Source organism: Micromys minutus (genome assembly GCF_963924665.1).
Source record: "Micromys minutus genome assembly, chromosome: X".
NCBI classification, from domain to species: domain Eukaryota; kingdom Metazoa; phylum Chordata; class Mammalia; order Rodentia; family Muridae; genus Micromys; species Micromys minutus.
In genome coordinates this window covers 10892310-10964398 of record NC_137970.1, presented here as the reverse complement: position 1 = coordinate 10964398, position 72089 = coordinate 10892310, and the positions used below count along the sequence as shown (strand labels likewise).

The following is a 72089-nucleotide window of genomic DNA, read 5'->3' as shown; positions in this document are numbered from 1 at the left end:
TTCTTCTGCATGCTGAGTGCCAGTTGGACCAACACCATTTGTTGAAGAGGCTGTCCTTTTTCCATTGAATGTTTACAGCTCCTTTCTCAAAAATCAGGTGACCATATACGTGAGGGCTCATTTCTGGATCTTTTATTCTATTCCATTGATCCACGTGCCTATCTCTGTATCAGTACCATGCAGTTTTTAACACAATTGCCTTGTAATATAGCTTGAGGTCAGGGATGGTGATTCCTGCAGATGTTTTCTTGTTGTTGAGGATGGATTTTGCTAATCTAGGTCTTTTGTTATTCCAGATGAAATAGCACATTGCTCTTTCCAACTCTATGAAGAATTGGATTGAAATTTTGATGGGGATTGCATTGAATTTGTAGATTGCTTTTGGTAAGATGGCCATTATTAAAATGTTGATCCTTCCAATCCATGAGCATGGGAGATATTTTCATTTTCTGAGATCTTCCTCGATTTCCTTCTTTAGAGATTTGAGGTTGTTGTCATACAGGTCCTTCACTTGCTTAGTTAGAGTCACACAAAGGTATTTCATATTGTTTGTGACTATGGTGAAGGGTATCTTTTCCCTAATTTCTTTCTCTGCATGTTTGTCCTTTGAGTAGAGGAAGGCTGCTGATTTATTTGAATTAATTTTATATCCAGCCACTTTGCTGAACTTGTTTATAAGATGTAGGTGTTCTCTGGTAGAATTTTTGGGGTCACTTACATACACTATCATGCAAACAGTGATGTTTTTACTTCTTCCTTTCCAATTTGTATCCCTTTGATTTCCTTTTGCTGTCTAATTGCTCCGGCCAGGACTTCCAGTAGTGTGTTGAATAGGTATGGGGAGAGTGGGCAGCATTGTCTAGTCCCTGATTTTAGTAGGTTTGCTTCAAGTTTCTCACTGTTAAGTTTGATGTTGACTATTGGTTTGCTGTATATTGCTTTTATTCTGTTTAGGTATAGGCCTTGGATTCCTGTTCTTTCCAAGACTTTTAACATGAAGGGGTGTTGAATTCTGTCAAATGCTTTCACAGCATCTAGTGAGATAACCGTGTAGTTTTTTTCTTTGAGTTTGTTTATATGGTGGATTATGTTAATGGATTTCTGTATATTAAACCATCCCTGCATCCCAGGGATGAAGCCTACTTAGACATGGTGAATGATTGTTTTGATGTGTTCTTGGATTCGGTTTGCAAGGATTTTGTTGAGTATTTTTGCATCAATGTTCATAAGTGAGATTGGTCTGAAGTTCTCTATCCTTGTAGAGTCTTTATGTGGTTTAGGAACAAGGGTTATTGTGGCCTTGAAAAATGAGTTAGGCAGTGTTCCATCTGACTCTATTTTGTGGAATAGTTTGGAGAGTATTGGTATTAGGTCGTCAATAAATGTCTGATAGAATTCTGCACTGAACCCATTTGGACCTGGGCTTTTTTTGGTTGGGAGGCTTTTGATGACTGCTTCTATTTCTTTAGGTGTTATGGGATTATTTAAATGGTTTACCTGGTCCTGGTTTAACTTCAGCATCTTGTATCTGTCTAGGAATTCATCCATTTCCTCCAGATTTTCCAGCTTTGTTGAGTATAGGCTTTTGTAGTAGGATCTGATGATTTCTTGAATTTCCTCAGTTTCAGTTGTTATGTCTCCACTTTCATTTCTGATTTTGATAATTTGGATTCTCTCTCTTTGCCCTCTAGTTAGTCTGGCTAAGGGTTTATCAATCTTGTTCATTTTCTCAAAGAACCAGCTCTTGTTTTTGTTGATTCTTTCAATGGTTCTTTCTGTTTCTATTTGGTCAATTTCTGCTCTGAGTTTTATTATTTCTTGCCATCTACTCCTCTTGGGTGTATCTGCTTCCTTTTGTTCTAGAGATTTCAACTGTGCTGTCAAGTTGCTAGTGTATGCTCTCTCCAGTTTCTTTTTGGAAGCACTCAGAGCTATGAGTTTTCCTCTCAGTACTGCTTTCATTGCATCCCATAGGTTTGGGTATGTTGTGTTTTTGTTTTCATTAAATTCTTGAAAATCCTTAATTTCTTTATTTCTTCTTTGACCATGCTATCATTTAATAAAGCATTGTTTAGTTTCCATGTGTATATGGGCTTTTTGTTGTCTTTGTTGTTATTAAAGACCAGCCTTAGACCATGGTGATCTGATAAGATGCATGGGAGTATGTCAATCTTCTTATACCTATTGAGGCTTGTTTTGTGACCAATTATATGGTCAATTTTGGAGAAGGTGCCATGAGGTGCTGAGAAGAAGGGGTATTCTTTTGTTTTAGGATGAAATGTTCTGTAGATGTCTATTAATTCTAATTGGTTCATAACCTCTGCTAGTTTCACTGCATCCTTGTTCAGTTTCTGCTTCCATGATCTGTCCATTGGTGAGAGTGGGGTGTTGAGGTCTCCCACTATTATTGTGTGGGATGCAATGTATTTTTTGATCTTTAGTAGGCTTTCTTTTATGAATATGGGTGCTCTTGTATTTGAAGCATGTATGTTAAGGGTTGAGAGTTCCTCCTGACAAATATCCCCTGTAATGAGTAAAAAGTGTCCTTCCTTATCTTTTTTGATCACTTTTGGTTGAAAATCTACTTTATTAGACATTAGAATGGCCACTCCAGCTTGCTTCTTAGGGCCATTTGCTTGGAAGTTTTTTTCCCAACCTTTTAGTCTGAGATAGTGTCTGTCTTTGTCTCTGCGATGAGTTTCCTGTATGCAGCAAAATGCTGGATTCTGTTTATGTATCCATTCTGATAGCCTATATCTTTTTATTGGGGAATTGAGTCCATTTCTGTTAACAGATATTAAGGAATAGTGGTTGCTTTTTCCTGCTATTTTTGCTTTTAGAGGTAGAATTGTGCCTGTGTGTCTTTCTTCTTTTGGTTTTCTTGCTTAGGTATTTTTTTGTTTTTACTAGGATGAAGTTTCCTTCCTTGTATTGGGTTTTTCCACCTATAATTCATTGTAGTGCTAGATTTGTGGTCAGATATTGTGTAAATTTAGATTTGTCTTGAAATATCTTCATCTCTCCATCTACGGTGATTTAGAGTTTGGCTGGGTATAGCAGCTTGGGCTGGCACTTGTGCTCTCTCAGGGTCTGCATGATGTCTGTCCAGGCTCTTCTAGCTTTCATAGTCTCTGTTGAGAAATCGGGTGTGATTCTGATTGGTCTGCCTTTATATGTTACATGACCTTTTTCCCTTACTGCTTTTAGTATTCTTTCTTTCCTTTGGGCACTTGGCATTTTGACTATTATGTGTCGGGAGGAATTTCTTTTCTGGTCCACTCTATCTGGAGTTCTGTAGGCTTCTTTTATGCTCGTGGTCACCTCATTCTTAAGGGTAGGGAAGTTTTCTTCTATGATTTTGTTGAAGATATTTACTGTGCCTCTTAGTTGATATTCTTCGCCCTCTTCTATTCCTATTATCCTTAGTTTTGGTCTTCTCATTGTGTCCTGGATCTCCTGGATATTTTGGATTAGGAGCTTTTTGGCTTTTGCATCTTCTCTGACTTTTTTGTCTATGTTTTCCATGTTGTCTTCGGTCCCTGAGGTTCTTTCTCTCTTCCATCTCTTGTAGTCTGTTAGAGATGCTTGCATCTGTGACTCCTGATTTCTTTTTTAGGTTTTCTACCTCCAGGGTTGTCTCTTTTAGTGTTTTCTTTATTCTTTCCATTTCCATTTTAAATTCCTTCTTCAATTCCTTCATCTCTTTGGTTCTGTTTTCCTCTAGTTCTTTGGTTTCTTTGAGTGTTTTTCTTGTTAAAAGCTTCTATTTCTTTATGCTTTTCCTCCTGTTCTTGTTTAAGGATCTCTATCATCATCTTGAGGTATGATTTCGTGTCTGAGTCTTCTTTTTCTGGAGTGTTTGCTGTGATGGGAGAGCTGGGTTCTGGTGTTGCCAGGTTGTCTTTATTTCCCTTGGGTAAGTTCTTTCACTTTCCTCTTGCCGTCTTGTTGTCTGTGATTGGTTCCCGTCTCTCCCATGTACCTGGTCTGTGTCTCTGGATCTCTGCTGTGCCCAGTGGCAGATGGCCTGAGCATTTGTTCTGCATGCAAGGGCCCTCTGGGTGGAAACTGAGTCCCTATGGCAGAGTTCCTGCTCCCCTGAACCAATGGGGGGGGGGTCATGCTTTCCACACGCTCAGTCCAGACCTCTCTGTGCCCCGGCTACTCACAGCGCAGTCTCACCAGGCCTCACCAAAAATGTTTCTAATGGTGTAAAAAAGCAGCTGACATTGATTGGCAGGCTGGCCAGTATCTAATTCCATATATCTCCAACAGCATTGCTTCAACTGGCAATCAGTATGAAGATAAGAGTGCCTTCCATTCTCTCTGTCTTAAGTCTTGGAGGTCCAGTCTCTATGGAGCACTGCTTAGCTTGGACTGGTCACATATACCACTCTATTGGACCAAACCGACATAGATTCATTAGCCATGAGGGGGACAGAATAGGACTTATGAGAGTCTGGGGTCTAGAAGCTGAATAGTTTTAAGTTGAAGTCAGCTTTTCAGTGGCCCACAAGTCCCATTTACTGCCTCCCCCCATTTAGCGGTTATTTTGTAACGGCCTTATAGTACCAGTTGTCAGAAGGAAAATATCTCTAGGACCTGGAGATATGGTTCTGCAGGAAAAGATTCTTATGATGGACTCCTGGTGACCTGAGTTCAACCCCCCAAACTCACAGAAATGTGGAAGGAGAAAACTACACACGCAAACACATACCACTATACCACACACAACACATGTACATTAATGATAACAATAAATTTAATTTAAAAAAGAGAATATCCCTAAAAACAACTAGCCTATGTGAGTTACCTACAATGACTTTCTTACTAACATTATCCTTAACACCCACTCAGGAGAACCAACGCTGGTGGTGTTGGAAAACAATCCCAAAGAAATCGTTATTTAGATGTACATTTGTGTGTCTCTTACAAAGTCTTAACACTATTCTATTCCTAATTGGGAAATGAAGAAAGATGTAACGTTATGTATTCCTTAGTGTACTGGCTGGACACAAGTTGGAGTTATCACAGAGAAAGGAGCCTCAGTTGAGGAAATGCCTCCATGAGATCCAGCTGTAAGGCATTTTCTCAACTAGTGATCAAGGGGGGAAGGCCCAGCCCATTGTGGGTGGTACCATCTCTGGGCTGGTAGACCTGGGTTCTATAAGAAAGCAAGCTGACCAAGCCAGGGGAAGCAAGCCAGTAAGTGACATCCCTCCATGGCCTCTACATCAGCTCCTGCTTCCTGACCTGCTTGAGTTCCAGTCCTGACTTCCTTTGGTGATGAACATCAATATGGAAGTAAGTAACATCCCTCCATGGCCTCTGCATCAGCTCCTGCTTCCTGATCTGCTTGAGTTCCAGTCCTGACTTCCTCTGGTGATAAACAGCAATGTGGAAGTGTAAGCTGAATAAACCCTTTCCTCCCCAGCTTGCTTCTTGGTTATATGTTTTGTGCAGGAATAGACACCCTGACTAAGACAATGGCCCATGAGCTTCTCACCAGTTCTCCTATCTCCATCTCTCATGTGACTGCAGGAGTGCTGGGTTACAGATGCCAAGGATGGAAAGTCTTGATTCAGAGCCCGAAATAACTAATAAGCTTTTATTGTTGCTATTACTTAGAGGTTTTAATAGAACTTTTGTTTGTAATGTGCTCTCCAATCATTTGAAAGGATCTAAGTTTGTTAACAGTGAGATGAGAAGGGATTTCATTCATCAGGAAAGACAGCATGTATATTTAAGTATTTAAGAACTATGATCCAGCCATTAGAACCTATGAAATGCCTGTCCTTCATGAGGATGTAGGAGATGGTAGTTAGGGATCTAGGCCATGAATGTCAATACCAACAATATGACCTTGCTGAGTCTGCAAGGGGAAGCTTCTGCAAGTCAGGAAATGAGGAAGTTTCCAGAATGAACATTAGCTAGCCCTAGTTACACATGTGGTGTTTTTGGCCCTCATGTGACTTTGAAGATTTTTCTAAAGGGGCTTTGAAGGTCTAATAGATGATCATATTATTAAATAATATCTAGACTTCTTAGGATTCTGGCAAGCCTACTGTAGTCAGACACAAATGGGGTGCCAATATCTCTACCAATATTACTAGTGAGGACATTTGAAAAACCCATTTGTCCTTTCCATGCATACCAAAGGCTAGTGTGGGCCCTTAGGTCTTTGGAGGTATCAGGTAGCTTCTATTATCAGGTGGCCTAACATATTTGAGGCCAGAGACATGCAACAATAAATGCTGATACATTCAAGTGTACTTAGCTATTTGGAGCCATCTGGATGATGGCTGATGGGGGCTGATCTGAACTCAGCTTTGCCTCCTATGGTTCCCTGTTATCCAGCAAGCTAGCCAGGACATAGAAATGCAAGGAGCCACAATATATGAGCCGATTTGAGCTTCTGTGTCACATCTATTAGCAGTCCAGTAACTAAAGGAAGTGATGTGCCTAAGCTAACATTCAGAAGTGGAGGCCTGCTGCAAGAATGCTCTGCAGAATCCCATGACAATCACATGGGTGGAAGGAGGGGTGAGACTATAGCTACCACAGGCCTGAGTGGATGTTCTTGAAAAGAAATAGAAAAGCAAAGCAAATGCTATCAATGCGTGCATTCATTTTGCTTGAGAAAACAGGAAAGGAAATAAGGAATTTTCCAGAACAAGTGTTAGCTTTCTCAAGTTAAGTGTTTGGAGCTTTTGATCTACAAGAGAATTTTGAGTATTTTTCCAAAAGGACTCCTAAGGTCATATTCAATTATATACATGACACAGGTTAAGTAAGGCTAGCCAAACCTTGCCTCTTAGAATAGTCTGAGGTCAAAACCCATGAAGAAATGTTTCCCCAGCTTTGCTGAAGTATGATTGACAAATCCTGTGTATATTTAAGGTAAGACACATGAAGCATTGGCATATATTCAAGTTAGGGTTTTCATGGTTGTGAAGAGACACCATGACCATGTCAACGCTTATAAAAGACAACATTTAATTGGGGCTGGCTTTCAGGTTCAGAGGTTCAGTCCATTATCATCATGGCAGGAAGCTTGGCAGCATCCAGGCAGGCATGGTGCTGGAGTTCAGCTGGAAGAACTGAGAGTTCTACATCTTACTCCAAAGTCAAACAGAGAAGACTGACTTCTAGGTAGCTAGGAGAAGATTCTCAAAGCCCACCACCACGGTGCCATAGTTCCTCCAACAAGGACATACCTCCTAATAGTGCCACTCCTTGGGCTAAACATATTCAAACCACCACATTCCATTCCCTGGCCTCCATAGGCTCATTCAAACACCTGTGTCTATGGGGGGCATATATAGCCATAGCATAATGCAAAATTCATTCAGTCAACTTCAAAAATCCAGTCTATGACAGTCTCAACAATATTAGTGGTCCAAAGTTCAAAGTCTCTTCTGAAATTCATGCACTCTCTTAACTGTATTTCCTTAATAGATCAAAATGAAAAAGGAGATTACATACTTCCAACATCATACAGGATATACATTACCACTCCAAAATATCATTCTGAGGAAATACTGGACCAAAGCAAGACCAAAAACCATCTGAAATTTAGAAATTTAGCAAATTCTAAAATCAGCAGCTCCATGTCTGTTGTTAAAGGTCTCTTCAGTTCTCCAACTCCTTTCATCTTGGTTGACTGCAACACAATCCTTTCTCCTGTCTGGTTCTACTCCATGTTAGTAGCTTTTTTTGACAGATATCCCATGGCTCTGGCATCTTGAACATCTTGGGGTATCCTAGGCAACTTCAATGTTACAGTTTCTTGATCCAGTGTCTGGGATCATACACATGGTCATCTGGGCTCCTCCAAAGGGCTGGTGTCACTTCTCCAGCTCTGCCCTCTGTAGCACTCTAAGCTCAGGTTGATCCACTCCACTGCTGCTGCTGTTCTTGGTGATCATCCCATGGTACTGGCATCTCCAATACACTGGGGTCTTCAGCTGCAACAATGCTTCACTAATAGCCTCTCATAGGCTCTCTTCATGGTGCCAAACCTCAACTTCTTTGCATGACCCCTTCAGTCCTGGGCCATCAACTGAAACTAAGGCTGTACCTTCACCAATGGAATTCCATGGTCTCCCACAATGCCATAGCTGCTTCTCTTCATGACCCCTTCATCCCCTCAAAACCAGCACCACCTGGGTGACTCTTACACGTTACCAAGTACAGCCACAGTACGAGGTACAACCTTGGCTATCTCTGGAACACAGCTTCTTTGTGCTCTCAGAAAACACTTCCCAGAAGATTTCACCTCAGGGATGCTGGTCTCTTCTTAATCACCACTAATTTCTTAGCTCCAGCTAACCAGCATCAGTTGTCCCAGTAGTCCCTTCTATTCTAGACTCTAAAGCCAGAACCACATGGCTGAAGCTGCTGAGTTCTACTGCTTGCTGGAGCTAGAACATGGCCCCTTGTTCTATTACATTGTCACCAGCTTTCTGTTTTCCAACTCCTTAACTGCCTAAGTTTGGTTGTTGTGGAACTGGCTCTGTATACTGACATTCAACTCAGAGATCTGCGTGGCTTTGTCTCCTGAGGTCTAGAGGTGTGTACCAAGAGGCCTAGTCCTAAACTTTTCATGGCTCCTATTCCTCCGATCCAGATCAAAAGCCTCAAGACCTGGATTACAGTTGGGCTCTCTATTTCTGGACTGTAGTTCGTTTCAGATTAAAAGTCCAAATGAAAACAAGTCCTTTGTTCGACTGCAAAAGCATTAAAAAAAATAAGGTTAGCAGGGTGGGATCTTGCTTTGAGGTCACCACTCCCTTAACCTGTTTATCTCCTTGAACATAGGATTCAGCTCTGTTCTACTTCCTGGTGCCCTAGTTGTTTTTTTGGCTTTGTGAAGAAAGTGTTCCCCCATTTGTTAGCAGCAATGGGTGGGCAAAGTACAACACTACTGCCCACTTCCTAACTCCGAGGAAGGCATAGCTCCCACCCCCAAACTCTGACTGAGAAAGCAGAATGCCAAGGACATAAGTCACGTGACCCTGTGGCCACTCCTTGGTCAGGCTTGAGTGGAGGGTCACACAATACAGAGACACTCCTCTCTGCCAGTGGGCCAAGAACTAGGTGGCTCTGTGCCAAGCTAGTGCTGGTGCCCATCTGTCAGGGTGACCCCTGGCCCTATTGCAGAAACAGATGGTTTCAAAGGCTCTTTCCTTTCCTTGCTGTCCTTCCTCCATAATGATGCTCTAGAGTATCACAGCGGCAGCAGCATCCAAGGCTAATGGAATCCTCACTTCCCTGCTTTTTGGTATCTTTACCCCAGTAACCAAATGGCTTTACTGTCTCATTTTTTCTTTTCTTCCCCCCTCCCCTGGTACTAAAACAAAGAGAGAAACAAAAACAGCCAAAACTTCTATGTCCTTAGGCTGACAACGTGACTCTGTAGGTAAAGGTACTTTGTCACAGAACCTGGTGGCCTGAGTTCAGTGTCTGGAATCCACAGTATGGAAGGAGAGAACTCACTCCAGAAAGTTTTCCTCTGATCTCCACATATGTGCCATGACAAAACCTGCCTGCCTGCATGCGCACACATGTGCGCACGCACACTCGCAACGGGGGGGGGGGGAGACTTTCGATAGTGACCTTCGTGTGCCTGTCAGGCCCACCTACTAAAGGTTCTTTGGTTGTCTTTTGATTGCTTTTTTAAAGGTTCTCGTGGTGGTTGGAAAATATGTTCATAATGTGTAGTATGCATGTACAGAGATGACAGAAATGAAATAAACACACACACTGAAAGTTCTGATTTAAGGTAGCTAAATGTTACAGATAATCCAAAAGCAGGCCCTGAGGTTTCAGTTTGAAGAGGGACAGGTGACCTTGGTAACCTAAATGAAGTCTCGCAGGGCAGCTTCCCTGGCACTGGATTCACTGATATCTGGCTACGACGGGTGTGCAAAGGTTCAGATCTGGGCAGCAAGCCTTCCCAGCAGCACCCAGCAAGGTGCAAAAGACAGCGCGGGCTGTGTACTGCAGCTCTGCGTCTCTGATGTCAGGACTTAAGAAATGAGGGTGAGAGGACAGTACAGTCACTCTGGCCAGCACAGCTGCCACACAACCCTTTGACTGAAAATGACAAAAGAACCATATTTTGTTAAATTCAAAACCAAGTGAAACTCATGTTTCCTAAATCCAATAGATCCAAGGTAGTGTCATTTCTACCTGCCATCCGTGTGACCCACGAGACAGTCTAAAGTATGGGTTTGTGCTCTTTGAAATCTGGGGTGTATTTTACATTGCTGTTCAGAACAGCCACAGTTTCAAGTGCTCAGAAGCCACATGCTAGTAGTTCTCATGAAGGAAAACCATAGCCTGGGGTTTTAACAGAGGCCACCTCTACAGGCGACCGCTTCCTCTTAACCAGCAGTAACCAGGCAAGTCGAGTGGTGTGGAGGAAATCCCCTTTTCATCTGGGATCCTACTGCAAGGTGCCACTCACAGTAAGGGGTGGGTCTTCCCAGCTAATCAGGCAATCACAACTTGGCTTTAGGTGTACCTCCTCGCTGGGCTGATTCTAATTTGTGGCCAGATGCGATTAAAAACAAATAAACAAAACCAGCAGCATAGGCGATTGTGCAGTAAAACAAGCAAACAAAAGAAATCAATAATGAGGGGGAAAAAGCATCCTGGGCTAAGGATCCTAAGTGCTTTCCTGGTATGCACAAAAGCTCTGCGTTCAAGCCCCTGTACTGGCCAAACTAGTCATGGTGGTGCCTGACTGTGATCCCAGCACACAGAAGACAAAGGCAGGAGGATCAGAAGTTCAAGGTCATCCTCTGTTATAGCGAGTTCAAAGCTAGCCTGGGCTACTCAAGACAGTGTCTCTCAATAAAACAAAACCAAACCAAAACACCCAGATTAGTTTTGAGTGGCCATACCCAGGGTTATGCTGCTAATGGGACCTCGAGCTAGTGCCACTATGCTGAGGGCAATTCATACCATTCCACAAATGAAGAAAGGCCTTGACAAAAACATATACGGCATGTTGTGGTTTAGAATATCCACCTCAGCTCTGTACAGAGTCCTTACTGAAATCACCAGAAGCCTTGCAAACAGATGTGCAGTTCAACTGCATCCTCTGGAGGGTGTGGCTTCTAAAAACCAGCAATTAGAGGAAATCACCAATAATCAAAACCCATCCTGATCTACAGAGCAAGCTTCCAGACAACCTGAACAGGCGACACAAAGAAACCCTGTCTCAAAAAAATAAATAAATAAATAAATAAAAGAAAGAAAGAAAGAAAGAAAGAAAGAAAGAAAGAAAAGAAAAGGAAAAAAAAGGAAATCCAAATCCAAAACCCAAACCAAACCAAACCAACTGCTATTGGACACGTGGAGCTGGAAAGCTGTGGTGCCCAGTGTGCACCTAGTACTCAGGGTGCCTTGGTTTTCAGCCTCAAGACAGAGAAAGAAAAGAAATGAAAAGAAGAAAAAGGAACGAAACAGAACAATTGGGGACCTGGGATAAACCCTCTTGCTATTTCTCAGGGGCACCCCTGATGGATGACTTTACCACCATGTAAGCACCATACAGTGTGGAAAAGAGGTAGCCCAGACCCTAATGTCACTGGCAAGACTGGAGAGATACAGTTGAGTGGATAGTAACTACAGACGTGGAAATGCTGGCTGCCATCTTGGCACTCGTGGACAGAATGGCCTCCACTGTACAGACACTTTCGCTCCCTTCCCAAAGTGCATTCCGTTCAACTGACATTATAGTCATGTGCATGACATCAGCACACTTTCTATTTATGGTGAGCGTGAAAAGAGTAAAGTATTTGAGCATCCAGCCCCAAATATTTTCTCCTTATCTCTACAGGTGCACATAACCATGCAAATATTCTTTTTTCCTTTTTATGAATACACATTTATATGTATTCTTCTGTATGTTCCTAATGATAGCTTAAGTGTTTTTTTTTTTTTTTAAGTTGTGGTGGGGGGGGGTGAAAAGATGTCTTAGCAGTAAGGAACCGTTTCTGTTCTTGCAGTAGACCTAAGTTGGATTCTCAGCACCCTTGTCTGGCTGCTCACAATCACCTGCAAGTCCAGCTCTAGGGCTTCATCCCCCTCTGCTGGGCACTGTGGGAACCTACACTCACATATGTACATACAATTTTGAGAAAATAAAAATCATTTTTTTAAAAGTTGTTTTCAGATCAGTATAGGCTGGTCTCCAATTTGCCATCCTCCTGCCTGAGCTCTGCCTCCCAAGTGCTGAGCTTCCTGGCATTTGGCAACATGCCCAACTTGAAAGGCATTACCTTTGTCATAGGAAAATAATTGTCTGAACCAGAGTTCATCTATCCTGAAACAGACCCCTCTAACCCCTTTTTGACCTCCTGAAAATTAAAAGTAGGTTTTCTGCTTCAAGCTCATACATTCTGATTATACCACATGGCCTTAGGAGGGGGGGCAGTCCGGATGGTGCTCACTCTTATAGAGGCAAAGGTTCTGCTGGACCTGCCCAGAGGCCAACAATTTCCCTGGGTCTCAAATTTCTTTCTTTTTTTCTGATTTTATTGGATATATTTTATTTATATTTCAAATGTTATCTCCTTTCCTGGATTTCCTTCCATATCCCCTATCCTATAACAGCCCCCCTGCTTCTATGAGGGTGTTGACCCACCCACCCACCCCCTACACCCTCTGGCATTCCCCTACACTGCAGCATCAAGCCTTGGCAGGACCAAGGGCTTCTTGATGCCCAAAAAGGCCATCCTCTGCTACATATGCAGCTGGAGTCATGGGTCTGTCCATGTGTGCTCTTTGGATAGTGGCTTAATCCCTGGGAGCTCTGGTTGGTTGGTATTGTTCTTCTTATGGGGTTGCAAACCCCTTCAACTCCTTCAATTCTTTCTCTCACTCCTCTATTAAGGACCCTGTTCTCAGTTTTATGGTTGGCTGTGAGCATCCACCTCTGTATTTGTTATGATCTGGCAGAGCCTCTCAAGAGACAGCTATATCAGATTCCTGTCAGCATGTACTTCTAAGCATCAGCAACAGTGACTGAGTTTGGTGGATGGATATGGGATGGATCCCCAGGAGGGGCAGTCTCTGGATGGCCTTTCCTTCAGTCTCTGCTCCAAGCTTTGTCTCCATATTTCCTCCTGAAAATAATTTTGTTCCCCTTTCTAAGAAGAACTGAAGCATCTACACTTTGGTGGTTCTTCTTCTTGATCATCATGTGGTCTGAGAATTGTATCTTGGATATTCTGAGATTTTGAGCTAATATCCACTTATCAGTGAGTGCAAACCATGGGCGTTCTTTTGTGATTTGGTTATCTCCTGCAGGATGATATTTTCTAGATCCATCCATTTGCCTAAAAATTTCATGAACTCATTATTTTCAATAGCTGAGTAGTACTCCATTGTGTAAATGTGCCACATTTTCTGTATCCATTCCTGTTGAAGGACATCTGGGTTCTTTCCAGCTCCTGGCTGTTATAAATAAGGCTGCTATGAACATAATGGAACATGTGTCTTTGTTAGATGTTGGAGCTTCTTTTGGGTATATGCCCATAAGTGGAATAGCTGGGTCCTCAGGTAGTAAGTACTATGTCCAGTTTTCTGAGGAACTGCCAGACTGATTTCCAGAGTGGTTGTACCAGCTTACAACCCCACCAACAGTGGAGGAGTGTTCCTCTTTCTCCGCATCCTCGCCAGCATTTGCTGTCAACTGAGTTCTTGATCTTAGTCATTCTGAATGGTGTGAGGTGGAATCTGAGGGTTGGTTTGATTTGCATTTCCCTGATGACTAAGGATGTTGAACATTTATTTAGGTGCTTCTCAGCCATTCAGTATTTCTCAGTTGAGAATTCTTTGTTTAGCTCTGTACCCCATTTTTAATAGGATTATTTGATTCTCTGGAGTCTAACTTCCTGAGTTCTTTGTATATATTAGATATTAGCCCTCTATTGAATGTAGGATTGCTAAGGATCTTTTTTCAATCTGCTGTTTTGTCCTATTGACATTGTCCTTTGCCTTACAGAAGCTTTGTAATTTTATGAGGTCTCATTTGTGGATTCTTGATCTTAGAGCATAAGCCGTTGGTGTTCTGTTCAGGAAATTTTCCCCAGTTCTGGTGTGTTCAAGGGTCTTCCCCACTTTCTCTTCCATTAGTTTGAGTTTATCTGGTTGGAAATCATTGATTCATCTGGACTTGAGCTTTGTACAGGGAGATAAGTATGGATCGCTTTGCATCCTTCTAAATGCTGATCACCAGTTGGACAAGCACCATTTGTTGAAAATGCTATCTTTAAAAAAAATTTTTAAAGGAAAAAAATGTACAGTTATCTGCAGAGGAGCTTTCTTGCCAGTAGGGACTTAGGCTTGTCCCTCCCTGCATTCAGGGCTATGAATTACTGTCCCATGTAACTGGCCTTGTTGAACTAGCAGCCTTGCAGAGCAGGAAGGACTCTGGCACACACTAAATGCCTTTCTAAATGTATAGTCTGAGAACACTCAGTGAGGTGTGGGGTTTCCAGTCACTAGGCCCTAGCATCTGGGCATGCAAATGAGCCCCGCACCAGTGTTGGCTAGGTAGCTCACTGGGAACCAGACTGTGCCTATATTATATCTCAGTTAAGCACAGAGGTAGCCCCCAGGAAGACACTGTTTCTCTTACCTTTCAGACTGAGGAAGCTAGGTTTTGGTAGACAAATTAACTTCCCTACTGCCACGGACAACCTTACTTAGCTTTAAGAGGAGGTCCTGAGGAAGGGGAGTTTGGGAACAGCATAATAATGACTCAAAGTAAACCATGGGTACAAGCTGACAGCCTTATGTTCTGCTGACCTCTCTTAAGAGGTCTCCAGACAGATCAGCTCTTGCAGGCCATAGCCCAGTTGCCCTTTTGATTATCCCATGAATCCAGAAATTGTAACCTTAGCCCCTCGAGTCTTGCCTTGAGATCAATGCTCCCCAAATCTCTTTATCTCCTTCCTTAATATCTTTCTGACATGCTGGCACATAATACAGCTACCTTTATTCCTTTAGGTCTGTGAAGCCCATCATATAACTCATATTACATCTTTACATTTAGCATAGTTGAGAAATCTTGTTTATATATTTTTGAACTCATGTTTTTAGAGTTCTTTCCCACAGCCTTAAGAGCTGTCCTGAAAGTCACAGCATTTGCCATTTTGCCAAGGACATTAGAAACACCCTCATTTCTTGGACTTGTGCTACTTCTAATTTATCATGGGTTCATTAACATTAAACAAGCCTCATACCTAGCAACTGTCAACACTCCTGGGAGCCCATGCTCTGCTGGCTCTGCTTCAGGGAACCATGACATATCTTCCCTTGCTCAGCCATGCAAGACTCAACAGCTTGCATATGCTTGGTTGGGTTCCCTGAGAAGAAAGCCCTGGGGCAGAGATGACTATGTATGTCTTAGTCCATTTTCATTTGCTATAGTAAAACCCCAGAGGCCAGGGAATTTACAAAGAACAGGCTTCACAGTTCTGGAGTCTGGAAAGTCTACGAGCATAGTCCTGGCATCAGTGAAGAATCAAAAAACACTGGAATCTTGGAGATTCTCCTCCCCGGGTCTGTAGGTTTTATGCTCTTCCCAGCCTCAAGAGCCACCAATTCTGTACCCTATCTGGAGTAAATGACACCGATGACAAGCCACACAGGTAAGGCCCAGACATAACAACACTTAATCCCTCCTCGGGAGGAAAGGCCATTCTTGTATTTGGTGAGAGCATAGTTCTGAAACTCAAGGTAGTACAAGTGGGGCTTCTTCAGGAGAGTAGCATTCTGGACAGCCATGGGGGGATTAAAGACCAACAGTGATATAGAAATTGAGGGACAAAGGAAATCAAAGTGAGTCAGAGACAAAGGGAAATTAATAGTGAGAGGCCAAGTCTTTTAAATTCAGACTCCATTTTAGAGAGCCTGACCTAAGTTTGAACTCAGATAAAATAACAGGTTGGTACCTAACATTAGTTTTCAAATTGTGCCCCAACAAAACCTGAGTCTAGCTCTAGTCTCTTGGCTAATCCCCAACAAGACCAGTGTGTTCAGGTTACACCCTCAACAAGACCAGCATCTCCAGGTTATTTCCCCAACACACTACACCCCCAGGTTACAAGCCCACTCCCTGCCTAACAACAACCAATGCAGATTGAAGCAGAAATAAAGCATGATATGCCTCCCAGCTCCAGCCAATTATTATTAAAGGCCACAGTAGCTTTCCAATTAGATGTTTGCACACTTACCCCTCCCCACCGATTGCTGCTTACTATAAAACCTTACCCCAATAGATATTCAGGACTCCCCCACCAACAAAACCATCCTGTGTGACAGTGTTGTGTTGGGGGGGCAAGCTAGCTGAAATAGAATAAAGACCCTGCTGTGGGTTGCATCAGATTGGCTCCTGTCTGTTTTTTGGGAACCACTAACATTCCCCTGGCACTAACATAGCATCCTTATCAGAGTTCCACACTGTCCAGCCAAATGATTCAGCCTACTAGAACCACACACTTTGAGGCATAAACAACAGACAGACATCAGCTCATTCCTCTGGAGGCTACGATCCAAGACCAAGCTGTAAGGTTTGGTTGCTCTTGAGACTAGTAGGAGGGCAGCAGTTCTTCCATGTCTGCCCCCTAGCTCCTGGTGGTATGCTAGCCATCTTTGGAATTCTTGTTTGTAAATGTTGGTAGAAGTGCTCCTTATTCCAAACTTAGTGGGCATTCTGGCTTTTTGTCAGCTCAGCATGCCTGGCTATCTTCTTCTGGTAAGATAACCCCTCTTCTTGAGACTGGGTCCTCCTTCTAATATGGCTACCACAGCATACCCCATTCTCTTGTGTAGAGATTTTAATCCAGCATCATGGCTGCTCTGATCACATCCAAAGACCTGCTAGGTCTGTGAGATCTGGCTGGAATGCTGACACACCCTTAGCACACACCTTTAACCCCTCTGGGTGGCAGACAATGAGACAAAGAGACAAATCAGCGAAAGATTTTACAGGATACAGCCAACAGCCAACTATCAGGAGAAAAGCTTTTTTATGACCAGCACAGGAGGGAGGAAGGGAGGGAGGGAGGGATGGAGGGAGGGAGGGAGGGAGGGAGAGAGGGAGAGAGAGGGAGGGAGGGAGGGAGAGGGGGGGAGGGAGGGAGGGAGAGAGGGAGGGGGGGAGGGAGGGATTAGTCAGTTGGGAGTCAGTGCAGTGGAATTGAGTTCATTCGTGAATTCGTGCAGGTCACTGCAGGTCAGCAGAGGCAGCTGACACTTGAGAATAAGGAGCCAGAAGATCAGAACAAATTGTCAGAGTTAGTTTGAGACCAAGCAGAGCAATTCAGTGAAAAGTTGAGAGAAGCTAGATTCAATCAGTTAGCTTGAAGAGGGGTTTGAGCTGCCAGCTAGAGTTTGGAAAGAGCTAGAAAGGGAGAGCTTATTCAGCAGTAAGCCTCCAAGATGACAATTACACCTGAGGAAATAAAAGTTACTTTCACTGTCTTGCTATATAGGTATAGGCTAAAGAGAGATGGCTCAGTGGTTAAGAGCACTGACTGCTCTTCCAGAGGTCCTGAGTTCAATTCCCAGCAACCACATGGTGGCTCACAACCATCTATAATGAGATCTGATGCCCTCTTCTGGTGTGTCTGAAGATAGCTAGCTACTCATATACATAAAATAAATCTTTTTAAAAAACATTAATTTAAAAAATAGGTATAGGCATATCACCCAAGCTGGCTAGTCAGAGTCTCCCTCTGCCTTTCTCTGCATTTCATAATATTGAAATACTTTTAAAATGTGGATTGGAGAGCCGGGGGTATTGAGGTTACTCCTGGCTAGGCCTGTCTGTTTATAGGAAATACCCATAGCAGTTCTGCCCCTGTGTCCCTACTGCTAGGAGTGCAGACACGTCACCGTGCCTAGCTTGTGTCTTAGTTTTTTTTTTGTTTTGTTTTGTTTTTTTTTATAGCTAAGATGATGGTAACAATGACGTTTAGCTCAGAGCCTTTTGTTAAAACTAAATTAGTTCTATTTTGAGAGAGGTTTTCTTACAGCCCAGGCTGACCTTGAACTTAGAATGTAGCCAGAGCTAGCCTTGAACTCCTGTACCTTCTTCCTCTGCTTTCCGAACACTGAAATTTTTTTTTAAATCACTGCAGAAACCAAGCTGGCTTTCTTGCTTTATCCACCCACCTCCTCAGCATCCCGGCGACAACCACCATTGTTCTCAGCTGCTAAATTCAATTTAAATGGAGACAGGGCCTGAAGAATCATCCATGAGCAGCCGGTTAAGTCTCACAAATGACCTCAGCTCCATGTGAAGACAGAATTGAAATGTAGCTTGGGTTATGCCTTAGTGTGTCTCCCATGACATTACAAAACACTCGAAGCTTCTGAAGGCATGGAATGCCTGACTGAGGAGCCACATCTGGAGAGTATCTTTTGCTCAACCGTCTCAGAGTGGCAGGGCAAAGAAAGAAAGAGAAGACGGGTCCAAACTCATCACTTCTGTCTAGGTCCCACTGCCTGAACACATTCAGAAGAGCTCTCTAGAAGGTTCCCTGGTTTCTGGTAGTCTTCAGCAATCTTTAGCACTAGATACATTGAAGATTAAATTTCCAGAACATCAACTTTAGAGAAATATTATAGTTTCTGTCAGCTGTTTCGTGTGTGTGTGTGTGTCTTTATGAAAGTCTTGTATTTGTGTTGTTCAAATGTCAAAATAACGGGCTGGAGAGGTAGTTCAGTGGTTAGAGCACTTGCTGCTCTTGCAGAACATCTAAGTCTGGTTCTCAACAGCCACACTGGGTGGCTCACCTGTAACTCTAGTAACTCTTCTGGGCTCCACAGACGCATGCGTGCATGTGGCTCACGTATATACACGTAGGCACAAACATAAAAAAAGACCTTTAAAAATACGAGATAACAAAAGATGTATAGCCCACTCTCCATATCTATGGGTACAACGCCTGTGGATTCATAGACAGAAACATTATAGTCCAAACTGTGCCTTTATTGAATATCTCCAGACTCTTTTCTTTATTATTTCCTAAACAACAATAGAACAGCCATTTACTGAGCATTTACAGCACACTAGGCAATGCAAGTAACTTAAAGATGGCTTAAAGATGCCAGGGGGTGCTCATAGATCAAATGTAAATGCTGCACCATTCTGCTCAAAGGAACTGGGAAAGTCACAGACTCTGGGGTCTTCAGAGGTGAGAGAGAATGACTCCCATCCCTGAAGGATACTAAGGTCCTGGGGCAGGGGAGTTGGTTAGGAAATAAAAGGGATGTGATGAAGGAAGGGACTTTTTCCCTCTACTCTCTCAGTTCAGATTTCTGTTTCACTCTAGATAGTACCCGGGCATTTTGACATCATTGCCTAGACCACCTGCACAAGAGCACTCTGGGAAACATCCCACATGACACTGTTAAGATGTCTAATGAAGCAAACCTTAAACCCAACCTCCTCGTGACCTATGGATAAGAAAGGGTCCCTTTGATCAATGGCCTTCTCTCTGCCGGCACTCTGTTCTCCACCTGCAAGCCTGCACGGTGTACTTTAAAAGTCTCCCCTCAAGGACAGATGCTGTGGCTAATACCTAAACCTAGTTAAAGATTACATAACCTCGGAGCCACAAATCACTCACATAGCTGCCACTAAGGCATAAAGGAAGTGTCACTCGGCTCTCTTCAAGTGCATCTTACCTTTCCAGTTGGTACATTTTCTAACTGTGCCTCTCCACGGTTCATCCTGAAACCTGAAATTCTTTTTCCTGATAAAAGGCAAACTTTAGATCATCCTAGGGCAGATGTCCCTAAGGCTTCGAAGAGAATTCTTGAGGCTGCTTAGCTGGCAACACTGAATTGTGTCCCTCCATCCTGGTGACAGGCCGACTGAATGGGCAGTGCTTCTCCCACCCCTCCCCTCAGCCACCTTGCTCCTCCCCCTCAAAACTAAGCAATTTTTTATCAGTTGCTTGTGCTTTATTCAGAGTTGTTTTGTGTCTGTACAAGCAACTGTGCATTTCTATCTATCCATCATCTTTCTGCACCTTTTATATAAACAGTGGCATGCAGTTCTTGAATTTTTTTTTTCATTCAACACTATATCTCAACAATCAGTCCCTAAACCTTTCTGGTTTTACTACGACTCCAGAACATTCCAAAGTGTGACTGCACAGTTGGCCCAGCCCTCTGTAGGCTGTAGGCGTAGGCTCCAAGTACAAAGATTTAATCAACCCCAGGTCTAAACTCTTACAGAAAACAAACCTGTCTTTCCTGAACATGTACCAACTGTTTTTGTTAGCTTCTTTCCCCTAAGCAACACAGTATAGCTACGTAGCATTTATATTGTCTTAGAAATGGAAAGTGATCTACAGGTTATTTTATGTTTACTGGAGGATGTCTGTAGGGTCTATGCAAACATTGCTGTATAAACAATTACTCTATATAAGAGACTTGAGCACCAAGGACATTTGGCTATTCAAGTAGGCTGTGAAATCAAACTCCCACAAACAGCAGGGGTGCAGTCACTAAGTTACTTAACTGGGAGTCCTTCATCAGTGTACTTTCAGGGGACGTGCAATCCAATTACTAATGATGTTGTGCTGAATACATTTATAAACATAACCCAGTCAACTCTGAACAAGCAAGTATTCTGCTATCTAAGAAAGGAATGATAAAGTAGTGTTGCACATCCAAAACCCCAGCATTCAGGAGCCTAATGCAGAAGAATGGAAGGTTTTGTGTGTGTGTGTGTGTGTGTGTGTGTGTGTGTGTGTGTGTGTGTGTGTGTGAAAGCCAGAGGTCAACCTCAGATGGTGTTCCTCAGGTACCATCCACTTTACTTTTTGAGACAGGGTGTCTTACTGGCTTGGAACTCATCAATTCCACTCAGGTCCCTGGCTAATGAGTCCCAGTGATCCACCCGTGTCTGTCTTTGCAGTGTGAGAATTACAAGTACTCGCCACCACATCTGGCTTTTTCACTGGGTTCCAAGGATCCAATTGAAGCTATCATGCTTCTGTGACAAATACTTTGCCAACTGAGCCATCTCACCATCCCAAGAGGATAAAGTTTGAAACTATCCTGGGCTCTATAGGGAGACCTTAATATATTTTTTTTAAATTTAAGATAAGGTAAATTTAAGATAAATTACTCTGAAGGACCAGAAAAGACAGAATTCACTTCCAGTTGGCTGGGGGGCAGGGAAGAAAATTTGTATTGAGTATATGAAATGGGATATGTAGTAGGAAAAAAAATCACAGAAGGATTCATTTAGGAAAAAAATAAGTTACATTTTGGAGTTGAATGCAGTTGGACAGGAGAATAATTGTCTTGATTGTTCCAGGCCCTGGGTTAGATTCTCAGCACAGAATAAAAGAAGTTAAGTTACACTGAACTATAGATCCAATATATGATTCAAGGAGGTGAGTTACTACTTCAATTAAATGTTCTATGACTTAAAGGTTCTAGTGTCAAAATGACATTATATAGAATACGGACTGCCTGACTAACAAGGTAAAGTTATCAGGCACTTGAAAATAAATTAGTCATACTGCAAAATCAGTTTTTAGAAACACCAACTATAAAACATTGCAACGGGGGCAAGAAAAAAATCCACATCAAATCTCTTGCCTCAAAAGATTGGATTTAAAGACATTCCTTTCTATTTGCTGACCTATATCTGGTAAATTAGAATAAGGATGTCCCTAGCCTTTGCCATTCAGATGTGCTTGTCATCGCCTGGGGACTGTTGTTAGGTACATTCTTCATTGGTAGAGAAAAGAGAACAAGTTTCTCCCATGAACAGGAAATGTCTAACATCCTTCCAGATTGTACTAGATGCCCTAAATTACTAAGTGGGCATTGGATATATTTCCCAGTGTGAGAGATTATAGTTAACTTCCTATACTGACAGTTTGAGCTTTGGACCTTCCCAGGTTTAAAAATTCATTTGTAATGATGGGATTTCTTCTGCATTTGTTTTGGGAGGAAATCATACCTATAACAAAGATGGCAAATCCTTTTAAAACTGACCCAGGGAGGTTAAAAGCTAATTGGGTTTAGGCATAGTACCCTAAATAGGAACTGGGGAGACAGCCGCATTTATGACTAAGTTCTGGCACTTTCTTTTCCAGGTTCAGACTTCCAGAGACTTTGTTCGACATGTATTAGGAAACACGTGGGCCTTAGCCTCAGCCAGGACTAGGTTCAAGTCTAGATTCTAGTAAAAAACAATGTAAGATGCAAAAATATTTACAGTTATTAAAACGTTATGCAGATATTTTTAAATAGATTGTGCTTTAGCATTTTATGTAAGTGCAAAATGTTGGAAGCATTTTAAATGTCTGTGGGAAAAGTTTTGGGGAAAATTAAATGAGTAAGTACTATACTGTGACCCAATTGGAGCCATTTCTGTCTGCTGTGCATGGACCACTCTTGCTGCCACCATAAGTCGGAGTTAGGTGGGGCCTACTTATTCCTTACCTTGCCCCTCAGTTCTAGTGAAAGCATGTACCTGACCCAAACAGTCCACACATACAGAAACAAACAGGTACAGCCACAACTACACAAGCGCTTCCTAGGCTCAGAGGACTGGAAAGCAGAGGCAGCCAGGTTATGAGTGGAGTAGTGACTCAGTGTGATAACTAATCATTAAGTACTGGCTACAGTGTTATAAAATAGACAGTGGTTCCAGTGTCATAACTGAGACCATGGCTGCTGTGTTGTAGGAACAGGAAACTTTTAGGCTGCATTTGGAAAAAAAAAAACCCAGAATGTCCAAATTTAGGGCTAGACAAAGAAGAAATTTTCTTTTATATTTGGTTTCTCCTGAGACAGAATCTCACTATAAAGCCCAAGCTGTGCTCAGACATAGCATCCTTTGGCCTCACCCTCCTGGCAAGAGCTACCAACTCTGGATTCTTGTCACAGATCCACACTTAGATGCCACTGAGCACAAGACTACCTGCTGCTCTAGATTTTGCCTGTGCAAAAGCGAGCTCTATGTCTGGACCGGTGCAGCATGGTTTTCAATTTAACAAAAAGCTGTTTGTTTGTTGTGTTGAAGATACAGCCCAGGGCAATGAATGGGGAAGAAAGCACTCTACCACTGAGGAACACAGCCTAAGAAGGGATAATTTCTAGTAGTCATTTTGCAGATTGATCATTGTGGGAAAAAACTTGGAGAGGTTGAGATGGCTCAGTAAGGACGCTTCATCCTATCCTTGGGGCATCAGAAGGGCCATTGGGGAAATGTCTGAATGAGTCATCTTCCTTCCCTTTTATCCCACCTGTGGCAAGGCAGTCGTTCCTCATTTCTTCCACCAGCCAAAATCATGAATGAAGACTTCCAGGAACTTCTGAAAACCCAGTCTCTACCATCTAAGTTTCCTCGGCGCGAGGCATCAAGGGGGCATACTAAGAAGAAAGGCACAGGAAAAGGAAAAGTTATTATGTCAAGCTCTCTCAAGAAATAGTTGCAAGAGGAAAAGAATTGCTGAGAAGCAGAGGGCATCAATACCAGGCCAACGAATGGAGAGTTGGCCTGAGCCACAATGACCAGGAAGCCAAGCTATTTGGAGCTATCTATGGGACTGCCAGGGCCAAAGGATTTCTTGCACAACAAAGAAACCAATTAGCCCCTGAGTCCAAATTGGATGGTTATATCCAACATACCCAAAGGGTAAAAGGCTTTTGCTTTTCTTCAAAAAGCATGAGATGAATTTGTCATCAAAGAACAAGAAGAGGGGCTGATGATGAAAAGGACCCAGAAGGAAACCCAGAAGGATGGGCTTTCTGGAAATAAGAAATTTGAAACGTCTAGGGCTCAACATTTACCAAGTACCTTTTGAGAAACAAACACATAAACCAAATGACCCGAGTTATACTTTTTTTAAAAACTTGCATTTAATTTAACATTTATTTTCATTTATAATGAGATGTCACATTTTCTACATTAAAATATAATCATGCTGACCCCCATCCCTTCAGAGAAAAACAACCGGAAGGTGGAATACACAGAGTGGGGAATTTATGGCTGTACCTGAGAACACACAGCACAGACACCCAAGCAGCAGACATGGCAGTGGCACACAACACAGCTAAGAGCTCAAGCCAGGAAGGGACAGGAATAAAAGACACATTGCTACATGTACCACAAAATCGCCCAGAAAAGGTAGAGCTGAGTCAGAAAGCTTGGGGGTTGAACAGAGTTTAAAGCATCCACAAACCTAAGGCAAGTTATCTTTCTGCCTCACCTCAGGATCTGGAAGGCAACACACAAACCTAAACCACCATAAACACATCACCGGGATGGGGTGTAGGGTTTTTCTTGATTGTACCCCAGCTTTTTCCAAGTCTCAGTTGTCCTATGGCTGTAGCCCAGTAGGGATCACCACCACTGCAGGAGAATGCAGACTGCCCAGTGTGCCTGAATCTATGTGGTCCTCCCAGAAAAAGACATCACACAGGAATTCCCAACTCACAGCACTGGCAGAACAAAACTCTTCTCATAAGAAAACTCAAGCAGACAGTAAAAGCCATCTGTATAGAGCAGAGGACAGGCCCACAGGTACACCAGCACTCCAGAGAGAGGCTGACCTGAGGTAAACCTTAATGAGGATGCTAACACCAATATCCCCGTCAATATTATCTGTAGCAAGAATGACTGTCTAAGCATTGAGGATCCAGACTGCACTGACTCAAAATGACGCTGCCATTGGCAAGCTCACACAGGTCCCATCATATGTAAAACAGAGATCTCTAAGCAAGAAAGCTAAAGAGTACCTGGGAGAAAAGAGATCTCCAAAAGCCAACATGGGCATCCTTGAATATAGTAGGAAATATGTACCTTCCACCACCAAGATACCTCATTACAAGGACCCAGGTTGATACCAGCAACCAGAGCATACAGATGCTGGGCCTAAGAGTGGGAACGAGACTGCAAAGAAGGAAAAGAGGAGCCACCGCTGCTCTGAGAAATAAAAAGTGGATGGTAAGCCCCTGGTTGCTGACAGAAGATCTGGTGCTGCCTGGGAGCTCAAATACCAAAAATAAAACCTTTGCTCCTTCAGTTGGCTGGAAGACACCAGAAGACAACACTTACTCAGGGTGCTATGCAGCCACAGTGGTTAATGGAACTGTGGCTAGCAAGGAGGAGAAGGAGCATTGTGAAATGGACCAGGGCAGAAAGAAGACTTCATTGAGACTTAGACAGAAAACAACAGATGCATGAAAAACAAGGTTTAGCCTCCAACCACATCCCAATGTGGTGTGCAGATGCCTGAAGGATGAAAAACCAGGTAATCCAAAAAAAGTAGTGACTCAGACAAGCCTTCTCCCCAGGAGAGTGATGCTGTCATTAAAATAAAAAAAAGGTGAAAGTCACAAAATAAAAAGACTAACCTCTTTAGTTTCAGTTCCATCTGCAGAAGCTCTGCAGAAGGATATGCTTAGCTGTTTGCTTTCTATAAGACCAAGTAAGGTTGCAAACGATGTATGTCCATGCATGCACACGTGGGGTATGTACGTAAGATTTTACTGTGTGGTCATTTGGTTCTGTTAAAATTAGTTATCTGGAAATAACAAATTACAGAAACCATCTGGACTCAGACAATGGAATACAATGTAATTATTTATAAAAAGAATAAGCCGGAGAGCCAGCTCAGTGCTTGATGCTCTTGAAGAAAATCTGGGTTCAGTTCCCGGCACTGACATAGTGGCGCACAACCATATGTAATACCACTTCCAGGGGATCTGATACCCTCTTCTGAACTCCTTGGGCACCAGGCATGAACAAAAGAACTTGTTTTACAACAGTAAAAAGAAAAGAAAGAATAAGATACATCTCTACTTCTTGTTATGGCACAATAACTGATTTTAAAGTAAAATAACCAGAAATATATGATACCTTTTAGTTTTACTAAAAGTAGAATATATGTGGTTGAACAAGTATAGGAAGAAGTGTAGACAGACAAAAACTTAATGTTACATCTAGAGAGTGTTATCAGAGGGAAGAAAGGAGAACCGTGTTTTTGATCTATGTATATTACTTTGTTCATATAGATTTTTAAAAAGACTTATTTGTATATGAGTGCACTGTAGCTGTCTTCAGACACACCAGAAGAGGGCATCAGATCCCATTACAGATGGTTGTGATCCACCATGTGGTTTCTGGGAATTGAACTCAGGACCTCTGGAAGAACAGTCAGTGCTCTTAACCACTGAGCCATCTCTCCAGCCCGGTCATATAGATTTTTGTTGTTGTTTATTCAAGGCAGGGTTTCTCTGTGTAGTCCTGGCTGTCCTGGAACTCACTCTGTAGACCAGGTGGGCCTCAAACTCAGAGATCCACCTGCCTCTGCCTCCTTAGTGCTAGGGTTAAAGGAGTGTGTCACCACCACCTTGGCAGTGGGTCATATAGAATTTTAAAATAATCACTTGAAGGTCTAGGGGCTAGTGGTAGAGTACTTACCAAGGCCCTGGGTTCCACACCCTGTATTGAAAAAGAAGAGAGACAGACAGACAGACAGACAGACACACACACACACACACACACACACACACACACATAGAGAGAGAGAGAGAGAGAGAGAGAGAGAGAGAGAGAGAGAGAAGAAAATAGCACTTTAGTGATGTTGTATAAAAATTTACACACACCTTTAGTCCCAGCACTCAGAAGGCAGAGGCATGCAGATTTGGTGTCCTTTCTCTGGCCTCTGTGGAGACCTGTATGCATCTCTCTCTCTCTCTCTCTCTCTCTCTCTCTCTCTCTCTCTCTCTCTCTCTCTCTCTCTCTCTTTCACACACACACACACACACACACACACACACACACACACACACACACACACACACACACCTTCCCTTCCCCATTGTGTCCCGTCTCCTGGCAACACTCCTAGTTCTCCCTGCAACCCAGGTTCTGTGCAGAGGGAACGAGAACTTGGACAACACATGAAAAGTTCCATTCCCCGCCCTCCTCAATGTCTGAAAGGAGCTACTGCAAGGTATTCTCACAAGCTGAGGTACAGGGTTCCTGGTTCCTTCCTCAGATGATAAGGGGATGGTGTGGAGATCAGAGGGTTTATTTTTATCATGATCATAGAGGTTAAGAGCAAAGAGGGACCACAGGTTTCCTGATGCTTCAGATGGAATGGTAATGAAGAATTCACATTCCTGAGTCCCTTGAAATCTCCAGTCTACAATGTGTAGATGACATGCTCCAGAGTCACACAATCAAGTTACCAGAAAAGAAATTACACCCCTGAAAAATCTCATTTTGGGTTAGTTAACAATTTTCTGTTGGGCTGCATTCATAGTTGTCATGGGGTTCATGGGCCACAGGATGCGCATGCCTGGCAGGGGCTTTCCCATTTTGGCCAACAGTGCAAATGCACAGCAGCTAGCTGTAGCAGTGTGCTCTCCCAAGACAAGAAGTGTAGGCATGGTGGCTCCCGCTATTGAGCAATAAGGAAGTTGAGACAGGAAGATTGCTTACAATTCAAGGGCAGCCTGTGCTGTTACAGCAAGGACAGAGTGAGAGCCTGTCTCAATTTGTTAATTCATTCATTCATTAAAGAAGGAAAAATAGGAGCTGAAAGATATTTGCTGGAAGCGTTAAATAATCACAAAAAAAATTGGGGAGAAATGGAGGAAGTTGTGAGCAGGGTGATTAGGCAGAGCGCAGCTGAGAGCTGAGCCCAGGGCCAGCAGCAGTTCCCCATGCTAATCAGCAGCCTGTCGTAGGAAGGCTGGCAGACATCCACGCGCTTCCAGAAGACCCAGAAGGAAAGAAAATCAGACTGCTCAGGGGGAAGAGAAGTGAGAAAGTTAAAGTAGCTGGGTGATAGGTGATGAGCTCCTGACAAAACCAGGGATGATTCTCTTGATCCCGAGAGTCCCTGCAGGAGCCTGATCCCGGAGATAGGGAGATACAGCTCAGTGGTAGCATACTTGCCTAGGACTGGGAAAGCCTTGGGTTCAGTCCTCAAGACCTCTAAATGAGAGAGAGAGAGAGAGAGAGAGAGAGAGAGAGAGAGACAGAGACAGAGACAGAGACAGTGTGTGTGTGTGAGTGAGAGACAAAGACAGAGAGACAGAGAGACACAGAGAAGAGAGAGATACAGACAGCGACAGGTTTTATAGCTGGCACTGTGACACACACATGTGATTTCAGTACTTCAGAGATGAAGACAAGATGATGAAGTATCATCCCTGCAATACACATCGAGTTAAGGCACCAGCCTGGGCTGCATTAGAACCTGTATCAAACAAAACAAACAAACCAACAAACAAAAGCCTGGCCTGCGACCCCATCTTACTTCCATGGTTGTTAGTTATACTGTGAAGCTGGGGATATGGTTGAACAAAGGCGAGGGCATGACCACTCCTGGGTATAGTCGAGGAGAGGGGTTTATTGTGGGTGTGGGGAGAATATAGCCAAAGGCATCTGGAAGAGTCCAGACTGTACATGGCCAGCAGAATACACTGGCTCACGACAGGAAAGACAGGTGAAGAGGGACAGAAGGGAAGAAAGGGGACAGAGAGGCAAAAGGACCAAGAGAGCAAGCACATGGGAAGCAAGAGGCCAAGTGGGAGCAAGAAAGTGCATGGCCAAAATGGCTGGATTATACAGAAAGAGAAGCTGGAGGAAGGGAAGCCCAGCCCTTGGGCTGGAGAGGGTTAGAATAGGGAGCAGCAGGTTAAGATGTGCTGGGAAGAGCCACAGGTACTGAGTGAGCCTTGTCCCAGGTTTCTTTAGGACCCAAGAATGTTGTCTGGAGCCTTTGCCTCATCCTCCTAGCCAGTTCCACAGCAGAAGAAGCATGGTTTTCCAAAATATCACAAAATAAACATATCTCAACACTGAAATCCAAACTATACCTGGAAACCTCCAGTGAAAAGGAATCTGGATAGTGTAGTTTTTAGCTTTTCAGCCTGAGATATGAGAGGAAAATTAGGTGGGGAGTAGAAATGGACACTGAATTTCTGGCACCCCCTGTAAGTTCTAATTTATGTTCATGACCTGTCTTGGATATTTCAGTAGCTACATAGACCTCTTGGAGACATCAAATGGCTTTTGCTATGGTTAGATACAGCAAAAGATACAGTTGATGGGGAGATGGGCTCAGTGGAATTAAAAAGTACTTGCATAAAGATCTGATTACATCCCCAGCACCCACATAAAGCTGAGCATAGGAGTGCATACTGTAATCCCAGTACTGAGAAAGCAGAGACAAAGAATCATGCGTGAGCACACCCTCATTGACACAACAAACAGACAGGCACACACACAATCACACACACACAGAAAGAGAGAGAGACAGACAGAGACAGATAGAGAGAGAATTGCCTATACATGGTATGGTCGGACCCACTAAGTTTTGCCAATCTGGTGATGTGGTGTGGCATCTGAGAGCTTCAAACTTGCTTTTCCCTATCTAATACTAAGGTTGAGCAGCTTATAATTATGTTTAACTGGCCTTTGGATTTCATCTTTTCTAAAATGCTTTTTTCTGCAAGTCAGCTACTGGTTTTTCTAACAGCTTTGCTGACTGAGTAATGTATGGAATCTGGAAACTGCTTGTCTTTTCCATTTTTTGGGGGGGGGCTTGTATTTTTTTTTTACTAACTTTACATTGTCCCCTTTCTTTGCTAAAGAACATTTTGGCATTTACAGAAAATTTCACAGGACAGGACAGAGATCCCTTATATACCTCACAGCCAATCTTTCCTATTTTAGCATTAGTATGGCCCATTTGTCACAGTTAATGATCCAGTGTGGATACATTATTATTATCCAAAGTCCCTGCTTCATTCAGACTGCCCTTCTCTGCTGAATGCTCCCATCCAGGACAGTTCGGTACACTTACTTATCATGTCTCTTTGGGCCTCGTTTTGGCTGTGATAGTTACACATTTGAGAAACTTATCTTTTGGTGTCTTGCCATTTTCAAGCAGGAGTGCAGCACCATCTGAGACGGCTGACAGAGGCAGAGTCCATGGGTCTGAACCACACATGGCTTATCACTTTTAGAGGCCCACCTTTATGTGTGCAGTATTCACATGTGCCACAGTATTCACATGGGCATGGGTAGTCACATGCTCACAGGTATTCACATGTATGTCCTTGGAGGTTAAAATAGGGCCTCGGAAACCCAGGAGTCTTATGTGGCTATTAGGAACCAAACCTATCTTTGGTTCTTGGCGAGCACTCTTAACTGCTAAGCCACCTCTCTAGCTCTAGAACCCACTGCCAGCCCCAGTGTGAAAGGCACCTTTGTCTTTTGTCTCCCCTTTAGGGCGGGGTGGGGGGCTGGAATCTATGTTTTCTCTGGTCTTAGCTGAGAGGTCATGATGCTTTTGATAAGGTGGATGGTTTCTTGTAAGATACTACTTTGGTCATCTCTGCACACACTGTCACACCACATGTCCACCTCTAAATGTTTCCATGGAAAAGTTACCTGCATGTCACCCGTTCTTCACTACAGATTGAAACAGAGGGCTGTGTTCATAAGGCAGAAATGCTGATGAGTCTATGTGCCCCTGAGGACATTTACCCTGCCTAGGTTTCAGCATCTCCATCTATGCCACAAAGAGGAGGTTTGCTAGAACAGGGTTTATCCTGCTAAATGCTAACGCATCTCTGATACCACAGATGAAGAAAAAAAAAAGCCTTTGATGTAAAAAAAAGGTATTTCTCCGGACAGAGAATTTGTGAATTGATAAACAAGTGTTACTTTATGTTCTAATCTGCTTATGGTGTTTTTTGCTATTTCTCAAATTAAAATAAATCAGGATGTTCTTGGATTCTTTTAAGAGTAGAAGAGGGTGTATGTTTCTTTTGGTTGAATTGTGTGAGAGCTTGGTTCCACTTTACTTGACTATATTCCTAAATGAGATTCATTTAGACACATTCTTACAGGGCTACTGGCTCAAACCGGTTCTCTAGTATGCAGCAAGATGGACCAGAAAGGAATTTTAGTTGATGTGCACAGAAGTGACTTTATGTTAAATTCTCTTTTACTTATCTACTTATTTGTGGTATGTGTGTGTGTGTGTGTTGTTGTTGTTGTTGTTGTTGATGATGATGATGATGACTATAACGTCCAGGGCCTCCTACCTTGTTGGGGCAGGGTCTCTCTTGTTTCTGATGCTATGCTGTGTACTCCAGGCTAACCGGCCCTAGAACTTCCAAATCATTCTCTCATTTCTGCCTCCCATCCCAGCACAGGAACGTTGAGATGCACAGCGGCAAATCCAGACTGGTTCAGGGATCTAACTTAGTCTTACACTAGTGCCTTTGCCAGTTGAGTCAACTCCTTGGCCCTTGAAAAAAAAATGATTTTTGAATTATTTTTCTTAATGTTTGTGGCACAGCTTATGCTTTTGAAATTAGCTGCTTTTAAACATTTTGGTTTCTACTATAATAATTTCACATTCCTAATAGAAAGACCAACCCCCTTCATAGTCATTTAAAGATACATGTGTGCAAATTCCCTGTTGGACAAAAACACAAATTTGAGAGTTAAGAGCTTTCTGAGGTCCAGTTTGGAAGTCCAGACTGCATTATGAATTGAGAAAGGCTTTGGTAAACAGCAGTTTCTAGAAACTGCATTCTGACTATTGGGGGAGAGGGTTGATACCGGTTCTTGGGCTAAGTTTCACCTGAACTCTTGGAGCTGCTGCAGTACTTTTGCTTTCCCTCAATCAATTCCAAGGATAAAAAAAACCGATGAACGGAGTCAGTGAGCCATTTCCACTCAACCGAATCTACCTTACATTTGTGCACTGAACAGCATTCAACCACCTCCAATGGTTCCTCCACTTGGACTGAATGAATTGTAGTTCTTCTGCATACAAGTCAAGATCTTTAAAAAACAAAACATTTTCCTAGTTGAGGTATGGTTCAGTGGTAGAGCACTTGCCTAGATTGTGCATAGCTCTGGGGCTCCATCCCCAAACAAGAAATGAACGAAGGAAGGAAGGAAGGAAGGAAGGAAGGAAGGAAGGAAGGAAGGAAGGAAATTTTTAGCTCTGTCCTTCTGGCCTATAAAATCTCTTTTGTCAAACTAAACAGAAGTTCACCAGAGAGGGCATTTTCCCTACCATTTCCGCTACACTTTTTTCTTATCGGGATCTTTTCACATCCTCCACTTATATATTAAAATCATATTCATCCTTCAAGATCATCAGCTGGGGAGTTGTTTTCTAACCACAGATTATGGGCAATTGTCACTTCTTGCCTTACATCATAGGTAAAAGCCTATGTGCCAAGGTATGATTTTGGTCTAATTAGTGTGTCTAGCCATCACATAGCCTCTCTCAACACCTTTTTCGGATTAGAAACCAAGGGAGGACCGAATTAAATAGTATTCTATCAGATCACTCCTTGCGTTTGCAGTGTTTGGAGGCAGGGTTGTTCAATATAGTAAATCAAAAAACAGGATACCCAGTTATATTTGACTTTCATACAATGGATACTTCGTATATATAAAAATAAATAAAATAAATATTTCAGACACACTAAAATTTACTCTCTACAACTCAGATTCAAGCGGGAGTCTTATATTTTAAGTAGCACCACTACTAGGCGGGCAGGGATTCCCTCAGGCGCCAGGCTTTCTTCCTGCAGGTACTCAAGAACTGTGTACTCCGAAGAGCAAACCCTGAGCTAGCCCAGCTGTCAGTCGCAGCGGGCGGGAGGTGCAAGACCAGGAAAGACCGATGCCCGTGATGAAAATCGTCACCGGAGGTTGGACAAAGAGTCCACAGCCCGGAGTAAGCTTCACTGTGGGCTTTCGAAAACCTGCAACTGAAGGGGCCACCTGCTCTAACCGCGGGCCCTACCCTTCATCTCGTGACCGGTCATTGTGGGCCGGTGCGATAGAACCGCCCTATTCTTAAAACCGTTGACTTCGATTGGCAGAGCATGCCACTCATCACGTTAGTCCCCGCCCCAATTGCCAACGTCATCCAGGCTACGTCTCTCTCTTGTAGCTGCGTAGTTGGCGATTGGCCGAGACCTTGTCTTGGAGCGTCTAAAGGGGAGGGGCTTGGGGGGGGATCGGAACCTTCGGGAGCGCGTCACTCGGTCGAGCTGCGGTGCTCGCTCGAGTCCCGGCGTCCCTTTTCGTGTGCCTCATCTCTGCTTCAGCAGCCGTGGCACCATGGTTGTGCGTGTCGTTCTCCTGTCCTATCTGGTGGCGGGTGAGTAGCAGGGAAGCACTGCGGGAGGCGAGGGGGCGCGGGGACCCTGGGCGGGAGCGGCTGCTGGCAAGGGCTGCAGTGGGGGCGGTCTGGGCTTGGCGGCCCTCCTCGGGGTTCTGGACCTTGATCTGGCTCGGGCGGAGCGGCCTTGTGGTCTCTGGAGCCGGGCAGGGCTACCTGGGGGACTCTGGAGCGGGCATCAGCCTTTCAGGGAAAGGCGCGTCACCGGTTGGGACCCTGTCCCCCCCATTTACCCAATCACTCCTTCCCTGTTCGAGGCCCTTTGGAGGAAGGGTTTGCATTTCTCAATACACCGCCGAACCACAATCCACTACCAACAAGGGAAGGTTGGTCAGCGATTCAGCTGCCACCGGCTGCTGTCTTTTTTTCCACGTCCATTTCTAATGGTTGTTATTAACAACGGATGAAACCTTACCTCCCTCGTATACATACATATCAGGATGCGAAGTTGATTCTTCGGTTTTTTTTTTTTTATCATGATTATTTCTTAAGATGAACGCAGACAATTTCTTAGTATTGATCTCAGTTCCCAATTTGAAGTATTTGGAGAGTAGGGTATGAGTCATTCTTTTAGAGTCACATGTCAAATAAATGGTAGCTTTCTTCGTGGAACCTAGGTTCTCTAGCAAGGAATAAGAAGAGTGGAAATGAGCTAATATTTGGCCTGTGGCTTGAGTATCATGTAGTAATGCATTTCGTTTTACAGTGATCCTTAGAAGAAAGTATCCTCGTTTTGCAGGGTATAGATCAAGCCTGGCATGACAAGGGGAATATGTATCAAAGCTGGATTTGAAGGCAGATCAGATGACTTCCAAGAAGGGCACGTCTTTCCACTCACTATATGTGTGTGGCAATGTGTGTGGCACAGGAAATGCTGTGTGGCAACCTGGGAGCAGTGGGACAGAGACTAGGGTTGCAGACAATAGGATATGAGAAGTCACAAGTTAAGCCAGGCATGGCGTCGCATACCTTTAATTCCAGCACTCTGGAGGCAGAGGCACGTGGATTTCTGAGTTTGAAGCTAGCCTAGCCTACAGGGTGAGTTCCAGGACAGCCAGGGCTACACAGAAACTCTGTCTCAAAAAAAAAAAAAAAGTTCAAGTGGACAACAACTTGGAGGAATGGGTGTTTGGTGTCAAGGAGATACCTTGTGCCCATGCTGTGTGCTGTGCTGGGAGGTACTACTTTTGGAATAGCAGTTGATGTGAAAAAGACCTAGTGATGGATTTGAACACCACAACTCTTCTCCACTCTGGAGGTGCCCAGCCCTTTGTGTTAATAGTTACATATATTTTCAGGCCTCCAAAGGGTTAGGGTCTTTTCCATTGTTGTTGTTGGCTCTGGAAAGGTCGTTCTGATTTAATCAAGATACTTGGGGGATTTTTTTCAAGGTACTTGATAAGTGCTGGCCACAAAAGCATGAGGCTGGGCTGGAGAGATGGCTCAGTGGTTAAGAGCACTGAGTTCTCTTCCAGAGGTCCTGAGTTTAATTTCCAGCAACCACATGGTGGCTCACAACCATCTGAAATGGGATCCGATCTTCTGGTGTGTCTAAGGACAGCTACAGTGTACTCATATACATAAAATAAAATCTTTTTAAAAAAGCATGAGGATATGACCTTGAACCTCAGCTCTCATATAAATAAGGAGGTATAGATATGTGCTTATAATCTCAGAGCTGGGGAGGTCGAGACAAGTGGATCCCTACAAGTTCCTTGCTGGTCATGTAGTCTAATGGATGAACATCATGTCCCAATGAGAGATAGGGTGGGCAGTTTATGAGAAAAGACACTAGAGATTGACCTCAGATTCCATGTGTTTGCACATACATCCATGTGTAAGTACACACACTTTGGAAGAATTCTTTTGTTTTAATTTGGTTTAAAAGTTAAAAATAAACCTTTGCATTGACACTGTAGTTTAGCCAGACATGTGTTGGAATTCCATGTTTTAATATCCTGCCTGCCATCTTATGAAGTCCTAGCTGGCTCTGACCTCAGATCCACCTGTCTCTGCCATCTGAGCACCACTGTGTTCAGCTCTATGACATTTTGAGTAAATGAGGTTTTGGTTTTTGGTTTGGTTTTTGTCTAAGGTAAAATAATTATTTCTCTACATGGTTTGGGCATGTTATCCTTTGCTAAAAATGGTTTAGTTCTTATAACAGCCCGAGCTGCTGAACTGTTGGCTCTCGTCAGGTGACGGTACAGTGTTATTTTCCACAATGACTAAGTGTGATTTGGTGGAAAAACATCGTTAAGAGCTCAGATTTCACTGTTTACTATGAAACAGTGTTAGGGAACTAGAGAAAACCATCGAACCTGGGCTATGAATACCATGTTCCGAGGCATATTTGAGAAAGTTCAGATATTTAGCCTGGAGAAAAAGGACTAAGAGCTAACTAACACATGGTATCTGTAGAGGTTCGTAAAGGAGGAAGTTGATTTTGGTCTCTGAAGTCCTAAAGTTCAGAAGTAGTCCCCATTCCTTCTTAAAGTTGATTGGTTCCATTCCATCATTCATAGACGCTCACTGCACAAGACAGTGGAGTCTCCAAGGAAGAGACGCTAGCTCCCTCTCAAACACAGACTAGAGAGGCTGAAGGAATCTTTCCCAGGGGAAGATTTCACATAACTCAAGAAGATTATGTGAAAGGCTGAGGTGGGGGAGAGAATTCAAGTGGAACAGTCTGTGCATGAGAGCTAAAGGGCACTGGGCTTGTTGGAATCTCAGAAGTCAGGTTGATGAGATGGCCAGGGGACATTTTGGTCCCCCCCCTTTCCGCCCCCGCAAGACTCTAGGCAGTGAGCACAGGCATTTAAACTGAGGGCCGAATAAACAGATTGGTATTTTGGAAATAATGAAGAGAAAACTGGAGCTGATGGCAGTGTGATAGGGTCATAGGCAGCCAGCTGCAGCAAACCTGGTGAGAGATGGGTATGGTGGTAGTGGGAGGATTCCTGAAATAAGGGAAAGAGCAGCTGAATGCAGCGGGTTGATTGGCTGTGGCGTGGCAGGCTTAAAGGGGAAGTATTCAAGCAGATAAATGGGGGAGAGACTACAGAAGTCTTCGGAAAGCTGGTGAGTCCAGATTCAAACCAACTGACCAACTGTTGAGTTTGAGGGGGTAGTGAGACTTACACAGAAATGTCAGTGTTTCGTGTGTAGGCCTAAGGCAGGGAGAGAGTAAGGCTGGAGGAGAGCTAGACCAGGAATCAAAACTTGGGAGCTGGCAGTGTGTTGAGTGTTTTTACCCCTTAGGGGTAGGTGGGTTCAGTTGGTTGGGGAGCATGATATAGAATTGAGTCCTCTGATCTCTCAAGTAGAGAGTTTGCTACATGATTCAGTTGAATGCTGGGAGTATTACTAGAGTTTCCATATATGAGGGGTCTTTTAATCCTTTTATTTTAAATAAGAATGTTTAGCTGTTTTACACTTGGGTTTATATCATGAGTGCATTGGGAAGAACACTGTACAGGTTAAAATGTTTTGAGTGTGCTTTATAATACAGTACAGATTTGTAATCAATGATTGAACATGCATGTATATCATATGTATTATGAAGACAGGTAGAGGGAACTGATATCCGAAGCCCAGCATCATAGCTTTAAAGGGTGGAGCAGGAGAGCACAGCAGCAGTCAGGAACTGGAAAGGAAATCGGGGGCCTTGCCTTCATGAAGGCCAAGGTGGGGTTTCAAACAGGGACTCAGTGTCAGATGTGTGGGGAAGTAAGGCAATTAAGGGTGGAGAATTGTGTTTCAGGGTTTGGTGTGCTGTTTTGGGGTGCAAGGCAGGCAGCACGAGATGACGTGGAAAAGCAAAGGACTGGACTGGACAGTTCCAGGGTTCTTCCTCCAAAGGGAAACATTTAGAGATGGCTTTTGTTTTGACAAGACACTTGTAGGGGGTTTTAGTGGTTCTCACTTTAGGCAGCACGGAGGACTTGGTTTTGTGCTGATGAGAGGGGGAAATTGGTAGTTCCGGGTGTGACTTCATTCCCTCATCAACCCAGCAAACATCTGCTGGGCAGTTGTGTGTTCTCAGCTCTGGGAATGTATGAACAAGACACACTGAAATCCCTGCCCACCCCCATATAGTCACTTATCTCTTGCTATGTCATCTGTCTCAAAACTGGGTCAGTAAATGCTAAGTGAACAATTCCTTAGATGGAAGAGCGAGAGTCTATATGAAGGCCAAACAGAAGATTGTGTGGGACAAGGTATTGTCATGAGGGTGAAGCGCTGTGGCTAGTAAGGAGAGCACGTGGGTGGGTGGCCTAGAGTCTGTAGGCTTTCTCTGGGAAGCTGGGGACAGATTATCTGGAGACTGGCTGGAGGGATAGAAGCCTAGGAAGCTGGAGGTTAGGAAGCCTATTTCAGTTCTGGGCGAGGAAAAGATTTTCAAAGAACTAGAATGCTGGGGCAATGGAGCTGACCTCTGGCAAACAGTGTTTGTAAGTTGAGATGGCACTCCCCCATCACTGGTAGCATTTGAGTAAGGGACAGCTGGCTTTCTGCCAGGCATCCCTGAGGTGTAATGCCTGTAAGGTGCCTGACAAAGGGTTTCTGAGCTGCTGAAGGAGTATTGTGCAGCCTTGGCTGGAGGTAACCACAAAGGTAAGGCAGTTACAGCGTGCCGTCTCATGGGGTCTGAGGGTGTGGGGCCACACCTCAGAATAAAGCTATCTCCATGTCCAGAGAAGTTCCTGAAATGTGTCTGTGCTTAGAAAGTATAGGCCCCTTGCCTGGTTTCTCTTCACAGTAGGGCTGTCAAGATGCCTGAGGTATTACATTTTGAATTTTGCCCTGGAGGCTCTGCAACTCTACTGGGTAATAAACCAAGATTTCTGTTGCCTACAGATGACCATTCCATTCTGGTAATTTTTTTTTGTTAATTTGCCTTCAGCTAAAAGTTTAGAAATTGCTGCTCTGGCCCTGGGCTGAATAGAAGAAACTCCTAACCGGCCCTACTGTGTTTGTACCAGCCTGAGGCCTTGTGTTCACTGTCAATAGTGCAGAAGTAAAACATTGACTGTTGTTGCTTTGTGCAGTCATTCACCTAGCACAGGCCTAAGCATTAATTTCTTGAGGTCAAGGGGATAACATGATACCTTACCAAGGCCTCATTTTCCCATAGAAGGCCTGACCAACATTGGCTTTAGACTTGGAACCCATTCTGTTTCACAGGAACCCAAAAGTTTCTATTAGCTGTTTGTCATTCCGGGTGGGGGCTGTGGCTCAGGGGTGGGGTGCTTGCTGTAGCATGCTTCAAGCCTTAGAGACTACCCCCAGCACCATCAAGATGAAATAGAGCATCTGAACATGAGTGGACAGGTCCAATATTCCATCCTTAGTTAGGGGAGGTCTTTAAACCAGTCCCATAGTTTCTCCACCTTCACTTTGCAACGGTAGATACACGCTGATTAGTGATTACAGGGTACATTTCCTCACCATCCTGGTGTGTCAACTGAAAACACTACCCACGGTCCGGACCAAAGTGTTTTATATCCCACCTGGTAACACCACCTGTACGCACATGGCCAGGCACATCCTTGGCAGTCCTCGTTTCCTTAAGTTGCCTTTGTGGCGGTATAAAGAAACACCCTGTATGTGAAGGTGTATACTAACCTGTAAGGACGCACTGGTCCACCAGCCTAGTAGTAAAATAGGAGCATCGTAAAGTTGCATGTTATAGAGAAGAGGTCTGGTGGCAGAATAATGCAAAGACTTCGGGTTTTCTTCCTGTGTAGTACCAAAAAGAAAAATAAAAACCAGAGAACTGCCATCGATGCCTAATCCTTGCTTAAACTTTCGCATTCCCCTGTTAAGGGGCCATCTGTAGGCGGGTATCTACAGCACTGTAAGGAACCTCATTCAGCCCTCCCAAGACTCAGGGAACATTATGGGAAAGGCAGAAAGCATGTAAGAGCCTGGGGCTGGAGAGATGGCTCAGTGGTTAAGAGCACTGACTGCTCTTCCAGAGGTCCTGAGTTCAATTCCCAGCAACCACATGGTGGCTCACAACCATATGGAACTCCAGTTCTAGGGAATCCAATACCCTCTATTGGCCTTTGGGGGCGCCAGACACACACATGTTATGTAGGTATACATGCAAGCAAGTGCTCTTACATGTAAAATAAATACATAAAAATAACATAAGAGCCTAAAGAAAGGCTGCTGTGGAATGTCCCCCAGGCATGCCAGGGCACTCTTAAAGCCACAGCAGCTGTGATTAGATGCACAAGATTGGGCCAACATCCTGCCATAGACTTTGAAGGGCTCATGAAGCCTCACCCTTCCCTGAGGATTTATAAACAGCAATAGCTGGGGAAGGGAGTCTTGTGAGGCCCCACCCATCTCTGAAGAGCTATAGGCAGTGAATGGTTGGGGGGTGGGGGAGGGGTTTTCTTGGTGTAGCCACTGGTAAGGAATCCATAGACCTGTAAATAATCCTTTACCCATGCTCCTGTGTCTAGGCCTTATTAAACTCTGGCTAACTGTCCCCCAAAAATGTGAAAATAGTGGGTTAGGAAGAAGAAAGAAGGGGGTCAATGGGAATGGAGGTGACAAGAGAGGATAATGGGTGAATATGATTAAAATTCATTACAGCTCCATAAAAATACCATAATGAAACTCATTATGCATAGTTGATATTTGCTGGTTTCGGTTTTTTAAAGAATTTTCCTTGGCCTAGTTACACAGGTACCCTGTTACAGCACAATGTATGTACTTCTCAGCTGGTGCTTTGGAGGGGTAAATTGTTGATGGGTCTTGGAGCATAGCTCCAATCTGGGACTAGGCTGTTTGAAATGTGCAGTAGCACATGTGCCTATACTATGAAGGCTTGCATGCTGTTCCTAGAATCCCACCCTAGATTTCTCCATATTTATGATTCAGTATTTGTCCAAATATAATTTAGCATGTTCAGCCAGTGAAGACTGGGGAAATGTATTATGATTAATAAACTTCAAGGTGGATGCAAAAGATATATAATGATCATTTACCAATCTGTTTTCTCCTTAGGTGCTTTAGGGAATGAATTTAGCATATTAAGATCGCCAGGGTCTGTTGTTTTCCGAAGTGGAAATTGGCCTATACCAGGAGATCGAATCCCAGATGTAGCCGCACTGTCCATGGGCTTCTCTGTGAAGGAAGTATGTGTACTTAAAAATAAGTAGTTGTGACTGCTTTAAAAACATTTTAATTGATTTCTTCCTGTAGTCAAAGAGAACAGACAAACACAGGTACATTTGCTACAGACTACAAAACATCAAAGGCTCATCAGTATTTGGGGTGATCTTAAGTAAGTGCTTCTGAAACCAAGTCTTCATATGTCAGCATCAATAAACCTGTGTTCATCATCGTGACTTTTATGTGTATAGATGCATCAATCTAGTAATTTAAGCATATTTTTATCTTGAATTGACATTTAATTTACATATTACGGGTGTGCTGCTATTAATAGGTTGTGTCTTTTTTCTCAGTGCAGTTAGTTTGCTACAAATGCTAAAATGCCTACACGCCTCATCTGAAGTTAGATAACGTAGCCAGTGGCTGTGTTTTCCTAAAATAAAGCTGTGACCTGTGTCCCTGGCTACTGATAGAACTATAGTAGAGGGGCCTGGACCCATTCAGTCCAAGAGGCTAAAACTCAGAACTTAGGAAGAGGGGATGCCGCTTGCTCTGTCTTGCTTTTACAGCTTCTTGCCACTTTATACATTGGCTGCTGACGTCATCAGTTGCTTGTAGACTCCAAGCAACTCTCAGAACTGACAGCTTGGCTTAGGCACTACTTGGCAGTTGGGCTAAGGGTACAGCCCACAAGCTCTGGTTTCTTTGGACAGCCCAAGTGAGCAGGATCGGTTGTTTACACTGAAGGATAAGATTTGTACCTGGTTCTCTGCAAGCTTAAATTTGACTATACATGGCTGTTCCAGTAAATTTCAGAAATAATTATTAGTAAGGCAACATGAGTCACTGTTCAAGGCATTCTGTGTATAAAGTGCTTCGTGGAGAGAGAACATTTTGACAGTTCTCGCAGACTCTGCAAGGTAAAAGCAATGCTGTGCATAAAGGAAAAATGATTCGGGGGAAGAAAATAACAGTTCACAGGCTGAAAAAATGCAAAGCACATAGGATTTGCTTACTCACTTGCTTTTTATACAAAAGTTGTGAGTGAACTTGCTGATAAGTACAATTCTAAGAATATAAAGGAGGCTGGCATCCTTAGGAGATTGTAGCTGTTGCTTCAATAAGATACCCATGTCGCCTTTGAACATCCCCAGCCAGTGCCATCCCAGGACCCCTTTACTCTAGTTATTAGGTGTTAGTGGGGAGATAGTTTCCATATTTGAGAAGTAAGAACTGTTTTGTGCATTTCAATCTTTAGGACCTGTCTTGGCCAGGGCTTGCCGTGGGTAACCTATTCCACCGGCCACGGGCTACCATTATGGTGACGGTGAAGGGGGTGGATAAACTGGATCTCCCCACAGGCAGCGTCATCTCCTACCCTTTGGAGAATGTGAGTATTGCTTACATAAACTTGGGGCACTGGAAACTTTCTCTACCAATGGACATGAATGCAAACGAGTTCTATGTAATAATATAAGCAGCTCCTAGGATTAGACTCATGCTGTTAAATATTACCTCAGCATTACCATTCCTCTCCATTACTACACATTCTACTAACTCCTTTGAATTTGCCTGTGTTTGTGTGTGTGTGATTTCAATCTCTGCATCTTTCTTTGGACTGTCTTTATTATATTGCTTGTTTTCTCATTTTAAAAGTGAATTATAGTCTAAATACACCTCTTTTTTTTTTTAGTACAACTGCTCCAAAACATAATTACCTCTGAGATTCTTTTGAAAGTAGTTCCTTTTGACAAAAAATGACATGGTGGTTGTAAGTTTACTAGGACATGGCCAGGTTCTATGGAGGAGAGTTCTAAATGAAAAGATTCCGCCTCCTGTTGCCTTTCCTGTTTGCCGTTATAGTCTACTGTGACCGAGGCAACTTACAGAAGGGCTTTGAGGCTTATGGTGCCTGAGGGATGATAGTCATGATAGTGGGTGGAGGTATGTGACTGAGCAGGAAGCCAAGGGCTTACATCTTCCAAGCAGAGGGAGCCAGCTCAGAAAGGCACAAATCCATGCTCTGCAAGGCCACTCCAGTGGCACACTACTTCCAACAGGTTGCCAAAGAGGAAGTTGCTGTGAGCAGGCGATGACACTAAAATTTTCTTTTCTGCAGAAGGCTAGGGACAGTAAAATGCTTCCATTTGTACTTGGGAAGAAGAATAGTAAAACGAGCTGCTTCAGAGGGTGCGGCTTGCCATTCTGGGTTGTGAGGCCCCAAGAATCACCTGAACCACATCAGAATTACATCTATAGAGAGGTTTCTTCCAAATTCAGATAAGCTACACTTTGGGGGCATTTTCACAACCAGGGCTCCCTTGATTGAAAATTGAAGGGGAGCCAAGCATAGAGACACACACCTTTAATCTCAGCACTGGGGAGGCAGAGATGAGCAGATCCCTGAGTTCAAGGCCAGCCTGGTTTACAGAGTGAGTTCCGGAACAGCCGGGGCCGCTACACAGGGAAACCCTGTCTCAAAAAAAGAAAGAAGAGAAAAATGAGGGTGAGTTCAATTTACAACTTGAATGAGAAAACAAGTGCAGTAAGCTGTTGGTTCCCCTGGTCCTACTGATAACAGGTCAGTCCCAAAAAGAAACCTGTACATTACGATAGAAGATGTAGTAGAATGTGTAGCCTAGTATAAGCAAAGTCCTAGGTTCCGTCCCAAGCACTGCAAAAATGCCAACAGCAAAACACGTTCATCAAAACTGGAACCTAAAGGAAAGAATGGATTATGAAGCAAGCACAAGACAGTTTTTGATGGGTGGTATTTTTGTTTATATTTTAATTTTAACATAGATTGTGATTTCTTAACTCATTTGTTACTTACAAATATTTCTTATTGCCAGATGTATGAGCGCTTTTTCCATAATCACTGTTTTAAATCTTACTTTGGGAAAAATTTTTTTTCCGACTCTGCTGTGATCCTATTTACAAGCACATGTGGCTTGTTTACAGAAACACACTATGTAGGCTGGAAATCTATTCATAGCTCAGTGGTGGAGTACTTACATGCTTGCATGAAGCCCTAGGTCTAATTCCCAGCTCTACACACACACACACACACACACACACACACACACACAGCCATGATCTAGAGACAGAAGGCAGATCTGCATGCTTGCATGAAGCTCTAGGTCCAATTCCCGGCTCTATACACACACACACACACACACACACACACACACACACACACACACACACACACACAGCCATGATCTAGAACAGAAGACAGATCTGAACACAGTAAAGAACCAGTGTCTGTATAATCATAGCACTTGGGAAGCTAAGGCAGGAGGGGTCTGCAAACTTGAGGCTGGCTTGGGCTAGGTAGTAAGCATGAGGCAGCGTGAATGGCCTTGAGACCCTGTCTAAGAGACATCCAAAACCCATGCATTTGAGTTATACCCTTTCCCTTTCCCTGTCCACTGCCCACCCAGTCCTGACAATACATCATCCTACTCCTGACTTCGATGACATCAACTTCCTGAGATCCTACGCATCCATGAGATCATGCCATTTGTTCAGCACCAGGATTATTTCAGTTAGTATAATATTCTCACCCATGTTGTCAAAAAGATAGGTCTTCCCACCCCCACCCCCATCCCCACCCCCACCCCCATTCTGCCCTGTGGCTCTTTGAAGGCTAAATGTTATTTCTATTGTGTATATATGCTACATTTTCTTCTTCTCCCCCCCACCCCCCTTTACTGGGGTAGAACCTAGGATGACTTGTACACCAGGCAAGACTGTACCATTGACCTATATCCCAGCCCTGGGACATTTTCTTTATCCATTTTTTTCTAAAAAAAAGACACTTTGTTTGCTTTCATATCTTTGCAGTTGTGACGAGTGCTGCAGTTAACATGGGAGCGTAGTAGATTTCTTCAGCATACTGGTCTCTCATATATATATATATATATATATATATATATATATATATATATATATATATATGCATGCATGCATGCGAGGGGCTAGAGAGATGGCCCAGGGCTTAAGAGCATGTGCGGCTCCTGCAGACAGCTGGGCTCAGTTCTCCCAGCTCTCACATAAAGCCACCCACCAATGACCTATACCGTCTTCTGGCTTGTCAGGCACACATACTGTATTACATACACTCAGGTTTACACACATCTGCATCAGATTTTCATAAAATAATGAATCTTTAGATATGTCCCTAGATGTAGCACTACTGGAGCATGCTTTAGTGGTGTAATGCACAGAATGATGGTGATTATAATAAACAAACTACTGCCTTGGCTTCTTCCCTTTTGCTATGATAAACACCATGACCAAGAACAACTTGGAGAGGAGTGGGTTTGTGTCAGCCTTTAGCTCATAATCCACCATGAAGTGAGATCAGGGCAAGAACTCAGGGAAGGAACCTGGAGGCAGGAACTGAAGCAGAGACTGGAGGAGTGCCGCTTACTGGCTGGCTCTCCATGGCTGGGTCCTCTCACGTGAATCATTAATCAAGAAAATGCCCCACAGACATGCCTATAGGCCAATCTGATGGTGGCATTTTTCTTTCTCAATTGAATTTCCCTCTTTCCAGATGACACTAGCTTGTATCAGATTGGTAGAACTCTAACCAATATAAATATATTGTACATTTTAAAATTGTCCCTTAGAGTTTAAGTATTTTTGCCACACAAAACAGAAATCTCATCGTTTCTCTTGTAAACCAGAAGAGTAAGAACAAAAGTATAAAGTATGATTGTATAGTATAAAGCTAGGCAGCAGCAATGAATCACATGGTCCTAAGAATGAATGGTAAATGAATAGTCTCTGGTTTAATGGGGCAGGGAGCAGGCTGTGGTCGGTAATATGGGAGGGAATGCTAACTTCATTTTTGGTAATGTATGGTGCCTATGCTAGTAAAATCAAGACATAATTGTGAAAATGTTTTATTTAGAAAGATGGTGATAAAAAGGCAGGTGTTCCAGGACAGTTTCTGTAATCTATTATGTGAATACCATGAAAATCACCATGTATTTCATTAATCCCCATCTATTTAATTTATGAACAAATATATAAAATCCAGAACACCATTTGAAGTTTATTAGCATAGAACCTTAAATTTGATTTTTGAGAATAGCCTCACTTCGAAAGAAAAGAAGCTATGACAAGAGCTCACTTTATTGATTGACCTTGATTATAGCTGCTTCTGACTATTTTGGAAGAAAATTGGGAAAGAGATCAAAGGCCCAGGGAACAATACACACACAATCTAAAGGTGGAAATAAACTTTGAATCTACTTGGCAAGGCTTCCTTTCGTCAGCTAACTGTTGTAGTTTCAAGGGATCCTGATGAAGAAATTCCTGGACAAACATGCAAAGCCCTCTAAAATAGTGGTGGAAAAGTTACTGTGTTCTAATCACACAGGTTTTTTTATACCCTTTGAGCATAGGCGTCTATATAATTACTATATAGACTATATGACTATTCCTTTTCCTCTCAAATTTGGTATTTAACTCATTCATTAGCGTCTCCAGGTTGATTACTAGGGTTGTACCTTCAGTCTCCACCAGGGGAGTGAGGCAGGCAAGTTAGCCTCATAGGTGTTTCCGCCCAAGCCTGAGGAGGCGTTCACAGAAGGCAGGAACTTGCAGAGGCTGGTAACAACATGCTTTTGCAAGCTTGGTTGCTCTTCCCTCTTTCATTCTTGTGACCTTAATTTGGAAGTTTTAGAAGAGTTAATATGCATCTTGAGTAAGAGAAAAGCACCGTATCTGTTCCAGTCATAAAATCCTGAAATTGATCAGCTTCATTTGGCTTTTTGTCAGGGAGGTTTCTCTACTTCCCTTCATTTCCGCCTGTACCATGTTGGCATTCATTTGCTCTTGTAGACAGTAGCCTTTACGTAGCCATGGAAGTACCTGATGAAAAGTCACCAAGAAATCTTCAGTAAAGCAAAATCACACAGGGTACAGTATAATTCAGACACTTGTGAAGTGGAGGCAGGGGGTTCACAAGTTTGAGGTCATGTATTGAAGCTACATAAAAGTTTGATGCCAGTTTGAGCTACTGCTAACTTGGAAAAAAACCTACTGCTTTAAAAAAAATCTCTGGTAGCCAGGCAATGGTGGTGCACACCTTTAATCCCAGCACTCAGGAGGCAGAGGCAGGGGGATCTCTGTAGGTTCAGGGACATCTTAATCTACAGAGTGAGTTTAGGATAGCCACAGTTGTCACACAGAGACTCTGTCTTGAAAAACAAACAAAAACCTTTATGTTTGAGCGTATTGTCTGCACATGCCTGGTCTGGTGTCTGTGGAGGCCAACGGAGGGAATCAGATCCTCTGGAACTTGAGTTATAGATGGTTCTAAGCCATCACGTGGATACTGGGAACCAAACGCTGAGTCCTCTGTCTGAAAGAAAAAGACAGTGCTTTCTTCTTAGCCTCTTGTTATTTTAATACTGTAATATCAGAACTATAATGATTTTTTGAGAGTAAAAGTTTTTGTAATTATTTTTTTAATAGTGTACAACAAAACAAACCCAGCGTACCACAGAAGCCCAAAGTTTGCTCACCCCTGAGGGTAGAGGTGGGCAACTTTGGGGGTACTGCTGGTGTTCTTGTCTTTACCTAGTTGAGTTAGGAGAGTGCACCAATTGGTAAATGTAGTTAAATTTCCTTACTGCAGGGTTTGTGCTCTGTATTGTATGTATGTTGCAGTTTAGTAAACTCAAGGAGCCAGAGAAATGGCTCAGCAATTAAGAGCATTGGCTGCTTTGGCAAAGGACCTGGATTTGATTCCTAGCACCCACATGGTAGCCAGCTCACAAGACTTCTGTAATCTAGACTCAACGCCCTCTTTGGCCTCCAGAACCAGGCACATAAATGGTACACAGACACACAGCTGGGATATACATCACACTTTATCTAAGGGACTTACCTCTATCTGAAGATGGCCAGTAAATATTGTTAAAACATTATATACGGCCCGCTTCTCTTTTGTGAAATGAGTTTTTCAGATTTCCTCAAACTAACTGTTTTAATGCAGGCAGATAAAATGACAGTGACATATATGTTCAATTGATATTATGACCCAAATGTATTGCTCTGTAAAATACACAAAGCTGAGCATATTGGTACATATGTGTAATCCCAGCACTTGCAGGTGGAGGTAAGAGGATCATTGAATTTCTGATCATTCTCAGCTATGAACTGAGTTCAAGATCAACTTGGGCTATAGGAGGCCATGTCTCAAAGCAAAACAAACAAAACCAAAAAACAAAACAACAACAAAAAAGACCTTACTCCAAAAATATACAAAAAAACACCAACACTAGTTCATGTTTAATAGTGTCCTGTCTTTTTTTATGTTTGCCAACTTTTTCTCATTTAGGTACTGGGAGGTAGACTTAGCGCACTAAGGAGCTCTTGAATCTCCTGTGCCTTCAAAGGGACTCCTGTTTGGAAACGATTTGAGTCTTCTGAGTTTTCATCCAAAGTGCTTGTGTTTTTAGTTTGTGTGGCGTTTGTTTGTTTTTCCTTTAAAGAAAAAAAAGCCCATAAAGTTGGGTAGGGATATTATATGAAAAAAAGCATTAAAAATCCTGATAAATGTTATGTGGAAACATAGAGACATGAAAAATCGTGTCATTTGCAGGGGGAAAAGTAATATTAGCTGGGGGAAAAAAAAACCCAGAATCTGAAAGTCAATATTACATGTTTTCTCTCATATAGAAACCAGAATTCAAAAAGAAAAGAGAAACCAAAAAGTAATAGAGGGTGTAGGGAGGAGCCTGGGGAGGAAAAGTGACGGAGAGCGGAAGATGTAGAAGATGTTCAAAGCACACATGGAAGCCTGGACATAATAGTGAACCCTTTAATATTCACAGTTAGTACATCTCAAGTGTGTAAAATACTTGTTCCTCCTATGGGCCTTCCTGAGGCTGCTTGCTGACACTGGCTGGATCATTTTCCTTTCCACTTTGTTTCAGAAAGTAAGTGCGGTTTTCCTCTTGCATTTCAGGCAGTTCCGTTTAGTCTTGACAGTGTTGCAAATTCCATTCACTCCTTGTTTTCCGAGGAAACTCCTGTTGTTTTGCAGTTGGCTCCCAGTGAGGAGGTAAGTAACAGAAGTTTTTATTTAAGATCCTTATTAAATGGTATTCAGTTGACAGTTTTAAAGTGATTGTGTGAGAAATGCTGTGACCTGTGTTTGTGTGTTGGAATGAATCCATAGAAGGCAGCTAACCTAGCATTCTGGATCCTTTTCATAGAGAGTGTATATGGTGGGGAAAGCAAACTCTGTGTTTGAAGACCTTTCAGTCACATTGCGGCAGCTCCGTAACCGTCTGTTTCAAGAAAACTCCGTTCTCAACTCACTTCCCCTCAATTCTCTGAGCAGGAATAATGAAGTAAGTGGTTCAGTTGTTGAGTGAGTCAAATAAATGTCATCATTAAATTCCCATTCCACGTGCCATTTTAAACCTTCGCAAGACAGAACTGTAGAGGATGGAGAATGGGATCATTTACTGCTGGAGTACGTTGGCACCGTGTTTAGGACTAAACACACCTTTTCCAAATTGCTACTTAGTAAATGCTCTAACAGTCTCATGCCAGCGTTGCCAGTTGATCTACACAACCTTCTTGAAGGTTGGTTGAGCTGTGAAGAGCTGGTGACTCACTATCATTGTTCACAGCTGTTGTTAATATGGACTCGGGATGCTGCAGTAGAGACTCCTGCTTTGTTTGTTTGGTTTTTTTGCAGAGGGGAGGGGAGATACACTTACTATGTAGCACTGGCTGGCCTGGAACCTACTGTGTAGATGAGGCTGACCTCAGACTCACGGAGATGTGCCTGCCTCTCTTTCTTGACTACTGGGGTTAAAGACATGTACCAGCATGCCTGCTGGCTATTCCTGCTTTCGGCTCTTCTCCTTTATAGCTATTGTGGGTACCTAGGAACCACTAATCCTAATTATCTGCTTTGGAAAGTGTTGTTGAAGGCAAGTAAGTAAACTGGTCCACTGGTAGGACCTTAAGATAGTATATCAGGATCCCTCAGTCCCCCGAGGGAAAACCACAGTGGCGTCAGTGTTCGGTCATGGTTTCATTAGAAGTAGAGCTATCAAGTGGTAGTCACTAGACTAGTACTAGAGAGTGACCATCACCTTTTTTGTAGAAAATAATGTTTTATGTGCATGCTTTTCTGGTTCTGGGCCTTGAGCCCAGGGCTTTGCACATACTAAGCGTTTATCTACCACTGGGCTGCCTCATTTCAATTACAGTGAACCTACAAAGGAAGGGAAATAATATATACTTGCTTGATGAGTACTCGCGCTATGTTGTACTTTATTTGATAAATGGAAGCACGGATCTCTGATATGTATTTAAAGCAATGTCCACTCTTTGTTCTCTGAAGGTTGACCTGCTCTTTCTTTCTGAACTGCAAGTGCTACATGATATTTCAAGTTTGGTAAGTAGGCTGCTCAGACTCTCAAGTCCTATCTGTTTTGGTTCCTAGAAAAGCTTTCAATGAAAATGAGGCCAGTTGAAAAGCTTAAGTATGCCCCAGACTTAGGGTTCTGTGAACGCTGAGAAACTATTGGTGGTAGAGGGGATGCTGACCCCGTCTAGTTTTAGTAACTGTTTCTTCTTCCTTTCTTCCCTTGGGAGAGGCCATAAATTCTCAAAGAAGGTAGGCCCTGGAATGAACTACCCTAGCTGTAGTTGTAATTTGGCCATCCATTCCTTGTCAGACATTAGGACTTAATTCTGGTATCCATAGCTGAGGGTCAAAAATAGGAAGATTGGTATGGGCGATTAATAGCATTAACCAAGTAGAAAAGGAATCTACCTGCAAGGTATCTTTTAGTAAGTGGTTTTTAAAATCATCCTTGTGACTGAAATAGATCTTCTTACTTGCCTGCTAGCTTCTGAAGTTCTTTGCCAAACCTTTATGTCAGGGCTTGGTTCAAGGAGTTTGAAAGCTTAGTGCTGGGGGCCAGTGGGGTCGTCTGGGAGGGTATGTGGGAGGAAGACACTGATGGTTCATGAATTCCTCGCACCATATCGGTCCAACCAGTTACCGCTGCATGCCCTGTCTCACATCTAAGTGTTTAAAGCTAAGCAATGAGGTTTGTATTGAATTTATCAGAAACTCATTTAAGGAAGTTCTCTTGGTTGCCATTTTGAAGTGTTTTAGTGCTGCAGTGCACTGGGGTGGTTCTGTGGCAGGCTAAGGTAGTCAAGTGTAAAACTTCATCTGCTTGTATTTGACATCTCATCTGTTCTCTTTGCTTGTTCAAAGTTGTCTCGACATAAGCATCTGGCCAAGGATCATTCTCCTGACTTGTATTCGCTGGAGCTGGCGGGTTTGGATGAACTTGGGAAGCGTTATGGGGAAGACTCTGAACAATTCAAGGATGCTTCTAGGATCCTTGTTGATGCTCTCCAAAAGGTAAATACCAACGTTCTGGTAAGAGAGGGTGGCATGTGACCATTTTAGTCTCTTGATGAAGTCTTTTGAGGAATGCTGTTGGTTGAAGTCTTTTCTTTTTGCCTCTGTACAAGGATGGGACTCTGGGTCTCTCACAGGCTAATCAAGCAGACCCTCCACCACTGAGCCTCACCCTCAGTCCACCTGAAAGATTACTTGATTCTTTGACGGTTCTCTAATTCTTAAGTCTAAGAACATTGTAGGGGTCGGGTTGGGAATATAGCTTAGTGTCAGAGTGCTTACCTAGTATGTGTGAGGCCCTAAGTTCAATTCCCATAACAAGTAAAGAGTGGTGTAGGGTCAGAGGTGGATTTGGGGAGGTATGGAGGCATAGGTCTCTAATCTTAGCACTTGGGGGTGAAGGCAGGAGGATCACAAGTTTGAGACCTATCTGGGCTGCATGTTAAGACCCCATCTCCAAAGACCAACATCAACCAAGCCTCAATTTTAGTGTGTGTTGGAATCTTTTCCCAATGCTAGCAGTGGCAGCACTGTGTGTTTGTAGATTCTGACAGTATGTATAACCTAAATCACGCCATTTGAACCATTTCTAAGTCGGCCTCAGTAGTGTTAAGTGTATTTATAGTTTGTGCAAAATCGTTACCAGTGCTCATGCGTGGAATGTTTTCATCACTCCATCTGAAATTCTCATTAAGCACCCTAGTGCAGCAGCCTTCTCACAGTTGATGTGTAACAAATGGGAGCTTACTAATAAGTAAAAATTATAGCTCTTTACTGAGGCTTCATTGATAAACCTCTGAGGTCCATGATTAACAAAGAGCACTTGGGCATATTTCTTCATTCTCTGTTCTGCTTCCCACCCCAGCTTTTTATACCCTCGAGTTCAGTCCCTAATTCTATTTAAATGGGTGAATGTATATCAAGGCTTAACTCTTTACTGAATACTTTAATATAAGCAAATCTATAAGGCTTTTTCCTGTCTAAGACACTATATATTAAAGCTAAAACATATTGGTACTAATAAGTATTAATATTGTATAATATGTAATTATTTGTAAAGCTACAAATAATTTTAATATGTATTTGTCCAGACACAAAAATGATCAGTATGTAAGGTAGTGTATCTGTTAATTTGCTAATTTATCCATTCCACTATATATATTTTTGAAACAATACCATGTATATGACATTTCTATCTGTAAGTAGTTTAACAACTATCCAGATAGCATTTCAATAGTGTTAAGTGATGTATATTCTAGAGATGACTTAGGATATACAGGATGCTGTACATAGGTTCTATGCAAATACTATGCCATTTCATGAATGAGTATATAGTTCAGAATCTGTAGAAAGTTCTAGAACCAGTTCCCTGTAAATATCAAGGGACAGTTTTATAAAATTTTTGTTAACCAAAGATACAGATGTAAATAAAAATGTATGTATTTTGCCATTAGTCATAATGTTGATAACTGACTTTCAGTTTGCAGACGACATGTACAGTCTCTATGGTGGGAATGCAGTGGTAGAGTTAGTGACTGTCAAATCATTCGACACATCCCTTGTGAGAAAGTCAAGGACCATCCTTGAGACAAAACAAGAGGTGAGTAAGTTTTTAGATCCTGCTTTAAAGCATGAAATTAGCTTGCTTTAAAGAATAAAAGCCTGGGCTAGCAGTGAGTAAAGATACTTGCCATGAACCTGGCAATCTGAGTTTGAATCTCAGGACCCACGTGGTAGAAGGAGACAAAAGGACTCTTGAAAGTTGTCCTCAGACCTCCCGACCCACACACTTAAATATACATGCAAAATAAATAAAATGTAATTAAGAAATTAGAAATTTTGAAGCTGAGGGTGATTGGTGTAGGAGGTAAAGACAGGAGTCCTAGGAATTGAAGGTCATGGTTTGACTACATAATGACCTTGAGGTCATCCTGGTCTATATGAGACCCAGTCTTAATAACCCCCCCACAGAAGACCCAGATAATGTTCAGGTAGGAGGGACAGTAAACCTTTCAGTGCTGTTTAAGATAGTTAATGTTAAGGAACCATCCGAAGTTAATAAGAGGGTGGGGTGTGTCTCTCAGTCTCTGGATTCTGCTTTTGTAGAGACACATTAATTTTGTGACCCAGTTCCTCAGTTTATGGGACCCTCTGCATATACCTCTGTATAGTTTTAATTTAGTTTATCAGTATTTTAATAGTGATCTTGCTTTGACCAATACACAAAGAGCCACCAGTGGTTCTCAATCTGTGGGTCATGACCCCTTTGGCTGTTGAATGACACTTTCACAGGGGTGGCCTAAGACCATTGCAAAGCACAGGTATCTGCATTATACTTTACAACAGGAGCAAAAATACATTACCCCAACAACACAAGGAACAGTATAAAAAGGTTGTAGCATTAGGAAGGTTGAGACCCACTGACAAAGAGGGTCAGAGAGAAGCTTGCTGCCCTTGGTAAAATGTGCATCAGGGCACATGGTCTCACATACATACACAAAGCCTCAGCACACTTGACCATGATGGGAAACTGTTGCAGCTGTTACTAGACTGAACCACACCTGTAATCCCAGCATTTGGGAGGTCAAAGTAGGAAGATCAAGGACTAGGCTGTCCTCACCTGCAGGATTGGTTAGTATCTAACCTGGGCTGTACTACATGAGACTTTGTCTAAAAAAAAACAAAAGTTATTTTTGGTTGGCCACACCACTTGCTGCCATCAGATACACAGTAGTTTGTATACCAGCCCCTTTGGGCCCATTTACAGGCTCCTTCGTGCTCAGATTAGTGTGAGAGTTGGAGTAAAAAGCCTATATATAGCCAGTACCAATTTAAGACAGTCTAGAGATGACTGCGTGAGATTGCTGCCTTCTAGATCCAACTGAGATAGAAGAGTATCTGCTTTTTTAAATATTATTTATTTAAAGTATACGAGTACACTGTAGCTGTCTTCACACAGAGCAGAAGAGGGCATCAGATCCCATTACAGATGGTTGTGAGCCACCATGTGGTTGCTGGGAATTGAACTCAGGACCTCTGGAAGAGCAGTCAGTGTGCTCTTAGCTGCTGATCCATCTCTCCAGTCTAGAAGAGTGTCTGCTTAAGAGTACATTTCAGTGAGGTATGATGGCTCATACCTAGAATTCAAACACTCAGAATGCTGAGGCAGGAGGATTGTCTTAGGGATTTACTGCTGTGAACAGACACCATGAACAAGGCAAGTCTTATAAAGACAACATTTCATTGGGGCTGGCTTACAGATTCAGAGATTCAGTCCATTATCATCAAGGTAGGAGATGGCAGTGTCTAGGCAGGCATGGTACAGGAGGAGCAGAGAGTTCTATGTCTTCATCCAAAGGCAGACAGGAGAAAACTAGCTCCCTTGTAGTTAGGAGGAGGATCTTATTGCCCACTCTCACAGTTACATACTTCCTCCAACAAGGCCACACCAAATATTAGTATATGTTCAGCCCAAGGAGCAGCACTATTAGTGTGGCCCTGTTGGAGTAGGTATGTCACTGTGGGTGTGGCTTTAAGACCCTTATCTTAGCTTCCTGGAAGTGTGTATTCTGCTAGTAGCCTTCAGATGTAGATGTAGAACTCTCAGCTCCTCCTGCACCGTGCCTGCCTGGATGCTGCCATGCTCTTACCTTGATACTGGACTGAACCTCTGAACCTGTAAGCCAGCCCCAATTAAATGTTGTCCTTGATAAGAGTTGCCTTGGTCCTGGTGTCTGTTTACAGCAGTAAATCCCTAACTAAGACAAACATCAGTTGTCCCAGTAGTCCCTTCTGTTCTTCTAAAACCAGAGCCACATGGCCAAAGCTGCAGAGTTCTGCTGCTTACTGGGGCTGGAACATGGCCCTCCTTATTCTGTTACCAGCTTTTTGCTTTCCAATTCCCTCACTGCCTAAGTTTGGCTATCCTGGAACTTGCTCTGTAGATTGAATTTAGAGAGATCTGTATGGCTTTTGTCTCCTGAATGCTGGGATTAAGGGCATGTACCATCACACCTGGAATTTGCTCTGGACCAGGTTAGGCTTGAACTCAGAGATCTGCTTGCTTCTATCCTGAAATTACAGGCTTCTACTACCATGCTTGGACCTGAACTTTGCTGGGTGGGATCTTGCCACAGAGTCAGCACTCCCTCAATCTGTTTATCTCCTGGAACACAGGACTCAGCTCCATTTCACTTCCTGGTGCCCCATTATTACTTGAACCAAAAATTTTATGTTTCCTTTCTAAGCTTGCTATGTTTGTTCAAAGTGTTCTTCATGAGACTTACCTAGAGAACAAAGTCTCTGTTGGGCTTTTTTTGAGACTTCCTTTGTTAATGCAGTTACTATAAGCAGCAGTTAGATTTTTCAGATCAGGGCAAAAAGCAGCCACATTCTTTACCAAAATATCACAAAACAGTCCCTTGGAAACACATTTTCCTCTAAAATCACTAGAGCTAGGCTTCTGCAGTTCCAATCACCTTTACCAACAAAGTCTTCCATATTCATACTAGGATGGCCCATTAAGCCCCACTTAAAGCATTCCACTGCTTTGCAAATCCAAAGTCCCAAAATCCACATTCTTCCAAACAAAAGTATGGTCAGGTCTATCACAGCAATACTCCAGTCCCTGGTACCAACTTCTGTCTTAGTTAGGATGTTACTGCTGTGAACAGATACCATGACCAAGGCAAGTCTTAAAAATAACAACATTGAATTGGGGCTGGCTTACAGGTTCAGAGGTTCAGTCCATTATCATCAAGGTGGGAGCATGGCAGTGTCCAGGCAGATGTGAGGTCTATGTCTTCATCCAGAGGCAGAAAGAAGAAGACCGGCTCCCAAGTGGTTAGGATAAGGGTCTTACTGCCCACTCCCACAATGACACACTTCCTCCAACAAAGCCACACCAAATAATAGTGCTTCTCCCTGGGCCAAGCATATTCAAACCATTACAAGATTTGGTGTCAATTCAAGACCAGGTTTGACTACACAGCAAAACTGTTAAAGAAAAGCCACAGCTAAGACCTGGAGCTCTTCCTCATCTTCCTTGGCTTCATTCTCCTCTTCCTCTTCCTCCTCCTCCTCAGTTTCCACTATTAAGCTTCTAGAAATTCTAGATAAAATATAAGGTTTCAAATGCATAGCTTAGCTCTCAAATAAGGCATTCCTACAAAGTAAAGCGGAAAAACCTGTAGTTAGCAGTCTGCCAGTTGGGTGTGCCAAGAGGCATCAGCTCTCTGTGAGGTTGGAACTAACACATCCTTATATAAAGTTAGGGAGGCAGAAGCAGCTGCACCTGCAGTAAAGGGGAATAGTAATAGTGTCTTAGTTAGGGTTTCATTGCTGTGAACAGACACCATGACCAAGGCAACTCTGAAAAAGGACAGTATTTAATTGGGGCTGGCTTACAGGTTCAGAGGTTCAGTAATCATCAAGGGGAGAGCATGGCAGCATCCAGGCAGGCATAGCAAGGGAGGAGCTGTGAGTTTTGCATTTTGACCTGATTGCAGCCAGAAGAACCGTACTGGGCAGAGCTTCAAAGCCCACCCTTAGGTCACACACATTTTCTTCTACACTGCCACATCTCCTAATAGTACCACTCCCTATTGGCCAAGAATATTCAAACTACCACAAATTGTTTGCCTAGCAGCAAAAGAAACAGAAAGACACTCAGTGGTCTGTCTATGCACTGGGAGCAGGGCTTATTTCCTGGGGCATTGTTAGTCACCGTGCTTTATATAGATTTGAGGATTAAATTTATATTGCCTAGGAAGCCTCCAATTGAGAAGTTAACATAAAACCTGCTCCCCGATCAATGGCAGCCCTCTGGTACCGAGCTGAAATAAATGTAAAACCTCTGCCAGTCCTTGCTGTCAGTACACAGTGTAGAGACCCCCAGCCAGTCCTCTAAATACAAATGCAAATGTATAAAACATGCGCCTGGCTAATTCAACAAGAAACATCAAAATTAGATCCCCAGAACATCAAATAGCATAAAGGCATAACAGATAAGACTTAGAATTGATTATCAAGATGGTATATGTATTTGGGTCTGAAACATTTCTTAGAATATTATTTCAGTGTCATTGGGCACCTCCTATCAGCACCTTCACTCCCGGCGTTCACAGTACCTGTAGCTGTATGCGTGTGTGTTCTACTTCATGGAGAACAAGAGGCTCCCATGTGAGGTTTCTTTTAAGTACACAATAGTCTCAGATTAGATTGCAGTGAAGATTGAACAGTTCTGTGCAGTAAAGACATATGCAACCAGAATGCACACAAAATGGAACTGACTCAGCAGATGTACATAAATCCAAGAAAGAGGGGCTTAATGGTGTGAAGTCCTGTGTCAGCTTTGAGCTCCCCACAGGAAGGTGCCCATATCTGTGGGTCCATCGTCTCCTTTCTTCCAGTTGAAATCAGTCTGTTACTTTAAGCAGTGGTGCGGGTTTAATTATGGGCACACATCTGCAATTCCATAATTCTGGAAGTGGAGGCAGGATTGTTAAATCCAGGCTATCTAAGGCTGAATAGCAAGTCAACCATCTCAGTAAAACAAAAGAAAAAAAAAAAAGAAGACGACTTTGGATCTGTGGAACACTTGATGATTATACACGGGCTCTGGATTTCTCTACATATGTTCCTTAGCACAGGAAAATTAAAACAGCTGCAGCAACTTAAAGACCTGTCTGCTTTGTAAGCACAGAATGTGGGTACTAGTATGCAATAGGAACCCAGCGAAACACCCCTTGTCCTCATGTCTCCCACTTTGTCCCTCTATGTCCTTTGTGGCCCTTCCCATATCATCTTCTACACTGTCATCAGTTGGCTTTGTTTTGAGATATGACTTTCCTGGAGTTCCCTGTGTGTAGAACACTCTGATTGGCCTGCTACTGCCTCCGGAGTGCTGGAATTAAAGTGCTACCGCCGCTACCGCTGCCACCGCCACCACGCCAGGCTATGTCATCTTTGTTTATAAGACAAATCTGATTGTACCACTTACTTTCTGCCTGAAATCTATCAGTGGTGTCTCCCTGCATATAGGTTTGAGTTTAGATTCTTCATAGCTTCCCTAGTTCCAGCCTCCTCTAATGCCATTGTCTTACTTTAGAAATTTTCAAGCCAGAGTGAATGACAGATGTCCCAAATGATGTCTTTCCCAAGAATAAATGACCCCCCACCCGGCCTGACATGTGTACCATTTCAACATGGAAAAGACAGCTGCAACATCACGTTTTTCACTCTTAAGTGGCTAATCTTTAGTATAATTTAAGGGTAAATATAATACTGTATTGAAAGAGAATGCTTGTTCTTGGCATGTCCCCTTATCTTAGCCCTCTTCCCTCTATTGTATAGAGAGGGATTTTTCTCTTTTTTCTGACCCCTTTTTAAAGAATTATGCTGGAAATGAAACCAGATGTTCAGGCCTTATAGACAACCCTCTAGCACTGAGCCACCTCCTTACTCTGATGTCCCCGGTATCCTGTGAAACCTTTCCTTTCTTCCTTTATAATTGGAAAATACACATACATACGTATACACACACACACACACACGTGTGTGTGTGTGTGTGTGTGTGTGTGTGTGTGTACACATATGTATGTATGTATATTCTCACCCCCTACCCCATCTCTGTAACAAGGTCTCTGGCTGTCCTGGAACTTACTATTGTAGACCAGGCTGGCCTCAAACTCATAGAGATTCTCCTGCCCCTGCCTCTTGAGTGCTTGGATTAGAGATTTTCACTACCATCCTGGGCCTATAAAAGTCTTAAACAGTGTTTCATGTTTCCCAGGTTTGAATTCTGTACAAATGGACTCACACTGCATGCATGCTTAGATGTTCTTTGTTCAATGTTGGTTTTTTCTTTTTTATTAATTTATTTATTTTATAAAATATTATAGCTTACAAAATTTGTTACATAATAATATATGATGAATACACAATTGTTTCTTCTTTTTTTTTCTAAGAAGGACTGAGGCTTCCACATTCTGGCCTTCTTTTTGAACTTCATAAGGTCTAAGAGTTGTTTCTTGGGTATTCAGAGCTTTCTGGGGCTAGTATACAATTATCAGTGACTGCATATCATGTCTGTTCTTTTGTGACTGGGTTATCTCACTCAGGATGATATTCTCTAGATGCATCCATTTTCTTAAGAATTTGGTTAAGTCATTGTTCCTGATAGCTGAGAGTATTCCATTGTGTAAATATACCACAATTTTTGTATCCATTCATCTACTGAAGGACATCTGGGTTCTTTCCAGCTTCTGGTTATTATAAATAGGGCTGCTATGAACATTGTGGTACATGTGTCTTTGTTGTATGTTGGAGCTTCTCTGGGGTATATGCCCAGAAGTGGAATAACTGGATCTTCAGGTAGGACTATGTCTAATTTTCTGAGGAACCACCAGACTGATTTCCAGAGTGGTTGTACCAGTTTACAACCACACCAGCAGTGGAGGAGTGTTCCTCTTTCTCCACATCCTCGCCAGCGTCTGCTATCACCTGAGTTTAATGTTGTTTTTTAAACCTATCACTGGAAACCAGGCAGTGGTGGTACACACCTTTAATCCCACCACATGGGAGACAGAGGCAGACCTGGTCTACAGAGTGAGTTCCAGCACAGCCAGGGAATACATAGAAAAACCCTGTCTCAAAAAACAAAACAAATATCATTGGTGCTGAGTCATCTTCCTGGTCTGTGCCCTACTGTCTGAACAGGCCCCTGTTGTCCATTGTGTTAAAGATATTCTTGTGCATGTCTCTTGGTTCACATAGAGATGGTTTTGTTCCGGGCTAGGCTTATGGTTCACAGGATCTGCAAACCTTCAGTTGCATTAGTTACCATGGAAAATTCTCACCAAATTGGACTTTCTTCTTTTAGTACCAGTGTCTTCTCTAGGAAGCTGCCTGTTCCTGGCTCTTCCTCAGGTAGATAGGCAGCTGTTACTCTACTTAGGAAGTCCTAAGTGTCTGTGAGATAGCAAATCATGGATATTTAATCTGAATGATGTTTTTATCTTAAAGTTATTTCCTATTGATATGTTTTCCTTTCTTTATCGTAGAACATCCAAAGTCCCTATAACCTTGCGTATAGGTATAATTTGGAGTATTCAGTGGTTTTCAACTTGGTACTTTGGATTATGATCGGCTTGGCCTTGGCTGTGATAATCACCTCTTACAACATTTGGAATATGGATCCTGGATATGATAGCATCATTTATAGGATGACAAACCAGAAGATTCGAATGGATTGAATTTTCCTTATGCTAGACTTAGACAGCAGGTTTGGTAATTGCCTGTTTTGTTAAAGTGTATCTTTTAGTGTTGTTTAAAGTAGGCAGTATACCTTAAATTTATTAAAAAGAAACCATAAATTCATTCTCTATTTTGTGTGCCCTATTGTTTCTTTAGAGTGATTTCTAGTGTTGACCAGTTGAATTGTGATATAGATTCTGTAATATGCTCAAATATTGTTGACATAGCCATTTAATAATGTAATTTCATTCCATTTAATACATGTGAAAATATGCACTGAGAGAAATGTAAGTCACTTAGAATAGTTGTGTTATTCATGTTGGAGAATGCGCTGGGTTTCTTAAAGAAGCTTTCAAATGCTTGAGTTCCTTGCACAGGCTACCTAGCTCAGCTGTCATTCACTAGGAACCATTTGTAAATGTATTGATCTGATGTAAATATCTCTGAGACAGGAGGAAATGTGTTAACTAAGAGCAGCCCAAAAATACTGGATATGCTTATACGATCGCTTAGTTCTGAAAGTGTATATGACTGGCAAGCTAGCTGCTTTTTAATCTCTTCTGCAAGTTTGGTGATCTGTGTGGTTTAGTGGCGATATTAAAAATATTAAATACTATGTTGATTTCAGAAGAGACTAGCTTTGTGGAATATAGATGCTTGTAATTAGATATATAAAAACAAATCTGTTGGGGATATCTTGAAGCATGAATATAAAATACTTTTATTTCTGTAACTTTCCCCCTGTGGAGTTACTCTGGTTTGTGTGTGGTACGGTTTCAATCTGTAGACCGTTAAGTGGAAGTGGATGATTGCTACTGTTCCTGTGAAAATGGACCAATATCTATATAGAGTGACAAATAAAGTTAATGATTCAAAATCTGTGTCACTGCAATTCTGAATTTATATTATAAAAATGTAATTATCGAGGTGTTATTTCACCAGGACTGGCCATTTTATTATAGAAAGGGTGACTTCATACTGTTTTCCACATTTGCTTATTCCCATTGCCTCCTGAGATTTTGTACCAATGAAAGGAAGGTATTTTAATTGCCATACCTGTTGCTGAAATTGTGCAGTGTACATGGTAAAGTTACACTTGACTGTGTAGGCACAAGGTGAACAAATGCTTGGTTAGAAAATAACGGGTTTCTAAGGTGAGGAATTATAGTTATAATTTTATTTCTTAAGATACGTGTATTTGAAATATAATGTCCTGCCTGTATTATGTGGCACACCACCCTATCAGAAACAGTCCTTAGTTTACTTGTAGCTAGCTGAGGCTACCTCTTCAAAAACACTAATCAGCTCATTTCCAGACACCACTGAGCTTGGCAGCTTGGAAAGGGGACAGTATTTTGTTAAATTTCTACTCAGTGAAGGAAACCTTTTTCTTTTTGCCTCTTACTGAACTTAAGCCAGAGTAAAAACAATGACTTCATGGAGAGAAAGTAGACACTGTCCCAAAGCCACACAAGTGTCCTACATGCTTACCCCTCACCAAGTTTATCGGATGGGAGTCATTCAGCTGCCCAGCCCTAAAACTATTCCCACTCTCTTTGGTACCTGACCAGATCTGTGGACAGCAGCAAGGTTCTTAGAATCAATTTTTCCCCCACAAGTATCTGACATAAACTTTGCCATGGAATTTAGACTATGATTAAATACAAAGTAAACCATTATCTTTGGAATTGGACACTGATGAAACTAAGTTCTAGGGAAAGAAAAATGAGTTCCGTGACAGCACTAATCCTTGTAGGGTAAATGGCACCAGCACCCCTCTGTCTACATTAGGCAGAAAGCCATTAATTAAAATAAATGTTCTGCGAAGATTATTATACCTGTTGCTGTCCATTTGCTCCGAAATGAAATCTAATTTGTTCAGGAACATAAGTCACAGTATGGAGATGGTGTGAGCCAAGGCAGACTCCTGGCCAACTGTTGGGTCACTTCTAGTGTTGATGAAGGGCTAACAGAATCAATTTTTATTTTTTCCGGTCATGTCTTTTTCGTCCACACCCCCCTCCATTGACCAGAAGCCATAAACTGCTTTTCTGAGGCACTGTCATTATGTAATATCCGCTCGGTTATGTGATCCAGGTTGCCCCTCCTGCCTTAGCCTCCTGAGAGCTGGGATTACAGGTGCGTGCTACCACCATGGCCAGTTCATGAGCCTTTATGTTTTGAGACAGTCATATGTATTTCATTCAACCTGGCTTTAAACTTGCTATGTATAGCAGAGGTTAACCTTGAACTCATGATGTTCCTGCCTCTAGCTCCCAAGGGCTGGCTTTTTTTTTTTAATTGCTTTTATTTTTTTACAGTGCAGTCATTATCCCTCTCCCAGTTTACCCTCCCACAGTTTCTCATCCCATTCCTCCTCCCCCTGTCCCCAAGATAATGTCCCCAACACCCCTGCCTGGCCTCTATTCCCTGGCACCTCAAGTTTCTCCAGGTTTAGGTGCATCTTCTCTCACTGAGGCCAGACCAGGCACTTCTCTGCTGTATGTGTGTCAAGGGCCTAGGACCAGCTTGTGTATGCTGCCTGGTTAGTGGCTCGGTGTCTGAAAGGTCTCAAGGGGTCCAGTTAGTTGAGACTGCTGGTCTTCCTATAGGGTCACCCTCCTCAGCTTCCAGCTTTTCTCTAATTCAGCCACAGGGGTTCTCAACTTCAGTCCAATGGATGTATCTGCATCCGTCTCAGTCAGCTGCTTGTTGGGCCTCTCAGAGGACAGCTCCTGTCTGTAAGCACACCATAGCATAAGTAACAGTGTTGGGCTTTAGAGCCTCCTCTTGAGGTGGATCCAAATTTGGGCTGGTCACTGGACCTTCTTTCTGTCAGTCTCTTGTCCCTGCAGTTCTTTTAGACAGGAGCAATCCTGGGTCAGAGTTTTTGACTGTTGGATGGCAACCCCATCCCTCTTCTTCATGTCCTGTCTTTCTAATGGTGGTGGGCTCTACAAGGGCCCTCTCCCCACTGTAGGAAATTTCATTTAAGGTCCCTCACTTTGAGTCCGAATCTCTTACCTCCCAGATCTCTGTTACATTCTAGAGGGTCCCCCACCTCCCACACCCTGAGGTTGTGGAGAACATTTTTGGCACCTCTGGACAGTTGGTGGTGGATAATTTTATTTTACCAGGACATTCTGAAGCTGGCCAAAGGCCACGCCTTAGTGCCACGCCCTGAAAGGGTAGAATTAAATACTTTTGCATCTGAAGTTCAAGGTGGAACCCTTAGGAATGAAGCCCAGGGAAGTACACTTGCATTTGAAGCTCAAGGCAGAACCCTTAGGAATGTAGCTCTGGGCAGAGCAGATTCTGCAGATGTAGGCGCAGCAGTCTCCTTGTCTCTTGGGACCCCCTTTTTGTCCCTGACCTTTACACCTGGCCTCCAGAAAGATGTTTACAGGATCTTTGATTATTAACTTGCTTGTTCCCAGTCTCAGAACTGATGTTATCTTTCTGTATGTAATTAAAGTGGTTTAAAAGAAGACAAAATAAACAAGGCTTTACTTCAGCCTCAAATCTGGCCGAAGTCACATTACAGTTTTGACTGTCTCTTTCTTCTTTCAGTCCTCGTTCCGGTCCTGGGGATCCTGTTGTCTGACCGAGCTGGTCTCGGACATGAGGTTACATATTTCCATTCATTCTGCTGGCCCTCAGGGCTTCTCTACTGTTCCCCCCACCCAATACCAGATCATGGTCCCCTTTATACTCTCACCCTCCCCTCTCCTACCCAGATCCCTCCCTTCCTCTGCCTCCCATAATTGCTTTCTCCCTCCCAAGTAGGATTGAGGCGTCTTTACTTGGGCCCTTCCACTTGGTAACCTTGAGTTCTGTAGATTGTATCCCAGGTATCCTGTACTTTTCTTAGCTGATATCCATTTATTAGTACATACTATGCATGTCCTTTTGGGTCTGAGTTACCTCGAGATCTTTCTTTTTTTTTTTTTTTTTTTTTTTGCAATTACATACACAAGGTTTATTGATGAGAATTGACAGGAACAGAACCAGTGCACTGGGGTCGAGACTCGTATCCCACGCAGGGGTAGAGGAGTCCGACCATGAGTGGCTGGGAGAAGGTATTTTAAGGAAAAAAAAAAAACACAATCCAACGGGGGCGGGGGGGGGGGAGTACATCATTGGAAAATACCAAAAATACCAGTGAAGACTCGAAAGGGAAACACCCGGTTTCTTAAGATTGTGTATAAGGTGTTATTTTAACTTTTATGTTTTTATGGTCAGTCAGTTTCTGAAACAGAGTCACCCTGACCTTAAGGCCTGGATGATATTTTCTAGTTCCATCTATTTGCCAGCAAAACTCATGATTGTTCTTAATAGCTGAATAGTATTCCATCGTGTAAATGAACCACATTTCCTGGATCCATTCTTCTGTTGTGGGACATCTGACTATCACAGATAAAGCATGTGCTCTTTGGTATGGTGGGGCATCTTTTGGGTATAGTTTGATGTCAGGGATGGTGATTCCCCCAGAAGTTCTTTTACTGTTAAAAATTGTTTCCAAGGGGCTCGAGAGATGGCTCAGCGGTTAAGAGCACTGGCTGCTCTTCCAGAGGTCCTAAGTTCAATTCCCAGAAACCACATGGTAGCTTATAACCATCTATAATGAGATATGGTGCCCTCTTCTGACCTGAAGGTATACATGCAGTGCAGAATGCTGTATACAAAATATATAAATATATAAATAAATAGAATTGTTTTCACTATCCTGGGTTTTTTGTTTTTCCATATGAAATTGAGAATTATTCTTTCTATGTCTGTGAAGTATTGTGTTGGGATTTTGATGGGGATTGCATGAAATCTGTACATTGATTTTGTTAGGATGGCCATTTTCACTATGTTAATCCTACCAATCCATGAGCATTTTCTGAGGTGTCTTGGGTATGTGCTGGGAACAGCATACTATGACAGGGACTGCCAGCAGTAGGCTGGGATTAGAGATATCCCAGAAGCCCGTGGCAGTTCCTTGTAAAAAAGGATGGCCTCTGGGATTCTGAGAAGCAGGAGACATATCCCTCCAGGGTGACCCAATGGACACATCTCAGTAGCCAGCACAGCTCTTTGTAAAAATCAGTTCCCATTTCTCTCAACCTTAATCCTGGATGACGGCTGTATAGATTTCATTTGTGTGTGACTAATTTTCAGTTGGCCTTGGAGTGCATAATTATTCTACTATATCTGACTTTCCTATTTCTTTCTCCTTCTGCTCTGGTGGATTCTGTGAAACTAGATGTTCCTTGATGTAATGATTCTTAAACAATTGGAAATTGAGGCACAGGGGCCCAGCACAGCACAGTCCTAATGGCCCAGGTGGGTGCTGTGTGTTCTCATCTTGGAAACAATGTAATAACTGCACAATGGTAGTTCCATATTAATGCTTGACTTGCAAAGAAAGTTTAAAGAAATTATTAGAAAATGAATTGGAGCCAACATTGGGACCCCAAGAAAGGAAACATTTACTAAAGTTATAAAATAAGTTTTGCACAACATTTGAGACTGGTTCCTGGATAAGAATCATAGGATGCATAAAATTATATACTAGTAAAACTAAGTCAAAATACTTGGATCTCAGTCATCGTGTGCAATGTGCAGGGAACAGAAAGCTGGAGGAACTACTGAGTTAAGGGTTAACTCGACTCTTTCTAGCCATGGCCTGGCAGCTTTGCCCACATCATTTACCATTAGAGCTTCACAGGGAAATGCAAGTAGCTGACCTTGAAGTTCTGAGCTCTGAAATATAATAATGATAAGTTTACAATTATTATTATTTTGGCTGCAGGCCTGGGAATAGGGGTAGCTTGAAACTTTGGGGGAACAATTATAATTCTTAATTCTTTGTGGAATGTGTTTATTCTTTTGAATTTGATTTGGCATTAATTATACAGTGTCTTTTTTTCAACCTGCTTTTGGAGTATCAATAAAAGACTGGGGCAAGAGAAAGGCTAGTGAGTGAGTGTGAGAGCATGTGTGAACGTGTGTGTGTGTGTGTGTGTGTGTGAGAGAGAGAGAGAGAGAGAGAGAGAGAGAGAGAGAGAGAGAGAGAGGGAGGGAGGGAGGGAGGGAGGGAGGGAGGGAGGGAGGGAGGGAGGGAGGGAGGGAGGGAGGGAGGGAGGGAGGGAGCATGACAAGACCATGTGAAGAGTGAGTGAAGAGAGAGTGTGAGGTGTGTATGGAGAGTGTGTGTGAGAGAAAACGGGAAACGAATAGAGGTGTGCAGGAGTGTGAGAGCACAAAGGAGAAAAGCAGAGAGCACAAGAGAATGCAGTGTGTGCAGCCTCAAACTTCAGAGAGAGAGAGACTTTAAGCCTTGAAAAATTGCCTGTTAGCTTGTACCCAAGAAGTAGTTTGTGTTTATTTATTATGTGCCTTCCAGATATCACTGCTTCCAGCTGAGAACTTTGATCCTGTGTCCAGGCTGCACCCCGACAGGTGTGCTTGCTTCTTTTTGTTCTAGAGCCTTAAGGTGTGCTATTAAGTTGCTTTTGTAGGATCTCTCCGAGATTTTTACCAGGGCACTTAGTGCTTTGAGTTTTTTTCATAGCACTGCTTTCATGATGATCTGATAGGCTGCATGGGATTATTTCAATCTTGGATCTGTTGAGGACTGTTTGGGGACCGATTATTTGGTCAGTTTTGGAGAAGGTGCCGTGAGGTGCTGAAAAGAAGGTATATTCTTTTGTTGTAGGGTAAAATGTTCTGTAGATACTGTTAAATCCGTTTGGTTCATAACTTCTATTAGTTTCACTGTGTCTTTGTTCAGTTCCTGTTTCAATGACCTGTCTATTGGTGAGAGTGGGGTGTTGCAGTCTCCCACTATCATTGCATAAGGGTCTGACATGCTAGGCAAGTACTTTATCAACTGAGTTTTATCTCTAGTCTATAAACTTTCTTATGGGTTATTAAATGAACAATTTCATGGACTATGTCTAGTGGTAGTGGTATAGGCAAAAGGCTCCTTTGCAGAAGGTAGTTTATTATATGTTAGCCCAGGCTCTGGGGTGTTCTCCCCCAAGACAGCCCTGATAGTTTTTCTATAATGTTGGCTTCTTTGTCTCCCATATAGGATAGCCCACATTCTGACTGGGTATTTTAAAGTACTGGGCAGCAAGGCTTAAAGGGCTGGAATGATGAAGGAGGGGAAGGAAGGAGTTACAAGAGACATGTAGTGGTAACATTGCCATCCACTTAAGATGCTGACCAGCCTGGGTTGCTGTTTCTTTTTTCCCCCTTTCCCGTACACCCAACGCTCAGGGAGCTATAGCAGGAGAATCACAAGTTTGAATCCAGCAGGGTTATGTAGCAAGTATCACTGTCAAAAGCCCAGAGACAAAAGAAAACCTCAGTAGTTCCCACTGCCAAATACCTATGTTCTGGCAACGGGCCTTCTTTTTTAGCCTTCCAGTTAGCTAAGTTATTTTTCTCCCACCCCCCTCCTTTTTTGTGACAGACTACATGGACCTGTGTTGGTTGCTTTTGAGAACTGTAATTCGGGTAGGCCATTAGCAGTCTCGTGATGAAATGGATTTCAGTCACATAGATGTAATTTGTGACTTCACTTACTAGCTGACCAATTTGGAGCAAATCCCAGAGTTGCAGAATTAGTTTTTAATTTGGCTGGACCCCAGGTTTGTGGGAACTGGCACTAGGTGGGGAGCACATTATAAAATGTGGGGAGTGCTTAATAGATATAAACAAACAGCGGAGGGTTCCAAGAGCTCTGACTCCCCACTGTGCCACTGACAGTGTCTCCCTTGTAAGCAGAGGTACAGACTAGCCTTCAGCTTTGTTGGTTGTCCTAATGTCCTCCTACAAGATTGGGGTCCAGTCCAGAAGCTCATGTCCTATTTAGTTGTAATGTTTACTTAGTCATCTTTAATCTGGGACACGTGACTGTTTTTGAAAATCAGCCAGATATTTTATAGAACGCTTTCAGTTTGGGCTTGATGTTTGTTCATGGTTAATTAGAAGTCATGGGGCTGGAGAAATGGGACCGGTGCTTGCTGCCAAGCCTGTCCTCTGACTGCAGTCCATGTGACCCACATTGTGATAGGTGAGAACTGGCTCCTATAGGTTGTCCTCTAACTGTTGTAGAAAATGCACTTAATGCCCAGCAGAAGGGTTTCCACCTTGCCTTTGACCATTTAATTCCTGGATAAAAGATGCACACAACTTGTATATTTACAGTTAAGAATTAAACAGCACAAGAGCTGAGCAGATACCTACCCTCTATGCTATTAGAGTCTACTTTTTCATTGATGAGCCCGGTTATTACTGTGGCTCATCTGGGCTGCTCTTAACTCCAGCAGGCAGCTCTCAGGGCCGTGGTTTTATGGCTCACCTAACCCACGGCAGCTTCTCTTCTCCACCTTCTTCTCCTTGGGGTTCTCCTCTGACCCCAAAGCCCAGGAAACCTAAACCCCACACATGTCTTTACTGCCCAGCTATTGGCTGTTAGCATCTTTATTTACCAATCAGAAATAACTTGGGTGCAGGGTCACTTGAATCTACATGTAGACTCCAGGTCTTGGGGGCCTGCACTTAGCATAACAATAGAGAGCAAGAGCAAACCTCAGATCTGACTGCCGTTCATGTGCCATGGCGTGCACACCCATAGCCACACATACATTTTAAAGGATTTTTTAAAGACTAATGTTTAGCTTCCTCTCCCAATTCAAGAATTTTCTCCCTGTTGCATGGAGGGTGTGAAAAGTGTATACCCCTTGTGCTGAGGTCCCAACAACAAAGTCAAGTTTGATTCCATCAAAGTTAACCTTAGAGAACCAATGAGTCTATTGGACTTATTTACAAAACATGGTCCAGGGATTACCTACAGTGGCATGGGTGACCCCAAAGGAGTCTTCAGCCAGCATGGAGGTGGAAGATGGCTTCCCCAAAGCTGCTTAAATGGAGCCTCCATCACCCCCAGTCTTCCCCAGCCTCTGTACTCTAGCGAACTCCCAAGCCCACATGCAGTTAGAAAGAATTGCATATAACTGACGGGTTGGGTAGCGGTGAAGGTGGCTGAATACTCAAGTGACAGTGACATGAGCTGCTCCATCTCTTTCTATGAGTGAATGTCAGTAGCCAGCCCCCAGCTGTGATGATCCTTTGCAGGCAGACATAGTTGATCTTATGAAGGTGGTGGCTGTTTGGCTCAGAGGCTAGTGCTATGTGGCATTTTATTTTAAAAACCATACCTTCAGCCAATCACTGGAACATCAGCAGCCATCACTGTTGCCTAACACTTCTATGATGTTTTCCAAATTTCCACCATTTTCCATAGATTAATTTTAATTGTATAAAAAAATCTTTCTCTATTAGCTAATTTCAGTCTTCATATTGGTATGATCTCAGGAAATCTGTTTTGGTCTCATCATTGGAATCATTACTAACACTTATTTTGTTATTCATTTGTCTAAGATTATAGACCATCAGGGCCCCTCTAATGGTCCATGTGTCCTTCTGTCCATCATATCTTAAGCAGTTCACTTTCTGGTACTACTTATTTTATGGACTGATTTTTTTTAATTAAATTTTTTTTTCATATACCGTATTCTAATCACAGTTTACCCCCTCTTTGGAAAAGAAAAAAGCCAAAAAAATAAACCCAGAATTTAAAACACACACACACACACACACACACACACACACACACACACCACAGGCACATACCCAAAAGCAAAGCCCATAAAAACACAAAGTCAGAAATAACATCATAACATACTGGATATATTAACCACACTTAAGGATAGGACCTATGCTCAGCAGTAGATGGCCAACATAAAACAATGGTATTTGTGTGGGCTTTTTCCCATATCCTCCCATGCTAGTCTCCCCCATCTCTCCATGGGTATATATTCTATTTCCCATTCTCTGGGAGGTCCTAGCTCCCCCAATCCCTTACTCTGTACCTAACCTCAGTGGTTGCACGGATTTTAGCATGCCTTTTGAAGGTGTAAGAGCTACATAATATCCACATATAGGGAAGACATACAGTATTTGTCTCTTCTGGGTCTCGGTTACCTTACTCATGATGGGTTTTTCTAGTTCCATATATTTACCTGAAATTTTTATAATTTTTAAAGTAGCTGAATAGTATTCCATTGTGTAAATGCACTACATTTTCATTATCTATATATTCATGAACATCTAGGTTGTTTCCAGTTTCTGGCTATTATGAATAGAGCAGCAATGAACATGGATGAGCAAATGTCTCTAGTAGGATGTAGAGTCTTAGCATATATATGCCCAAGAGAGGTATAACGTGATCTTGAAGTAGATCAACCCCCATCGTCATGAGGAGCCACCACACTGGTTTCCACAGAAGCTGTACAAGTCTGCACTTCCACCAGCAATGGTGAGTGTTCCTCTTACTCCACATCTGCCCTAGAATGAGCTGTGGCCGTTCTGACAGGTCTAAGATAGAATCTCAAAGTTGTATTGATTTGCATTTCCCTGATGGCTAAGAATGTTGAATATTTCTTTGGTTCTCAGCCATTTGAGTTGTCTCTTTTGAAAATCTACTGCTTTACTGTATTCTTGATGTCCAGTTTATTTTTATATGTTTTCGATACTAACCTACTACTGAGTGTATAGTTAGTAGAGCTCTTTTCCCATCTGTAGCCTGGCACTTTGTCTGAATGATGGTGTTCTTTGTCATACAGAAGCTTTTCAGCTTCACGAGGTCCCCTTTGTTAGCTGATCTCGGCGCCTGCACTATTAGTGTTCTGTTCAGGAAATTGTCTCCTGTACCAGTGAGTTCAAGGATATTCCACACTTTCTCTTAGGTTCAGTATACCTGGATTTAGATAGAAGCCTTTGATCCATATGCCCTTGAGTTTTGTGCAGGGAGGTAAGTTTGGATTTATTTGCATTCTTCTACATGCAGGCATCCAGTTTGACCAACCCTATTTGTTAAAGATGCTGTCTTTTTTCCCAGTGTGTGTTTTTGGCATTTTAAGAACTGATTTTTCAAGTTAACCATAGGCACATCTTGGGGAGGAAGACTTGGGGGATGGAGGAGGGGCTAAAAAAGCAAAAGTGCCATCGATTGGAAATGAACCTTACACACAAAGGTAGGAAGGCACATTCGTGTCGCTTTAAGAGACAACGTCACATTTCTATTTTATAGCTTTTTTTGTCCACAACTCCTTCATGTTCTCTTTAAACTCAACTGACACTTCATCTAGTTCTCTAGTCACTGATACCTCTCTCCCCCTGAAGACAGAAGGTGACTTCTAGACTAGGAGCCTACTCCAAATGGACTGGCACAGCGGGTAAGTTAAACAAAGGCAATGGAGTTGGTGTTGAGAAGTCGTGTACAGACACACTACCCTGAATAGCCCTGATTTCTGATCTGTGATGCTAAGCAGGGTTGGGCCTCAGTTAATACTCAGCTGGGAGGAGTTTGTTTGAGACAGGGTTTCACGATGTAACCCATGCTGGTCTGAAACTTGCTGTGTAATCTAGGCTGTCCTCAAACTGTGCCAGCCTTCCAATGCCAGGATTGCAGGTATGTGCCACCCCTTGTGCTATGAGAGTTTGACATTTTGACATTCTATGATTGCCAAGCAAAACAATAGACTTGTTGAACGAGTTTAGTTGTTGTAAAACTTGCACAGTGATTCACATACAGAATGACCTTATATAACCTAGTCACACACAATGAAACCATGTTATAAAGGCAAATGAATTAAGTTAAAGGCAGTTTGCCAACTATTACAATTATGTAAAATTTACATTTAACTTTAACTTTTGTAGTCCTGACTGTTATGGAGCTTGCTTTGTAGATCAGGCCGGCCTTAGACCCACAGAGATTGTTCCTCCGGCCGCTGCCTCCCGAATGCTGGGGTTAAAGGCATGTACCACTTACACCCTTTGAGGCAGGGTCTGTGTATAGTCTCGGATGTTCTGAAGCTCATCTTATAGCCCAAACTAGTATCAAATCTATGACCCTTCCACTATCATCTTCTGAATGCTAGTATTATAGTTGTGTGCCACAGCAACTTGATTAACTC

At 42.8% G+C, this 72089-nt stretch overlaps 1 protein-coding gene across 1 annotated transcript; it reads left to right on the top strand.

Moving 5' to 3' along the window:
- Positions 1 to 33097: 33097 nt before the first annotated feature.
- ATP6AP2 (ATPase H+ transporting accessory protein 2) lies at positions 33098 to 60935 on the top strand. The gene is made up of 9 exons (XM_080910349.1): positions 33098 to 33224; positions 40269 to 40399; positions 41635 to 41766; positions 48367 to 48462; positions 48617 to 48754; positions 49762 to 49815; positions 50650 to 50799; positions 52280 to 52399; positions 59862 to 60935. Exons 1-9 carry the CDS (start codon positions 33185 to 33187, stop codon positions 60051 to 60053), a joined length of 1053 nt encoding a protein of 350 aa, XP_080766475.1. The 5' UTR covers positions 33098 to 33184; the 3' UTR covers positions 60054 to 60935.
- The last annotated feature ends 11154 nt before the right edge of the window (positions 60936 to 72089 follow it).

Excerpts from the sequence above, each read along its gene's own strand:
- ATP6AP2 (XM_080910349.1), top strand. The coding sequence starts at position 33,185 with ATGGTTGTGCGTGTCGTTCTCCTGTCCTATCTGGTGGCGG. Across the intron at positions 48,755-49,761 it reads CTCTGAGCAGGAATAATGAA|GTTGACCTGCTCTTTCTTTC; the intron begins GTAAGTGGTTCA and ends TGTTCTCTGAAG. Across the intron at positions 49,816-50,649 it reads TACATGATATTTCAAGTTTG|TTGTCTCGACATAAGCATCT; the intron begins GTAAGTAGGCTG and ends GCTTGTTCAAAG.